This window comes from Poecile atricapillus, chromosome 3, assembly GCF_030490865.1.
Source record: "Poecile atricapillus isolate bPoeAtr1 chromosome 3, bPoeAtr1.hap1, whole genome shotgun sequence".
In the NCBI taxonomy this organism is placed as follows: domain Eukaryota; kingdom Metazoa; phylum Chordata; class Aves; order Passeriformes; family Paridae; genus Poecile; species Poecile atricapillus.
Window position 1 is genome coordinate 43626524 of NC_081251.1, and position 72089 is coordinate 43698612.

A 72089-nucleotide genomic window follows, 5' to 3' on the forward strand; every position below is an offset into this window, starting at 1 on the left:
GGCCACAGGGCCGGGGCACCACCACTCAATTCATATCAGCTTTGCAGTCAAACCAAAATCCAGGTAGCACAAGGAACCACCTTGACTTATCAGGTTTGAGGTAAAACGAATTCAATTTCACTTAGATGAAAGTTACATTAAAAAAATAAACACAAGAACACCTAACCATGCTTGCTATGGATTTATTCTCTCTCTGTAGCAATTAGATTTTTCTCACAAAAATGTAAGTCAGAACACTTCCCACAAAGCTGTTTCTTTGGGAGAGGCTGTGGGGTGGGAAGGATAGTGCTACCTTTTAAGCTCAGCCAGGACACATGGTGTAAGGATTGAATACCACCAAGAGCACAGCAAGACTGGAGCAATAATTATTTTAAGTGACTGTCACCTCAAGTTTAATTTTAGCTGACCTTCATTAACTGCTCAGAGTTGACTTGTATTAAACTTTCCTGTTTTCAGTCCTATGATAAGGGTCTCAGAGTCTCCTCCAACATCACCAAGATCCTCCTCACTGCATTTTCTAATATGTGCCAACATTTAAAGCATCTGTCCTAATAGTCAGAGCTGCCAATACAAACTGGAAATAGCTGTGAAAGCTAAAGGAAAATTTATTGTTAACATTTTTCAAGCCTGGCACAGGCATGTGCTTGGTGTATGTGCAGGGAGAGCAGACTCATCAACACACAAAACAAGCAATAGGAGCCAGCTGAGGGGGCTATGGTGGAGCCCCCTCCACCATCTCAGACTGCTCGTTCTTCTGGTATCAGCTAAGTAAGATTTGATGCAGAGCAAAAAATACAGCTAAAGTGTTTCCACAACACAGAACTCTTTCTTTATGATCTGCTTTCTTTTCAACAAATAGAAGGATAATTCTCCCTGTCAACAGAAAAACAGAAAGATGAGAGAGGGAGGAGGAGAGAGAGAAAAGAAGCAACAGAGAGAAAAGGGCAGCTGCAGCCACCAAGGCTGGAGAGAAAGGGGAAGCACACCCCAGAGCTGGAAAGCCTCAAGTGAGCATTGCAGTAACCCTCCTGCATTTTCTGCAAACAATCAGAAATGAAAGGAGCCTGTTCTTGGTGATGCATCCAAAGGAGCCTCGACAGTTTTTATAGTCCCTTTGTTTGCCCATCAGGCTTCTCCCTCAAGACATTAATTTTATCCTCTTTTAAGTAAAGCTGTTTTACTGACACATTTGAGTGATGATTGCAGCCCCAGCTCTGAAACAAAGAGATGATGTATTCAGCAGCCTGTGAGCACCACATTTCTGTGGAAACTTCTTCCCCAGTTTGCCCTAGGTACCCTGTGCTAAGTAGCAGAAGAAATGTCTTATCAAGACATCAATGTTTTCTCTGGAGACTGCTGATCAGAGTATTTTCCTACCACAACTGAGATCCAGCAATAAAGAGGAAATATGGTCTTAAGCAGAAACACATGCTTTTCCAAAATTCATAATTTTAAGAACTTCTCAAGACTACATATGAAAATATGTAGTGTAGAGCAGATGTTAACTTTGGTATTTCAAGGTGGTCTTACACATGGAGAAAGAAAATCTAAAGAGAGTAAACGGCTCCTTAAAGGTAAGTGTCCTCATTTGTATTACCTGAATTCAGAAAAGATTTAGATAAATCACTGCTCAGAGCATAAATTTAGCAGTTTGGCATAAAAAGAAATCAAAAATGTGAGGAAATGATGAGGCACATTATTAAAAGGTCAAATTCACCTCCCAAAGACAGCAGTCTATGAAAAAAAGGCTAACATACAAACACTAAATTCATCAGAGGAAAGAGGAATTGTACTAATTAACTCTGTACTAAATACTATTCATTAAAGGCATGTTGTATGATTCTCCCATTCCAACAACTTTTACCGATTTACAAGCAAGAGACCATTTTCTTGAACAAGTCTTTGATAAAAATTGTGGTTTTGCCCAGAAGTTAAAAGCCCTTGGAATCTCAGCAAAGTTTTCTGAATAAAGTCCTTCCCTTACCCATCAATTTCCATGAGTCTGCTGAACAGGAAATCCCACATGTAGTTTGGCCTTTGGCAGCTGGAAGACCTGGTATTGTACAAAGATTGAAATCAGATAAAAATGTCAAAATAATTAAGTTCCTTTACTTAAGCAGGTTCAGACATTCTGAACTAGCACAGCTTTATGGTCCACGTAAATAGCTGTCCTAAGGCAGCAAAATCAATGGAAATATTTTAGATACTTGGCACTCCTTTTTTGAGGGATGGTAGGGGTTCATGCTTGACATAAATCACCACATAACTATGTGTCACCTTCAAAATTAGAGGCCTTCAGACCCTGCAGATTCTTTGCTGGTTTACTGCTTTCTATCCTGCCTTCCATCCTGCTCAGAAGCCTTCCTGATGCTGTGATGCTTTGTCTGAAGGGGAGGGTAGTTGCATGAAATTGAAAGATCTAATATTCCACAGTCATAGGAAAAATAAGGTATGTTTTAAAAGAGCACCATCTCTGTAGAGCTTGAGGATAGCAATCTGGATGAAGAGACCAGCACATTTCTGGAAAAATCAACTCTCCACTCTTGTTACACAAATTGTTGTTTTTCTTTAAGTGCCACCCACTTCAAACACAGACCTAAAGTCTTTTCATGTACGTAACTGCTCATCTTGCAAAGATACAAGTGCACTGGGCTTTATTTTATTAAACTAAAAATCATATTCATTGCAAATACATATTGAAGGTCCAGATTAGATCTAGAGTCCCTACATAACAGAAAGAAATGTAGACTCTAAGTATAGATTGCACTAGTGAGAGCTTGTGAGTACAGAAAAAAGGTAGAATCAACACAAGATGAACTTTTGGGATGGGTTCAACTTTAGGTGGTTAGTCTTGGGACAGAAGTTGCCAGGTAATGTTGAATGGATATAGAAACAGACTCAAATAAGAGGAGCATGACACTTACCATCAAGGCTTCTGAAAATTAAATTCACTTCTGCTTTAAGGAGAAAGTAAGATTTACCATAAGATAACCACCTACTGCTTAAAAGCAACGTTTCAGCTTTGTTACAAACTGGAAAGCAACACTTAGATCCTTATTTATCTGAAATTGAAGGAATCAGCATTAAACCATGGGATTTCCCACCTTATCAGAAACACCTCTCCATTCAGACCATCAGTGTCTGGGTGTAAAAGCCTTCAGCATCAATGCTATGAAGGCTCCTGACAAGATGGTGCTTCTAGGGCAAGTTAGAGCACCTGAGTCACCCTTGTATGGAGCATCCCCACCAGTTCACTGGTTATCAGACATGACTGCTTTCCAGACAGACCACAGGAATGAATATATTCCCCCACACTTTACTAAGCATACAGTCATGGTGACAGGGGAGGACAAGCCACTGAAGCAGAAGCAAGCCTTGGAGGGAGTTTGGTTGATCCCAAGCCCTTCTGTTAGCATTTTCAAAATTTGTGACTGGTGAGCACCAAACAGCATTTTCAAGACACCGAGGTTTCCTAAGCACAAGTTTATGACAGCCATCTGCTCCAGTTTGCTCCAGCTGCCAGAAGAGCTCAGCAGGATGGGTGAGACAGAAGAGCAAGTACACTCCTGAGACCCCACTCAAGGACTGTCCCCAAGGAACACAACTAAACCCCGGGTAAAAACACAGGCACTATGTCTGGATACTTCCACATATCCCTGCCAGACTCATCCGCTCTGCGTGGTGTCACACAGACACAGAGGCTGTCTCCTTCCCTCAGAAGTTCACAGTCTAACTGCAACAGCACAGCCTGCGTACAGAGACACGAAGGGATCCACCGAGGTTACAAAGGGGGTCAGTGGCAGACGCAGACATCAAACATGAGCCACAGCAGCCTCCCTGTCATCTGCCTGTCCATTGAACTTTGCTGTCTGTTAACTACAAAAATACATGACAAAGCAAAAGCCCCTGGTGAACTCACATCAAACCAGTCAAGACTGAGTAACAGAGAAGCTTGGTACTGGAAACAAGACAGAGAGACAAGCAGAAACAAAACCTACAGGCCAGCAGAGCAAGACACGGTCAAAGGTATTTTTTTTCTTTTTTCTGTAAAAGACAGTAAGAAAAAACCTTCTCTTCAGGCATTTACACACACACACAAAGCGCACATTGCTATGAGCTGTAATTACACACTGCTGGACTTTTAGACAATTTAAACCAAAGTATTAATGCACCTTTATAAAAGGCATAGCTTTACATTAAAGTTTACCACAGTTGTTCACTCATGCATTTCTATTATTTCAGTCCATTCCTCTGGTAGCGTAACCAGTGAATACATAGGAAATGGTTACACAATTGTTACACAGAAACTCTAACAAATAGCAAAGGCTGAAAGTACATTTGCCTGGTCTAAGACAGTTCTTAAATTGCCACAATCCAGACAATAAAGATGGAGATTCTAAATACGCTAAAATAAAAACACTTCCACAAAGAACCACAACCTAAACAAAGACACACAAAGACTATTTCCAAAACAAACACACAACATAAATAAAGTGTATTTTAAAATTATACCAAGGTGCTAAGGACCAAAAACAGAGATATGACTATTAACCCCCATGGAGTTTACATTTAGAATTTTCCTAAACTGAAGATACATTTTAGCAACTATTCCTACCACTGTGCTTAATGGGGAGAATCTCACCCACAGAGAAGGAATCCCCTTTTCACATGTAATTTGAAGTGGTGTCCTTTCAGCAGAAGCTTAACTTGCTTTAGCAAACACTGCCAAAAAATCTACCTTAAGGCATGGCATGGGGGGGGATATGCCAAAATGACAAGTCAGCAGTAGGCTCATTCTGAGGTAGCATCAAACAAAGAAAATCCACCATGCTCCAGGAATCCTCCTGGCTGAGCCCAACCAGTCTTCCCAGACTCAGTGGCAGCAGACTGCAGCCTTCAGACCAGGCAGGGAAGAAAAAAGGATCATATCTCTAGGAGGCCCAGGCACTTTTCCCATCTGCCAGCTGAGTGACATATCTGTTCTCAAAACACCCTGTTATTCCACATTTATACGCAGGACACGACTCACCTCTTTTCTGAAGATACTCTTCACCTTCAGAAGTGTGCCTCTACCATTTATTTGCTCTTTTTTCTTGCTTATGGTCCCACACTTAAGAGCATCACTAATACATCCAACAAATCAAGGGTAAAGCACAGCAGTTGTCTCCAGGCCACCTCTCCAGACCCAATCTAATACAAAATTTAGATTCCCCATAGTACAATAGCATCTTTTAGCTGACATACACCAAAAAGCCATGCTGTTGTAACATTCACAGGCATCCAAATACCAATCAATAGCTGCATCACTTTGTAGCAATAAAGACAGCAATTAGAAGAATTAATCTAAAATAGTGCTTATACATTGACCTAAATACATCAGAATAAACTTACCAGCACAGAAAAGCTGTCTATTAGATACCTGTGAAATCTTTGCCCTATGCATGCTAACTAGTATCATTCTTCAAGGTATTCAGTTTTCCTTCCAATCCATGTCATTTGTAGACCAAAGGTGTTTTTATATACTGGACAGCACTAGGGTTCAGTTTCCTTTTACCAGGGGTTATAAATTTGACTAGACAACAAGAATTGCTTTTTAATCTAAGCAAACTGGTATGTCAGAGGCAATCAGTATGGCAAAGCTATCCCAGGAGTATCCTAATAATCCCAATGAATCACTTGGCGTTGTATGAAACTGAATAGTTGAACTCTTGGCACAGAATGTCACAAGCACTTAATGCAGCAAGTATATGCAGCTGCAAACAGCGAGCTCAGGGACACTTCCTTCACAGTGTTTGTACTCCTGCTCAACTTCTGCTCTTTTGGCATTAAACAGTTTCCAGTCATAGCAGTGTATTGTATTTTTTTAAAACAATTTTTAAAACAACTTAAAACAAAAAAAAAAAAAATTGAAAATTTTAAAACAATGTTTTAAAACAATTTTTTTAAAACAATTGGAAAAGCCTGACACAAATTTAAGGATGTTATTTGCTATTCCTACCAATACATTACAATCAGAGAAAAAGATCAGGAAAAATCTGAGAGGGCTCTGATATAAGAGAAAATCTATCAATATAAAGTAGTTAATAAAAAAAGGAGACCAAAGTGTTTCCAGTGATAGAGACTTTTTGACACACAAATGATTGACAGAAAAATGACATGGATTTCAGAGGAAATATTTCAGTGGACCACAGCAGCCCTTCTTAGTGGTGTTTTGAGCCTAATCTGTAGCATTTCAAACATATTAAGTGAGCATTTCAAAAATAATGTTCTCCAACTAAATTATATGCCATTTATGGAAAGACATGCAATAATGCCATTTTTAAAACCAAACTAAAGGTGTAGTCTATCTCAATCCCATTTTTATTAATATATTCTATTAGTTTGAATTACATGCAGGTTTTTAAAACTGAAACTAGAAATATTGCTTTACACACATAATTAGAAATGTTTCAATCTACCTAACTGCACAGAGCTATTTTCAAATGAAACTAGCCAGTAATTAACCTAAGTTAGTAACCTCACACTAGGTTTCCTTACGTGGTGTGATTCCTGCTGCCTCTAAACAACAGCTAGCCTCACAGAAGTACATTAACTCTGTTAGTATCCCTAGAGTGCAAAAATGTTGAATTGACATGTGTGTCTATAAAACATGTATCACAGTCTCTTGTCTATCTATCTTATCTCTTGTCTGTATGATTATCTATAGTAAGTCTGGAAAAAAACAGATGTTCTGACTTGAAAAGCACTTATCTTTATAACTCAAGAATCCCTGAGGAGGTTTAATCTAGTTGATTTAAAGCTTTGGTTCTTAGCATCAGTTTAGTAGTTTGCTGATTTTACTTCTTAGCCAGACAAATGCTCTTCTATGGACATGCTAAAAATTCTCCATAATAATACCTGCATGAATTACTGACTTGCCCATAATTTCTAAAGCACTGTTGATCCTAATATTTTTTTCTATTGTGCACGTGGAACTCTCCAAGTATCTGGAAAATTCAGGCCAACCACCATCTTCCTCTCACTCCATTTTCAATCTTATTTGACTATGGAACATACAGTAGAAGTCATTAAGCTGCATTTCACAGTTTATGGTTTTAATGGTTTTGCAACACTAGATGCACAACACATTTTCAACCATCAAAAACTAGGCTTTGCTATCTAACATTTCATAAAGATAATAAAAGCTAATGAGCACTCATGATCTATGATCTGGCAAGACATCTGTTCTGTTCTTTCCAAAATAAAACATTCACCCTGCCTTGTTCTGGCACAGTGGGAGAGAACAGATATAAACCAATTAACCATTCTAAACTATAAACTATATTAAGTTATAGTTTCTCCACAGGCTTTTCATACCCTGTTGCTAATAGGGCACAGGTGTCCTAAAATCAGTCTCTCAATGAAGTAATTAAATCCTCCTAACTTCAAATGGTCAGCTGCAGTCAACAGCATTGCTCAGTCCCAGCAGGAAAAAACCCTGTTCAAAACAAGCAATAACAACGTTGATGTTATACCAAGAGTCCAGTATCAACTACTCTCCTCCCATTATCTACATATTTACATCATGCTTTCTTATGACAGAAGGATTTTAGAGGAATTTCATTCTGATCTGTTAGGGGGGTAAGGAGTGCAAACAATACAAGAAACCCTACAAGATATATCATAGGGGACATGACTAACGTGGGGCACAGAGGCAACAAGAATAACCTGCTTTACCACTGTGAGGCTGTAACAGGGAGATCTGTCATAGGAAACTGTTGAGAACATTAAAACTCTACTCTCCTTTACATTTCAAAACCAGCTGCCAAGCATGTTAGGTGAACTGCTTGAGACCAAATTCATCTTGTTATCACCCACAGTATAATACAGAAGTGGAAAAAAAATATTTCTTTTTTGTCTTCATTCAGCCTTGCAGTACAACTTCTTTTGAACACTGCAGCAGCATGCAATGTTTTGGCTCCCTGGAAACTGTTGTATGTTACTTATTGTAAATAAAACATGTGAAAGGGAACAAAAAATCACAGATTGCATAGCAGTTAATGAATATTATTTACAGTAAAACCTTAGATAAAGACAAAAATACCAGTTTACATAAAGAAAACAAACACCCAATGCCTGACAATACCTTTTAGTGCTCAAAACAATGTCCTCCTATCCATCTTCCTTGCAGAAGCACATAATATAATAAGCAATAGAAGCAGGGAACCAAGCACAGCCCAGCTGTGCAAGAAAGCAAAGTACTTTTGTTAAACTGAAGTTTCAAGTATTCAATTAGCCTAAGCTTCCTCAAGTATGCCAAGAACAGCACCTCGCCACTGACTGAAGCAACAGCCAAGCAGCTTTCCCTGGACTTAGCTCAAAGAGTCTGCTCTTTGCACTAACTAAAACTAGTATTCTCCTCATGTTGCAGCCAGAGACTCTGCCTCAGAATTTAAACCAACATTTATACACATGTATAATGTACACAAACAAACAAAAAGGAAATGAAGCTAGTAAATTAATATATAAAGCTTAGTCCAGAGGAACATTATTGTGGCAAGATGGTCCATGGAATTCTTTCTCACTCCCCCAGAGAGGTTATGTATGCTTTAGATAAATAAAAACTGAAAAAAACCCAGCACTAAATAAGTAGCCTAAATCAGCTGGTGAATTTACCCTCCTTGTGTATTAGCACTTAGTGTAGGAAAACATTAAGAGATTAGCAGGAAACAGCTTCTGCTATGAACCTGAACCTTAAAATTTGTGAGTTTCGGTGGGTTTGCTATGACCAAATTAATTTGTGAACTCTTCAGATCCATAATATTCTTCTGTGATATTCTTCATATCATTTAAGTCTTGCAGACATAAATTTGATGCTCCTCCATTAGCATTTAGTACATTTTTGGATCAATTTTTCCTGTCTAGTTTAATCTGGACAGAATCCAATTTGCATTCCCCAAGGCAAAAGCATGACAAGCAGGGATGACCAGTTAATTTACAAAGAAAGAAAAACATCCACAACTGAAAAAACATATAAAAAAAAAAAAAAAAAATTCCTAGACTGAATCAAAACAATAATGTAGGCCTACCCCAGAGTCCCTAGAAAAGCTGTTGTGCAACAGTATCACCAACCCCAACATGTGCAGCTATTTATCAAATGTGCTGAGCTCTTGCTGTGTATTTTTGCATATAAGTGTAATATATAATTCTATATAAATTTTGACATGAGATTCTAACTATCATAATTTTGTCAGTTAACCTCATAAGCTCAATTTACTTCCTTGTGCATTTTTTTATGTCTATCCATACACTCTGACAGTGACTCCTCAAATACTGATTCCATGACAATTTAAATTATAGAAAGATTAATAAAATTTAGGTAGAAAAAAGAATAATCTGCCTACAGAGACACACACAGTCACATTCCGATTCTGGTTAAAATATTAAAATTTAATTAATACTTTTTGAACATACAATTATATGAAGGAAAGAGTAAAGGCATTCAAACAATGGATATAGATCTTAAACAATATTTACAAGTTCTAAACTGCAAGTTGACTATAAAGTCACAAATACTTTAAATATTTAGTAGAATATAGTGTAAATTCTAATATAAACTAGATAAACTCAATCTGTTGGGTTTTTCCCATGATAACAGTCTCATCTTTACATATTATATACATCAGAATACTAAAAAGTTATAAAATTTTCTTTCTGTTACTCTGCAAAGAAATGGAAAATACATCAGCTCTGTCTTACTGTACAGTATTCCAATTGAACTTTCTGTAGTGGTCTGCAAAAATAAATGGCACTTTCACATGCAACAAGGCATAAAGTACAACTCTTTCCATTTGCAGTATTCCATCTGAGTGCAAAGTAAACTGCAATGCAAATGTCATTCAACCACGTAGTTGGAAATCAAATGTAAACTGCGTGAAGATTCTCGCAAACTTTCTCAGATTGAAGTAATAATGAAAAGCATGTAAACTGATTTCCATACAGACCTGTAATTTTAAAAAATGAAAATACAGCATACTGAGAAGTTTGTTATGATGGTATCAAAGCTACCTTGACAACACAATAATGGAAAGTAAGCTGATGATGCTGTGCCAGTTCAGAAACTCAGCCATGCCAATGGGCTGCAGCATCTAAGATGCTTTTCTATTGACAGTTCCCAAAATTACTTCTGCCACTCAAAATTGCACATTTGCACATTAACAGTCAGATGGGTTTTCTAGACTTCTTTATGCCATTGTGTAACCATAGCTTCCACAGTGCAAGGCCACAAGAAGCCTGTCTTTCAGGATTTCTTTACTTGGGTATTCAGGTAACTTGAGCATGTTGATACTGGAAAGAAAAAAAAAGACACCACAGTTCAGCAAAAAACTCAACAGTAAAGATTTCTGATTAAAACCCCTGAAGAGATCACATGTATAGAAGAAAATAAGCCTATGCAGACTTATAGTACCACTGAGCATCTGAATGTATTATAGGAAATTAAGTTGTTTTTTCACTTCAGTAAGTTGTAATTTAACTTTAATATTAATTTATTAATTTCACTACCTTTAATTAGACAAATTTGAGTTGCAAACAATGAGCAAACATAACATAACATCATTTGGGATAAAATCCACCACTTTCATGTTCGAGAGTAAATACTGCAGAAACTGTTTAAAATTTTTTTGACCTTTTAATATTCTAAAGAACTGTACTTTTGACTGTGACTGACATGAAAAAGCCCTGGTTTTAAGATATTTTAATGAGAATAGTTAACATACCATGTGCTTGACGTTGGTAAAAGATTTGCAGTATATGGTACAGCAGCAATAGTAAAATTTTGCAATCCGCTGCCACCCATTATATGGGCAAAGCCACCATGAGGCACCCTGGAACTGAGAAAATGTACAGAAATAAGAGCAGTGCAATAATGTTTTAAGGCAAAAAAATGTACTCTTTACATTGAAAAGATCTCTTATTTAGGATTATTTGACAGTTATACTAAATTTCCCTTTTTGTAACTGATATCAAAATTCTCGTTGTTTAAAAACTTTTAATTACAAGACTGAATAACACGTTAGTCCACTTAGAATAGGCATCATATTGTTTGACATTTAGGATAATTCTGCCTGCAAGAAGGACTCATTTATATAACCAGTTTTTGTAGCAGAATATTCATAGAATTAGAATATTCTGAGTTGGAAAGGACCCACAAGGAATGAAATCCAGCTCCTAACTCTGCAGGGATCACACCCTGTGCCTGAGATTTCTGTCCAAGCCCTTCTTGAACTCTGTCAGGCTGGTGCTGTGACCACTTCCCTGGGGAGCCTGTTCCAGCGCCCAACCACCTTTAGGGGGAAGAGCCTTTCCCTAACATCCAACCTAAACCTCCCTGACACAGTTTCACATCATTTCCTTGGGTCCTGTCTTTGGTCACCATAGAAGAGATCAGTGCCTGCTCCTCCACTTCCCCTCCTGAGAAGCTGTAGACTGCAGTGAGGTCTCCAAGGTCCCCCCCTCAGTCTCCTCCAGGCTGAACAGACCAAGTGTACTCAGCCACTCCTCATACAACTTCCCCTCAAGGTCCTTCACCACCTTCATGGCCCCTTTGGATGCTTTCTAACAGATTTATATCCTTCTTATATCGTGGCATTATCTCGGTTAGGACAAACATGTCTATTTATGTTTAAAGTTTAAGCTACATCACAAAACATTTTGTTCTCTGATTACTATCTGTGGGACAAATGACCAAAGTGTCCTTGACATGTCTCTTCATTGACTACTTCAGACCAAATATTTCAAGTAACTAAGAAAACCATTACATCAGTCACACTATAGCCCAGTGACAAGCTAGGGCAAAAGTAGAACAAACTAAAAAAAACCACTAGCATCTTCAGGAATGCAATCTCACTTAATCATATTACTCTTTTTTATTCCTTTTACCAACATATTATTCAATGATTACTCCAGGTGTAAATGGGCAATAGCCCATTGTTCAGACACCCTCTCTGTCATTTTAAACTAACAAATAGAATAAAAATCAGACATTCACATGTTTTCATAATATCAACTTAAGCTGACACACACGACAAGATAATATCTTGCTATCACAGCCCTTACATGCAAAAGGACCTCAACCCCTCCCAAAATCCACTAGAATGAAAGGACAAAGAAGTTGAATGCATTAGGAACAATGTCACTAGTAGGGAAAGGGTGATTATCCTTTCTCTGTACTTGGGGGGGAAATACTCAGCTCCAAGCTCCCCACTATAGGAGTGACAAGCACATAATGCAGCAAGGCGAGTGAAGGGCCACAAAAATTGTGGGATTGGAGCACCTGACACAAGACAAAAGCAAGCTGAGACTGTTGAGCCAGGAGAAGTGAAAGCTCAGAGTAATGCGATCAATGTGCACCAATACTGAAGGAAAGGATAAATAAGATGATGCAGTGGACCCCACAGTTACAGTACAGGAGGCAACGGGCACAAACTGAAGTCTAGGAAATTTCCATTTAAACATAAGGAACACTTTTATACTGTGAGGTGCTCAAACACTAGTATAAATTGCCCAGAGAAGTTGAGAGGTCAGCATTCCAGGAGACATTCAAAAAGTGTCTGGATAAGATCTTGAGCATTCAGCTGTAGCTGCCCCTGCTCTGAATACCATGTTGGACTTGACAGTGAGATACATCAGATGGTTAGAACATGGTACTAATAATGTATGCCCTGTATAAACCATTCACTTAAGAGTTGGACCTGATGATCCTAGTGCATCCCTTTCAAATCAGAATATTCTGTGAAAGTCTTAATCTCCAGAGGTCCCTTTCAATCTCAGCTGTTCTGTGATTTTGTAGCTAGCAAAGAGAGCATCTGATAAAACAAAATAAACCTTCCAAAAATATGTAACAGCTGTTAGAATTCTGGACTACGGGTACCTATACTAAAAACAGTGCTCCCATATTCACCAAATCAAGTGACTGTGAAATCCAGAAGCAAGTGTAAGAGAAGTAATGTTTCCACTCACAGTAAAACTGCCCAGCGAAAATGTAAAAGCGTAATGGTTGCTGCTGCTGAATGTGAAGTATCTGGGACACAACTCACAGTAATATACCTTTTAGAACTAGCTGTAGTATCCAACACATAAATGTGTATTACCTAGCTTAACAACAGCAATACTGAGCATATAGTTCTAACACTGCTACACAAAATAACCACTAAGGAGAGGAGTGCTGATTATTCGCAGCATATTATTTCTGACACAAATGGAATTATGCTTACAGCAACAATTCAGAACAGGGGTAAAGATGGTACATCAGTACCCTTATACCACGGTTTGGGCTCACATTCCAATATAGTCTTGCCTCCGCTGCAACGATTTTTTTTTCCTCCCCCCTGAAAAACATCCCACATTCAAATCAGCAATAAAAGAGACCTAACTGCTGAAAATTTCTTTCAGTCCACTATTATCTAAAAGTTTTTTTCAATGTAACTTATAATAATACTTCCCATGTAACAGGACAAAATAGTAAAGCACAGTCAAAAGGCTTTGAACATTTAAAAGGAAGAGATTGCTGCCAACTTGTGCCTCCAAGAATGAGCTCTCTCTCTAAGCAAAACACTGCCAATATAGTAAAGAAAACCTTCCAAATAGATGCAAAAAATATCACAATAGCCATGAGCAAGAACAACAATACAGTTTCATCGTTTTGGAAATTTCTACGTTTACATCTGAATCATGACTTTTCTATCTATTTTTCCACTGACAAGTTTTGCATAAATTTCCTTGGAATAAAAACACTGTAGAAGAGATTTTAAGCTTATTTCCTTATGGTTTTTTATTCTTATGTGACAGGAGACACATATATCTTTCATATTTAACAAGTATGCTGATTTTTCCTTAAAGAGCATAAGCATATTGCTTATTACTCAACAAAAACTACAGTCCCCAAAGAAGTTCTATATAATCTTTGCAGCTGTAGAATACAAATAAAATAGACTTTATCATTTAGATTCTATCAAACTGTCAACATCTCCTTCCAACTGCTCACTAAAAGCTCCATCAGAAGTTGCCAGTGGAGAATTAACAATAAATTAGTCAAATACTATTATAAATACCAAACAGATCAAGAGGGGGAAAATAAGAAAAGCTTGTAGAATTGGCACTATCATCTCAAGCAGCTGTTAGCTGAGAAAGAATAAATGGCATCATAAGTGAACTTTCCAATCCCAAACACGAGCCACAAAAACATTCAGGCTTTTTCTTGAGTGTGTTAAGACCTCCAAATATGTTCAACCTTTGCTCTTGACAGTTGCTTTACTATTAAAAATGTCTCAAAATTGGTATTAACGACAAATGCAAAGTTATCTCCACTGAAATTACCAAAGCAAGACTTTGTAAGAGAAAAAGAGAAAGAGATGTAGAAATGGAGGAAGAAGAAAAAAGGGGAAGTTTAAGAAATACCTTGTGATGTTAGAGAAACACAGAAGACATAATCATAAATCTAACTATTTTACTTAATTCACTAGATTAATTTCATAGTCTTTGACTGGAAAGAAAGAAGAGTTCCACTTCACACACACAAAAAAACCCAAGTGAATGTACAGAAGATATTAAAGGGAAATGGAGAAAATAAAGACCTGTGAATGTAACCTGCCAACCAGTACCCACAGAAACAAATTCTTCACTAAGGCCATAAAAACACCATAGTTTGAAAATCAGGTATACTTTAAATGTAAAATTTTACTTAAGATACCAGCCCAACTACCATACTAGGCTCACAGAAAAGTCATTGTCTAAATCTTCCATTTAAAAGAAAGTAGGACTGTCTGGGGACTTCTGTGCAAAAGTGCCAGTTGTATATCACTATTAGAGGTAACTTTCAAAAGTTAAATATTTATGGAAAAATATATTGCATTTCAAACACTAAAGAACAAACAAAGGGTTCCTCCTAGCTGATACAGGGAAAAAAAAATCCTAAGCAGATTGTTTTTAAATTGCAAACCAGAGTTCTTAAAGCCACAACAAAATTTCTGTGGTAAGAATGGGTAAGAACAAGACAGTAGGTGATTTGTGACCAAAATGATGCTGACGCACATATTAATCAGACAGTGTAACTGTTTACTTGATAGAAAGCGTCCCTTAGAAGAAGCATATTACCCTAAATGCCTTAAAAATACTGAATGCCACTTCAGTATCATTTAGAATGTTATAAGAAGTATTTGAAACACAACCTTACATTTTAAAGACCCTTATTTGCTCTCTAGATTTAGAAATGGACCAGTCCACTAAAAATCAAAGACCAGCAGTTGGCATGCCATACATATGCAACTTCAGGAATCATTTCTTCAGAGAACAAAAAGATCAGTGTGCATACAACTAGCTTCTTAAATCAACCATGATCCCTAAAACCAAGGAAATTCATAATAAATTAAGTGAAACTAATAGAATTTGGAGAGAGGGACATTTGATGATACATCCGTGACTGTGAAATTCCTTAATATAAAAGGTACTTTTGATGATCTTAATTTGTATTTTATCATTGCTTAACCACAGAACTTACACACAAAAGGTCAACTACTCTACTAATCCCAGAAAATTAAGGGAACATCAAAGTAAGAAGATGATGTGATCTCTGCCTGCTATCAGAAAAAGATTGGATTGCACAACTCAGGTGTCACATTTATGTCTATGGATCCACTCTGTAAAATGTCTGTATCCAAAAGCTCATCAACTCACCCAGTTCACAGGGGCCTTTATTATTAAAACATTCCCTCACTGCCCCCAAACCATAAGGGAAATAAAAGTGGCTTTTCCTAGAGAACAATTAGAATTTAGGACAGAAAACCTTTATAAAGCAGACTGCCTTCCATAAGCTTACATCTTTACTTATCTTGACACACTGCACTAATCTTAAATTCAACTCAGTTTGAGGAGAAGGCTATTCTGTGTACACCAACTGAAGTGATACTTATCTCATATATTACAGCCTCAGTTGATTACTGGAAAAGCCAAGAGTCACATAAATATGCAACAGGAACAAGAATATAAAGCTCAGTTAAATTCACTACAGCCTTGTCAAGAACAGCCTGGACAGCAACAAAGGCCTCTTGCGAAGTGGTCAAGTACAATAAATATGTAACCAATCATTTTGCAGGCAACACAGAGAGCAAAGTACTAACAGACACTTTATCTGCTTTGATCAACTTATAGGACAACCAGTATGCAAAGCAGTTTCTAGATGATCTTTTATGGTCTCTCAAGTCTCTAGTCTTATTTCAGAGTATCTAGACAATGCATTTGTTCTTACAGAAGAGTCTCTCACCTGCCAGTAACAAACTGCAATAGTAACACTCTCTCTTCCTGAGTTAGCTCTTCCACCACGTCCCAGAACCACTAAATGACAAAGAAATTACTTTGTATTTTCCATTAAATACTTGCAGTACTTGAAAATACACTGATAAAACAATAAATGGAATATATGTGTTTTCTACTTAAATTTATGAATTTTTTGTACCAAATTCATACATAATTAAATTACTTAACGTAGAAATACCGTAGAAAAAAGCATCCACAAATTTCAGCCAAAATAAGCTTCCATAAACACACAGATGTTGACAACAAAACCACATTTTTCGGATTAAAAAGTCTACATTATTAAAAAAAACAAAAAAGAAAACAAACAAATAAATAATTTTACCTGAATAACTTGGTCTCCTCTCTCATAGCCACTGGTGTATTCTGTATTTTTCAACCAGTCATTCACATCAATTTCTGGCATACCAGACAACAAAAGCTCCTTCAGGAAAAGCACATAGACTGTGATTAGTCCTCCTGACTAGCCACTTATTTCAAGAGTTTATGCTATTTAAAGAAGTAATGTTTTAAGAAGTAGAAAGCTTACAGTGCTTTTTTAAGTTATTGCAATCTTATGAAACCCACGACTGAATTTTAATATATGAAGATTCTTGAATTCAGGTAACATCACATGATCTGTTTAATTTACGTATGCACTAGAAAGAGAAAAAATTATTGCCAAAAAACCTCTGAGTCTTGCCATGACTTCAGAGAAAATCTGAGATGTGTTGGTTACAGAAGATCAAGCCACCAACAAAATTTTAGTGGAATTTGACTCGGTGACTCAGAAAAGGTAGAGACAATAGACAGCATCTCCTTATTCTTAAAGGATTTCTGTCCTCCTCAAGGAAAACACGCAAAGACTTAAAGGCCACAACATGCTGATTCCATACTGAAACTACAAATTAAGGCATTTATTACTGCCATGTGAAGTTTCAGGAAGATGGCAATCCTGAATAATTAGCAAAAGCAGGGATACATATAATGAGATCCCCATTGATAGATGCCCAGGAAGCAAAGCCAATGTGAAAGCTACAAAATCTTTATTTTGTGATTACTGAGCTTTACTTCTACATCATTTACACTGCTGATGAAGTATGCTGAACAAAGTGTTTAAAAACACACAGGCATTTCTGCTTACCAGTTCATATTCATCAAAAAGTTGGATCAAAGATGGTGGAATGAACATATGGAAGCCTTGTAAAAAGGCATTTATCTGAGGCTGAATGGCTCTTGTCATTCTGAGTTCTGTCACAAGCTGGACATACTCAGCCTGCAACATAGAGAACAATATTAAGACAGACCCCAGCAGAACCACACAGTGCTCAAACAAACTCACACAGACAAATGCAGTCCTCAATGCATTACAAATCTCTTCCACTCTAAGATGGTAAGAGTCCCTTTGCACTTTTACATGGAAGCAACCCAAAATAAACCCCTTCTGCTCTTCTACCTTCCTTTCTAAGACAATATCAAAACAGAAGTGTTTGAATTGTTACATAAACCAGTCAAAAAACAGGGACTTGGACTAAGATAAAGGAAGTAAATAAAACTTGTCATGCCCACATCTAGTACAACCTCCATTAAGCTCAACTAAGGGCATAAACACCAGTGTTTGTAAGCAAAAATACTCTATTTAAGCCAACTGACATTACTCAGGAAAAAGGGCTAAGTTCTGAAGGAATATTTGTGAGCCAGAAAGCTTCCTTGCTTTTCCCCTGTCTCTGGAAGCCTAAAATAATACATAATAAAGCCTGCAGATTAGTGATTAGTTTTAATAAGAATTTCAGGTTTTTTTAAGAGAGTCTTGAAAAATCTACTTAGTTTTTAAAAAAGAAAAACACCAGAAAACTATTTCCACCATAGCCAGGGAATAGACTATAACATGTCTTAGATATCTGGGGGCTCCCTTCCCTTTAAAAGATGCCAGCCAGAAAAGGAATCCACCAGAATTTTGCTTTTGTTGAGAACACAAAAGCCTAGGAGGCGTTAATGGAAGAAGGCTTTTAGAAGGAGACAAGTGCCTTAGAAGGGAAAAGTGTCTACATTAAAATTCTATAAACATGTTTCATCTACCCTGACCAAGTTTAATAAAGTTTCTTTACTAAAGAAAATAGTTTTCTACTTGAAAACAAAATTTATTCCTAGATTATTTAAGGAACTCTGTTTAAAGAAATGCTTTGACTTTGTAATCATGATTTTTAATAAGAAAATCATGAAATGTATCTCCCAATTAAACCATCTCAACTATCAGCTTCCTTTAAGAAAACAATCTTACGAAATACTACTTTAATTTTGAAATATTGCAACCTAAACTTTTAGGTTCTGAACCTGCACAAAAGCAACCAAGCATTTTTCCTTTCCTCCCTTTCAGAAAAAGAGAATGAAGTATGAAACATATCAAAACGCATATTTTTTAAAGGCAGCTCCTTACAGATATACAGAGGGGTTTTTTGCTTTGCAGTTGAAAAATACTTTTAAAAGCATTATCACCATTTCATTGGACTGAGAGAGCAATTAATTTGTGAAGGGCTCTGAAGAAGAGGAACATGACCTAATAACATCCTCAGCTGCAGTACTGCTCCCAAAAATCTAGTTTCAAGTCTAGAAGTCTCCCCAGGTTGCCTCTACTATCAGTGGAGCTGAGGACACCTCCCTTGTCAGAGAGCTGAGGGGCAGCCAAAGGAGATTAACTGCACTAGATAAAAGTCAGTCAGTGAACACAGAAGAAACCAGAAATTTTTGCAATACTGGGATTCAAAATACTGTTAACACTTGTCTTCAATGGTCAGAAATGCACATTTTACATCTCTTAAACTGTTCTTATGTAAATTGGGCTACCCAGAAAAACAGGGTTGTGGAAAGTAAAATTCACAGCCTTATTTTGAAAAAACCATCTTTTTTAAAAAAAAAATTTACTTATTTTATGCAGGATGAAAAAAATACTACATTGAACACTTTAATTATGAGAGAAAGCAGTTGCTGTACTTTAGGTGTAAAAATAGATGTTTAAAATAGCCTGGAACAGCCGAGCATCCTGGCTATCAGCACTGGCACATGATGAAAGACCTGTAGCACAGAATTTACATAATACATGTCAGTAAACAACTTGGTCAATTTGTTTTGCTTTCTGTGCACTTCATTTACATTTTATTCCCCTCTGAAGCCTTAGAAGCACATTAGAGAACAGGAATACCTACATCATTTCAGATCTACATACGCATTCCTACATAAAGTTATGATCCAGCCTTCTTTAAGGAAGGGAGATGTGATTAAAAAAACATTAGACGGGCATCACAAATATAATGACAAAGTCTTGTTTGGGTGAGGGGTTGTTCTGTATTTTACTTTGAGGTAAATAAAGCAGAGATCATGCTTCCTTGATTTCACAATCCCATATACTGTGAGACAAGGATCAATGGTTATGATGATTTTCAGACTCAGAGAGCAGCTCCATTTTAAAGCTGCCTGGAAATAAAAATACCTACTGTTATAGTGCCGAACAGAATGGCCAGCTCACAGACAGGTTCTGGGAAGATACAGAAAGCCACAGGATTGTGGAAATCTGCACCATTCTTTAACATAACATATAATCAAACTTTGACTAGGCCTAATTTCATTTTTTTCCTAAAAAGTACAAAGCTGAAAAACAATACACAGCAAAGAACAAATTCAGGACAAAGCCTGACTTTTCCCTTTGAAGTCTCTCCATTAACATGACAAAAGGCATTTGAACCAAGTTATAACCGTATTTCAGCTGGGCTACTGGGCTACGTGGACACAGCAATTATAAGACATGAATATTTGCATCATCTAAATGCCCCACAATCATTCCCCTATTACACACTTGACATAAAAAAAGAAAATTACCCCATTCAAAGAAAATAACATTTTACAAATAGCTCATACTACTAGTGCATTTAGTCTGTTTCAGTTTTCAATGAAAGAAAGGGACTGTTTGGGTGGTTTCTGTGCAGGGAGGGGCAAGGGTGTGTTTTATTTTGGTTTTGGCACAGGGGATTTTTTTGTGTATGTGTTTGTTGCTTAGGTTGCTTAGGTTTTTCAAGGCATAAAGATTCATTCCTAATTTAATTTTAACAGGTAATCTGCTAGTGTGCATACACAGCAAATACTTTCAGAAGCTGAATTTTCTTTTCCTAGAGACATCATAAATAAAATGAGTTTTAAACAGTGATCTTTATTGCTTGGGTAAAGGCAGAAAAAAACCCCAACCTTTTCTCTCTTGCAGGAGAAAAAGATATTTTTTTATTAAGTAGACACATTCCTATTTAAATTGATAGAACAGCTAAGCTAAAACATACTGCAAAACTATGTCACATTAAACAAACTGGGAAAAAAAAACCAAAACCACTAAAATACAGATCTCCAATTTTCAGCAACTTGGCCAATTTTGCCAGTGAATAAAACAGTGCAGATGTTTTTTTACTTCACACTTTGCAACTTCAAATTCAAAAAATGCATTAATATTAATAGTTTCCAAGCTACCACCAGAGCCAACTCTTTCTTAGCACCTCTCAAATTAAAGCTACACAAACTCTAGTCCCCTCCTGCCATGCTGACAATGGCTTGATGAGATGGAATGGAGGCATGTCAGCTACACTTTTCAATCACCCTTTCTAGACTGTGTCCCAGCTCTGAAGTTAAGAGAGCAAATTAAGCTGGTAACAGGTCGTACCCCCATGTGGGCAAACTTCTAGTTTTATGCTAATTGAAAACAGGTTTTAAATAGTTGTTATGAAACTACAATTTATGTTAAATACATATTTTACATATACTGAGAAGCTAAATATATACTAGTGTAAGTATGTAATAGTATATATACTATACCATACTAGAATATACTGACTAGATGCACTCATCTACATCCTTGCCTTCTCCAATAGATAATAAAAAAACTAAGCATCCACTACCTTTGCAATTACACTTGTTATATCATCTGTATTCTTCCACAAACGACTGTATTGCAGGAATCAGTGCAGAATTAGGCTAATAATATGTATTCCCGCTATTGGAATGACACTGTGCCTTAATGAAAATGAGGTTAAGGCTACAAGAATACAGTACCAATTGCTCCAACACAAACTGCAATGTCCTTGCAACAAAGGCTGACACCAAGCGGCTGCTCTCCAGTGCAGCAGCTGCTGACACCACTCCTGAAGCCAAATGCTTACTGAGCACAGAGAACAGGCTCAGCCAGCCCAACACAATTGGAAATCAGAACACAAAGCAGACATCAGGACCAAGGGTCAATGATACAAAAAAACTGCAGGTCTACCCGTGACACTCCTGCAGTGTAAACTCAGAACTGTTTAGTCAGTAACTGCAGGATTCAATTAGACTTCTGTTTATCATAATTTCTAGTCAATTTTCAAAATCTGGCTGTTTTGCCACTTTTTTTTTTTTTTTTTTTTCAATTAATGCTGCAGAGGAATCGGGGACTTTTCAACCTGTTAAAGTAAATTCAAAAAGCAGGTTATTTCCATACACACCAAGTGCCTTGCAAATGGTTGAAAAAGCTTCCTGCAGACTTTTATTCTGTCCATTACCTGCGCGTTAATTTGAGCAATCCAGTGCTATAGACTGGCCTAGCAGGCAGCACACTTTGAAACATTACCTATAATTTTATGTTTAGCAGCTGCTACTGTTCTACATTCTTGGTGTATATATATGCAAGACATAACTTTAGGTTATGTATTTGTAACTTTTAAAATAAATCCTTCATTTAAATTGATCCTATTTCCCTTCCACAGTTCTGGCAGAAAGAAGAACCTCTAATCAGAACTCTTTTAAAGATTTTAAGTAGTACTGTTTCTGTAACATGCTAACCTAGAAAAAGGGGAAAGAGTGTTGGCAACTTGAATTTTTTTTATGTTTTCTTCAAAACAGGTATACCATTCATCCTTCCAGTTATTCAGAAAGTTAGTCCAATGGCTTTTCCTATACTATCATCTTGTGAATAAACCTGTACACTCACCTTGTTTTCCTGTGTAACAAGTATACTTGCACCCCCTGGCTTCAATGGCACTTCTTCCATTGCTCCAAAGACATCGGTCTCAACAGAGAAGGTCAGCTCTAAACCCAGATCACTGATATCATTATCTAAAATCCACTGCAAGTTCTTTGCATACTCTGGATCAATAGATGCTACATCCTGATAATTTACAGGTATGCCTAGGAAAAAAATCAAAGAAAGAGACAAAACTGCTCAAATAAATGGGATAAAGCAAAAAGGGTTCAGACTTAATACGTGGTAGAAGATTGCCCTCTAGAGAGAAACCAGAATAATGCAGTAATAGGAAAAGGGAAAAAGGGATGCACTGTTGTGAACTACTGCAGAACTGTGCAGCTGTATTTTTAAAATACTACAGAATCAAGTTTCCTCTACATGTTTTTCCTCCTAGTGAAGCAAATGACATAACTCTCAGGCAAAACCAATTTGCATAATTTTAGTTCACTAATGGATTTCAGTAAAAGCATCTACTTATTCTGAACACAAAATGTTAAATGTTTCCTACAAAGTCTTAAAGTTTTCTACCTACATTTTAGAAACACAAGTACCATATTTTCTATAACAGTACCTTTACACCCAGAGCATTACTGGGGGGGGGGGGGGGGGGGAAGACAATTTTAGACAATCTTTCTGTACCCAGAAAACTCTTATTACCCTTCAGTGTTCTTTTTAATCATATTTGAAATGAGATCTATTACACAGTTTAGACTATTATTATAGGAATTTTACATTCCAATTAAACTTGCAAGTCATTTGGAAGCATTAAAAGGTTTTCTAGAAATCTGACTTTTACCCAGGTACAGATACATGTAAATGCCTATTTTCAAACCCCTTCACAGGCATGGCACTCAAACACATTTGAGCAAATAGGCCTGGAACAAAGTGACCCTAGTTTACAAGAGAGCTACCCTCTTCACCAGAAAGCAGACCTTGAATATTTTAACTCTGGCATGATAGATACTTCAACTCTACCAAGATAGACATGGTATCTGGGGAAAGGGGCAGGGGGCGAGGGTAGCAGTAGGTTTAGAGAACAGCAAGCTATTTGGAAATACTATCCTTGCTTCACCATCTTCCCTGCATTGTGCGGTGTCATAAGGATGCCCATTAGTAGAAGCCTTAGCACACTATGGACTGTGGATGCAGTACCCCACAGAAAAAAAATTCAAAGGTTAGCAGCCACTGCAAAACATCCAAGTGTAAAAAGTACTATAGTATTTCCCATGAAGAGCTGACAAGTGCTGAAAGGGTGTGTACATAGCTCTAAGGCATTGTTTTTCAAATAAAATCAAGCAACACTCCAGTTTAAGACAGGGATAGATAACTTACTAATTAAATATCACTGTCATGTCGCTCAAAACAAAAAAAAATCTAACAGCTGTCTAGTAGTTTCCAAAGGACTCTCACTTTTGCCAACTAGCAAGCATATGTGCATTTGACAGACGAAACATGGAAATAATGATGTGGGAAAAGAAAGACTGAAAAGTAGGAATCAGAGACTCCTTTAGAGAAGAAACTCAATAAGTGTTATGATAAGAGTACAATCATAGTCAGCATGTTGTGAGACCAAAGCACTAAGCTCAGTCATTTGGCTGACAGATATTTTACCAATGAATGGACTCAAGCAGGCAGTTATAAAAAAATTCCATCAGATTTATCATGACAAAATATGAATCCCACAAAATACTATGTATCTTTCTCTTGTATACCCTTGAGACCCCTGTAGTTTGAAAAGGAAGAGAAATCTAGCATAGCATAATTGTGAGAAGCAAGTATTTCTGTGCAACACAGAACTTCAAAGAGATACTACAGGTAAGCTCTGAGACAAGCTCATTAATTATTCAAGGTTTTAAGGCCTCCACTTCAAAATACACTGACCCAGAAATTAATTTTCACTTTTGTTTATGCCATTTCAAGGACTACTTTCTATTTGAGAGTGGAATGTAAGAGTAGATAGAACAGTTAAGAATTTATCTGCTGTCTTTGTAAGCTGGAGATGGAAGTTTCCTTTTACAAACAGGAAAGTAACCTTATCTGTAAAGAAATACAAAGTAACTGGAAAACAGCACTAGAGAAACCATCCGCTCCTCCCCCGTTTAAGCAGAAGGCTGATAAATAAGAAGTATGAGAAATATAAACCTAAGAGGTCTTACTAATTTCTGCCTGTATTTCTCCCTGTGCCACATCTGGAATAGAATTCAGCCTTAAACATGCAGACCTATGGAACAATGTTTGGTTTCACAGAACACACACACCAAAAAAAAAAAAAATCATGCACACTACATACCTAATACCTTATAAAGCACATTAGTTATGTGTTAGCTGAGTTATAACGTAAATTAGTGATCTTTCCTCACCTACCAGATATTGTTGCAGGAAGCTCTCAACTCACCATAGTGGAAAAAGCTGTGCACCCACCCAAGACTCAAAGAAATGTATGAACATTTGTTCATACAGGTTTCAGCTTACAATTAAAGCACTTCCACATCATGTCTGTTGACTAAAAAGAGGAGTTTCTGAAAGAGATTCACAGTGTTCCTCAGATACAGAAGGGCTTAGCACACAACTGGTGGTTTCAGTGCCATCAGCAGATGCATATACTTTCCCTACAGAAAACAAGGATCTCAGTGCGAGGTGAGAAACGGAAGGAGTGAAAACAGACTCCAAGAGATTTCAAACTCCTTTACGTAAGGCCCAACAAGTAGCTGAAGGGAATTTCTATGTCAGTAACCAGATAACTTGCATTTGGCATGAACGAGAGCTAGCAAAAATAAAACAAATCCACTCAGGTGCACTCACTGCTGCACAACTGATTCCTTAAACAAGAAGATAGGAGACGTGCAAAGCTGATGGAAAAGGCCTTGGCAAGGTTTAAATAAATCACAGTGACTGAGGCAGAAAAAGCAACTACTTTGAGAAGCAGAGGTGTAATTTTTCCAGTTCTTTATCTTTGATTAAGTAATAAGAAGTGATAAAGCTCTTGACCTTAAACAAGTTGAATGTGTATAAAAACCTCTATAAAGTTCTAGGATACCTGTAAAACAGAATGTTGGAATGACAAGACCTTATTAAGACCAGTTAGACCTTATTAACAGAGACTAATGACTGCTGCTTGGTTTGCAATAGTTATTCTAGCAAAGTGAAAAAAAAAAAGTAATGGATCATCTTGTTAATTCAGAAACCAATAAATCCAGCATATCATCACTAACAGTCATTTCCAAAAGAGGTGACAAGATCAACATTTCACTATTCTCAAGGTAACACGAACAGCAGAAAAATAAGATTTTCTTTTTTATGAATACATCACAAGGAGATTAGCCCATGTTATTCATAGCAATGAAAGCAGCATGGCCAGCAGATCAAAGGCAATGATTCTCTCCCTCTACCTCATACTCAAGACACCCCATCTGGAGCACTGCATCCAGCTCTGAGGCCCCAACATAAGGACACAGACCTGTTGGAGTAAGTCCAGAAGAGGTTACAATGGTGATCAGATGGCTGAAGCACCTCTTCTATGAAAACTGAAGGCTGGACTTGTTTCAGCCTGGAGAAGAGAAAGCTCCAGGGAGACCTTCAAGCAGCCTTCCAGTACCAGAAGGCAGCCGACAAAAGAGCTCAGAGGGACTACTCACTCTAAATGTCAGAGGCCAAGGCTTAAGTCAGCACCAAACTGTGCCATGCAATGACATCTCTGCTTTAGAACCACCCTCCTGTGTGAAGATCAATGGCTAGGGGAGTCTGATGAAGCACTGCCAACATGGTGCTGCTGCAGACTGGCTGAGCTCCACTGGCTCTTGCCCAGCATAGTTACTCTCCTGCCACAGAAAATAGTACTGAGGGAGAGAAGTAAAATATGCTGCTCTATGCTTCCTGAAGAAGATCTTGACAAAGAAAACTGAGCCCGCACCTTCAATGAACAGAGTTAACCTGTCCTGGACTCATCAAGTATGACAGGAAGTCTGTAGGTAAACGATTACAGAAAACCATTAAGCTATCTCATACTTCCAAAGAAGATTAGTGATCGAACACAAAGGAAATTCTGCATGCAACAGCAAGTGAATTTATGTACTTGGAGGAGTAACAAGAATGCAAAAGGAATCATCTTCTTTCAAGAGAAGTGTTTAAATGACAATGCAGAAGAGGGGCATCTTGTTCAGCAACCAAGATGCACAAAGGTTCTTAAAGAAGAGCAGAGAAGAGCCCTAGACCACAGCTACTACCAGCAAACAGAAGTTATCCTCTACTAAAAAGGTTACACTTCTACAAAAACATCTGTCCAAGCTTCTTGAATGCTACAGTAAAAGCACATGAACTAATTTCTCTCATTAAGGAGACAGGATGAACCTAAAACACTACTTTGGAAAGTAAGTAGTATTTGCTGGAGTCAGTAGACAGAGAGGTTTTCAACAGCAGGGTTTCAATTTTTTAAAAACCGCTGCACAAGTGAAGAACTTCAGACATGATCAAGAATGCCTAATAGATTTTTGCCAGAGTTCACAAGCATTCTCAGCTTTAAGCGAACTAGGGAACAATTATTTTCATTTCTCAAGAATGACACTACTCAGAAGAGCAAATAAACACAATTATGATGCAAAGAATTGTTGTGAATCTGAGGTATGTGAAAGACTAGCAAGACATTAATTTCCAAGGCTTTTTCACTTTTAACATACACATACACCAAAGCAAAAAAGGGAAAGGTTTACTACTCAGACAACTGTTATGACTAATAAGCAGGATTCTAATAAAACCATACCAAGAATATGTTTGTAGAATGACCTTGTGAAGTAGATGTTCACCAGCTGCCTGTGATTCAGAGCCAGCCCCAGGATCTGGCCTGCGAAACGAAAGTAGTTCAAATGATCCGGATTTACAGAAGAGTTGCTGTTCGGCTGGAAAGTTGTTCCTATAAAACAAAAACATTATCACATTCCATTATTTTCTTTATTTTAAATTAACCTTTTATTTATCAAACACACTAAGCATCTGAAAACATTGTAAGAGTTTTATCTTGGGATTTTGAAAGTCTGATTGAGGTATTTTGTTTACAGAAAAAAGGTGTCAGAAAGAAATGTCTTAGAATGTAATGACATCTTATTACAATGATACTGCTAATCCACTCTCCAAGGCACTGTTCTGAAATAATTATCATCAGCAAAAGCGTAATTACCAACTGCTAAATTTGGACCTCCGTTTTACTATATTGCTATATATATGTTTTACTCACTCTAATGGGCTTTGGTTCTATCAACTTGTGAACATGCTCAAAGGAAGGACGAGAATATATCTACTTTCTTTCACCTGTCTCCAGCCAAACGTAGGCAGGAGACAGTCCATTCATAGTCTCCTTGGAGAAGACTACTTTGTACAGGCAGAACCTCTCCTTTTAGCTTTCATGAAATAATCTGTGCCTCTACACAGATTTTTTTGTATTATAAAAATGCTTTTATAAAAAATGACACCCTAAACCTAGGAAAAAAAAAAAAAAAAAAGGCAGAGACATACCATCAGCTGACTGGGTAAATAAGGCATAATCTGGGTTAACTATTTCACTGGATAAGATATCAAACCATTCACGCACCACACCCTGTCCCTGCATGTCAAGAGAATAAAAGGTATTAGTACACAAAACTTTCACTCAATAGTTATGCTGAGTAACCACACATTTATTTTAAAGTAATTTTAAAGTAGGCTTTAGTTCAAAATCACACTTGTGAATGAGAATTAATATTTCCATATGAAAATGCCATAAAAGAAAACCATGCACTTTTACCTACCATGCCCTCTTCTCCATGAAATCTCACAGCGATCCCCTGCTTTAATTTTGCACAGTTTGCTTTAGACACAACTTCACAGCTACTCCTAAAAATAGAATCTAAACACAAAATACAAATTATTTTTTTAATCTTCATTCATTATCTTTCAAAGACACACTAATTCCATTTAGAACACAATACCTCTGTGAACCAAAAGTATGTCATTTTCACTGACAGGCCTGTGCACCATGTCTGAATCTGGCTGCCCGGCGTGCAGATGTTCATAGAACCATTCACAGCGATCTTTAAATGGCTACAAAACAAGGTGCAAATCATATCATACACATGCATTCCTCTGAAAAATTCCTCTCCCATAAGCAAATGGTTATGCATAATTCTGAACTGATTTTTGAGATGTGCAGCGTTACCCCAACATGCTATACAGTATTTTAGGAAGAAGAAAGGACTAGACATGTGCTTGAGTGGTTGCTGAAGTTGAGTCTGCAGAAAGACTGGACCAACAGCTGTCCAGAAATAGCTATTGAAGTTTTCCACAGAAGAGAAAAACAGCACAAAACTTTTTACAGGTTAGGGGAGAGCATGAATGAACTCAGGTAAGAAATAAGTCACTGGTTTCTGTAAAATTACTGATAATCAACCACAGAAGCACAAGTAATATGAACCAGCCCTATTTGCAGTAAGGTTCACTGGCAATATAGAACAGCCCAAAGGAATGAGAAACCTTACAAAGCAATTCCTAGGTTAGAAAGTTCTAAGTTATTTAACTCAGTATTTATATTGACATTTTGCATCTCTTTCAAGACAGATATGACACAAGTATGGCCGTTCTCATCCCCTGCAGTTCACAGCATGTACATGAGTTGATCTAACAAACAGCTCTCGGGGTCTCCTCATTATTCATTCATACGTAGTAAATTTCACAAACACACATTATAATGAAAGAATGAATAAACAATACACCAACACCATGTCCCAGAAATGAAACTGGATTAATAAAAGCACTTTATCTTTAAAAAAAACCACAGTATGGTTCGCAACTAAGGAAATAAAGCTATCAGAACAGACAACAAGACGACATGATGTTCCACTAAAGGAGTTGCCACTAATTATGACCGAATCAAGCAACAGTGATGTATTTATCCTCTGGTTTGTCTCAAAATATAAGTCATGTAGGGAGAGGTAAAGCATTTTAAAGTTCAATCTATTAGATGTGCACAAACAGATTTAGAAAGAGAAATTTCATTCTTTAACTAAAAGTTGGACTTGTAAAACACATCCAACACTGGTTATCTCAAATGGACTCACTCATGTATTTTAGAGAATTATGAATACAGAAATCTGGCTGCCATGTCTGTTAAATATGGTATTTCCGCATTATATATTCAGAAGCACTAGAGGCCATGTGTAGTTCTTTCATCCTCCCAAAATGGATTTTCTTTAAGTATTATTTTTTAAGAAAAACACCCTTTGTATAATCACAGAAGTTGTAACTAAGCAGCTCCTGACATATACCTGAGCTTTTATGATGTGCATAAATCTGGACATTAGTTCGGGACACTCCAGAAGAAAATGAAAGTGATCAAAAATTATTTTGGGATTTCTGAAAGAAAAATAGGTTAGAAGCCTGTCAGAAATTGAATAATAATGTTTTGTGATGCAAAAAGTCTACATAAAGAAGCAATGCAATTAAGCATAGACAAGTTTCAAGATTTTATTTTATCACTTTTTCCTAATTCTTTTTCCAAACAACTTATACTACCTCATCTGTTAAACATGGGAGGATTAGAAGCAGCTCACCACACAGAAGGAAGGTTATAAACCTGGCAGTCCCAGAGAAATGCTGGAAACAGCCAACTGTACAAAGATGGTTTATACTCCTTTAAGTCGTCACACATTTGAGGAAGAATGAAAATTTTCATCTACCTTAAAAGGGAAGGCCTTATTTGGAACAAATATAAGCAAAGAATCCATTCATCAAATTATTCTGTTGCTCTGTGAAATAGATTTCGTTCACGAATCTTACAAATAGATCACTTAAATATGCAGAAGAGTTAATTTAAGTCTGAGCTCTGAATCATTAATCTACACTCCCTTAAGTTCAGCAAGACCATTAAATCGCGTATTGTTCATATATCACAGCAACAATCTAAAAATAAAACTCAGTAAGAAGAAAAAAATTAATTATTGCTAGGGAGGAACAGAGGGAAGGATTACAAGGCCCATATTCATTGAAGCTTACCGATTAACAAAACACTTAAGGACATCATCATGTTTACAAACAAATTCTATAAAACGAGGCGACGTCATCCTGTTCAAAAATCATAAGATGTTTTTGGTTAGTGCAACGAAAACTAATTTGAATTACACAAATTGTTGGTTTTTTTCTAAATAAATACTACACAAATAGAAACTGACACTGTTTAGCTAAATTAAACTAAATATTCAACAGCATTAAGATCTCATATTGAACTAACTGTTACTGATCCATTACTGAACTAACAGAAAAGGCAAAACTGTCAATAATCATTCATCTTCCAGAACATCCACAGAAAACTATGCCCCAGACAAATATTACTGGCCAATTTGAAAGCTTTTATCCAACTCAATTTGGCAGAGAAAGAAAAGTTCTTATGGTGATTAGGAACAACCAAAAGTTGTCATGTAGTGGGGCCCTTGCTTCTAGATTCCTCAGGAAGCTTGTAATGCCATCATACTTGCCTAATCTTCTACTCATGAGGGCCAAGGTCACAAATATAAACCATAACAATCTTGGACACACCAGGACCTCAGTTACAAGTGGTCACAGTTGTTTCCTTTTTTAAACCAGACCTCAATGATATTAGGCTTACCTAAATTGAACTGCATGTTCCACACAAAACTACATGTTTATCAGCCTGGGACAGGATTCAAAGTGAGCATTACTTTGAGACTGAACTCTCCTTGTTATATATAATATAGTCAAATAAGTTTTGCCCCAGCTATCATCCACAAAGATAACTCACTGTTTTTTTCTTCTGAGCTTATAGCTCTTCTTGCTGGATAATCACATCAAATTCAGAGTTAATTTTACATTAAGAACCAACAGCAAATACAGCTAAGTTTCAAAATATCAAAATCCTACTACCTATGAGTATACTACATGATTACCAAGAGCCATTACACATTCAGTACAAAATGTGCCCCAGTGCAGCTACATTCATGGGCAGCAGCACTATGGAAAACTTGCAGTGCTGTTTGGTGCCTTTAGAACCATTAAAAAAAAACAACATTCAAATAACTGAACTAGTTAAACATTAAACAGCACAGCCTTGATTGTCACTAATACAATGTGGTCAGTATCAACACTCTTCCAAGAAAGCATGTATTATTTTTAAATGGTAATAGTTTGGGTAAGAAAAATGAATCATCTCCTTACCCCTGAGGCATCTGACAGGAACAGCACATATAGAAGGCTTGAATGACAGCACTTAGCCTGTTTGCTGTCATGGAGATAACATCCTGACAATCAGCACAAGCTTCTTGCTTCCCAGCAACATCATATGTTTTTAACTCAACTGCATCAGTGGACAGCTCTTTTCTTCCCTCAGTCCCTGCAGTGGCAAAAGAAGGTGCAGGAGTAGCATCTTGGTGATCTGGTCCTTTTTGCTTCAATAAAATAGAAGTAATGTTGGCAGAGTCCCGTTTGTTTTTCATCAGCTCTGTGGCTATCAGAACAAGCCATTCATCCAGAGAATGCCAGAGCAGTTCCAGCGGCTGCAATAAACACATGAAAAAACAGACAAAAAAGAACATGTTGACATTAGACAATATTAATAATGTGATAATCCTCTTAAGGCAAATAAATACCATGCACATTTTAAAGCTTTAAATGATCCTTTAGAGGTCATGTTAGAGATAAGAGGCAAATACTCATAAAAAATTCTGCACTTGTAGCCAAACAGCACAAAGAGAAAATTTCATATAGAAGGAAAATCAAGCAGCAGATGGAAGAAAGGTAAACTCATTTAGAAAGAACTACAGAAGAACTACAGAACTGAACTACATGACGAAGTTTGGCTTCACACAGCACACTACTGCCTAACCACTGCAGCCAAGCAGGGAAACAGGAACACACAGGTTGAGTTTCTAGAGTAAGAGAGTGAAAATTCTTTTTGAAGAACCTGGTCAAAGGAGCTTCCTTTACAAGAGAAGATGAAGGAAATCCCAGATAACACCACTGAGATTCACGTTCATGCACATGTCTAGTAAGAATGTGCTTTATGCATAATGTGAGCTAAAACCCAATATAATTGAAATCCAGTACAATTCCCTCATTACACATCTACTGTGAGCTGCAGGCCTACTACACAGAAGAAAAAGGGATAAGGCCTGTGCCCTTCTCATGAGCATAACAAAATCCACAAGGGCTAACTGGCCTGTCCCTTAATGGTGCTTAAAGGCTTGTTTCACAAGCCTACAATCTAGTGAGCACAGGGATATGATTCCTACAGGGAGGTCATCAACTCAAGTACTTCACAGCATTACAAAAGTAGGAGTGAACTTCTAAATGGAGTCCTTTTTCCATGTATTACTGTTGCATCAACATTTTTTACCAGTGAAAACATTCAAAGACTTAGCAAACACTGAAGTTATGTTCTCAGGTTGCTTTTGAAAAGAAAGAGCTGCTCACAGCATCTGTACACTATCTAGAGCACTGTCAGCACCTCATAGCTGACACGCTCTCAATACACAGTAAATTACTTCTCATAAGAGCTGTGTATTAAAAGATTCTGCTGAAATTCACCATTTAAAAATTTACCACTACACTCCCATTTTTCCCCAGTAGGAGTGTGGGGGAAAGCCACCCTTATCGCTAATACTTGTAGGCTTTGCTCAATACTTTGTTATCACTTAATGCTTATTTAATAATCATGTAATGCTTATGCTCCTAGTGACTATGTATTTCTCTAGATGGTGATCTGAATAACTCCAGCACAAGCAGCATTTTCTACATAAATGTCTGCCATACAGGATCAAGTTATCCTCCTTCCAAGACCTATCTGGCAGACCTTTACCACAAAATAGAAAGTAAAAAAACTTTCTGGTGGAAAATAGGATTAATTGAACACACTGAAGAATTGAAATGAAGTTGTACTCTTAACCTGTAACTTAGGAAAAACTAGTTATTTATTAGAACACTAAAATCTAGTTTTTTTCTCTCATACTTTTCAATGTTTAGCTTGCCAGACACCATATTCCCCTGTGGTTTGTCTTTTATTTCCCACAGTTTTAGCACACCTTTCAGAACTTTTCCACTCAATTTGTTTTTCCAAAGCTAGTTCTTCACAGCTTCTGATTATAAACTCATTCAAAAGTCTAGTCAAGCACAGCAGCTATAACATTTCATTTTCTTTCTTTCTAGTCCAATTCCAGGATGTACAACAACTAAATATTGCCCATCACCTCCATATCCACAACTGTCAGCATTTTATGTTGGCTTCCATGACCAGACCTTCTTAAGTGGCATACAGACATACTCAATCAAACCACTAGTGACGTTTTTTCAAAGTACTAGTCAGCATTTTTCAGTCAATTCTTACCATGAACCCCATATTAAACAAAGACCTCCACTCAAACTTCAGATGTCGTATTTCGCAGTGCAGAAAAGTTTCTCTAGATGATACAGCTGAGTCTGATGGAGTACCAAGTTTTTATAGCTGCACACCTTACCTCCCAAATGCAAGAATTTGCCTATGCAATCAATGCCTTCCTCTTTACTCATCTAGAAAGCAAGACCAGTAACCAAATCCATATTCAAACTGCAACACTGAAGCAAAATCTTTTGCCAGATGTCAGATAGCTTTTTAAGACACAGGGTGCAGGAGGTCACTAATCCATGAAGTAAGAGAAGTTACTCAGTTCTAGAAAAGAACAGTATCTGAAACAAGATAAAAACATTAAGCACTTCCCAACCTTATTCAATTACAGAGAAATTTTGCAGTAAGTTTCCCTAATATGTGATAACACTGAACAGAAACTGGAAGAGCAATACATGGAAAAGTAATGAATGTAGACCTGGTCAAAATTACTACTCAAAGTTTCTCACTGGTAAGAACTCATTTGAGTTCGCAGCTTGTTTCAAGTTTGGGAGACAAAATTCGATGATTTTTTTGTATCTTACAGGATCAGTACAAGAATGTGTAATCATTAGCTAGTGCTTCCACTTTAAAGCACCTGGATAGGCCTGAATCACATACAGGGAATTCCACTAAGGCACAGATAGCCCTGTGATTTTCTTGACCTTGTCAAGCAGTAACATTCTTCAGTAGGCTCAGATCAAGAATACTCACATTTTTAATCCCTTCCCAGCTACATTACAACTCTTCAAAATATGTTCAATGAGTACAATGATACAGAGAAATTTAATGAAGCATTATGAAAAGTCAGGTCTTTTTTATCTCCTCCCAAAAGGTGAAAAAGACTATCATAAGTACATTTACAAAGAAAGGACAAAAAAAGCAGAAAGAAAGGTAGGACAAAGAGAAAACTGGAAGTCACCCAATTCACTCAGCACTACATCTAATCTCCCACTACCCAGTCTACCATAAACTCAGGGAAGAACAGAATAAACCAACCACAACTGGAGATTAAATAACACTGCCAGACCTGTGTGCCCATTCCCAAACAACAGTAAGTTCTCACCAGCAGTTTTATATTTCTGAGGTTGAAATTTAAATTAATCTTTAAAATACCGTGGACACAACAGTGGCCCTACTGTAGGGTTACCTCACTCAAAACTTCTAAATAAATTACAATAATTGCAATAGTAATTTCTAAATTGTCCTGAAATTTTTGTTTTGTTAGGTAATGCAACAGTAGTATACATTTTGCTTATTTATTAAAAACATACATATTGTTCTCACACAAGGAAGAATTACTTTCTGGAACAACTGTGGCAGTTGTTTAATACAAGTCTACTGCACAAGACTTAAATGCAGAGTAAATTGAGAAACAACTCTTTCATCATACAAAGTCATCTGAGCACACAGATACGGGATTCTACTGATATACCACTTCCTCTGCAAATTGCAATTGAATATTTTTGTTTATTTTATACTGAGTTCTGAAATTATGAGGAAACCTTCATTTTTTTCTTTTTTGGGCTAGGTAGTAGAATATCTCACTGGAGATAGCTGTCACATGAAGTGTTTTTAACATCTGCTTGTTATTTAATCTGGGGTACTTAGAGCAATTTTCATTAAAACTGTTAGAAAGTGCTGCCTTTAATAAAATAATTCTTGTGGTTTGGGTACAGCTTTATTTTTTAAAAACAGAATTTTGGTTAAACCCACATTATTGCCCTATTTTGATGAACAATTCCAAAGGTCAATTATTACACTGCACCATGTACAATGCTTCACATTTTGCACACAGTATTGTTCAGACTCAAGCACTAGTTTGTATTCATTATATAAATCAATTTGTTCTTAAAACTATTGTGATACCAGAAGAACAAATACTTATGCTTACACGTTTTTTGGGTTTTTTTAACAGCCTAATTATTTTCTTATTTTCAAGAGAAGAAATTTAAATAAAAACTGAGGTACTTCACTAAATAAACTGGAATTAAGAGTATCATCTTACCAATACAGCTCTGTCTTAAAAGCCCTTAGAAGTATCCTGATGAATATATAACACCAAATAATTGCAGTAATTTCAAAATACTATTTTTACAGTGGAAGAAATGCAAAGGTAAAGAAAAATCCTCAAGTAATTACGGGAATCTAAATTTCTTGATATGAGCTGTGCTGTGTAAGAATACGGAGTGAGATGGAGAAGAAAAATTACGCTGAGGTTCTTTTTTATTAAGTGGTCTGAAAATTATGGCAGTTGTATATCCAATGAAGAGTGTGGCACACAGGCAACTGGGGCTTCTTTACAAAAAGGTTATCTGTGACTTTCTACAGAGGGATTCCTTAACAAACAAACATAGAAACACCAAACACCTTCAGGAACTAAATCTCTAAATGACAATCATCTTAAGCAAGTGTTTGAAAGCAGATATAAATCAATAACCTTGCAACTGTAGTAGTGAGCCGATATGTTTCAAAGCACATAATAAGAAAATCCCAGAACAACTTGGGAAAAGATTTCATGATCACAGTGAGAACAACAAACAGATTAAGAATTCAATTGTTTTCATTTATCTTGTGAAGCTGGATAAAGCTTATTGATCAGCACTCCATCTGTGTATCTCCAACTACCATTTTGAAATTACATTAATATAATCTATTACATTAATATCACCATATTTTGAGATTACTATACTCTTAACAGAAATAAAAACAAGATTTACCAAAGTCACCTGAGTAACTAAACCTTCAACACCTAATAAACAATCTGTTAAATAAGAAATAAACAGAAATCATAACATGAAATGTGCATCAGTGACTAAATTAACTAATTCAGTGGGAAAAAAAATACAGGAGGAGAGAGGTAGATTTAACTTAAAAAAGGATAGGGACATCAACCAAACTTACTTCCTGTTCATGAGATGTCTGATTAATGAATGCATGCTTTGTGAAATTCATCTCTTTAACGTCTATCTTCCTAACAACATCATATACTTTTCTGACCTTGAACACCTGACTTCTTGGAGTTTTATTTCCATTGTAGCCCATGTCATTTCCATTACTGGGAGAGGATGGGCCAATGCGAAACACATGGCAAAATATCCTCACGATCCTTAAGAGACTCTTCATTTGAGCTTCATAATTACTTGACAAGCTGGGGGAAAAAAATGGAATGTTTAAGTTTCTTTTCCTAGATGAAGCAATTTAGTATAATAAGGAGTAAGCAATCTAATGGTAGGGTCTGATAAACATGCTGAAAACAAACCCTAAGCTTCAAACCCTAGTAAACTTTAACTTTCATTTCCTGCACCAGCCCCAGAAGTCAAATAAGCATTATGATTTCACTAACACGTAATTTTAACTAGAAGTAAGAACAGCAAATCCCAGATCTTTAAAAATACTTCCTTTTTTTTTTTTAATGCGCTTCTTATGAACCTCTAGAAGGAAATTCAACTTCCTACAGAAAGAATCTCAGTGCATGAAGCAAACTGGGATATCCAGATGAAAATGTTTTTCAACCCAAAAAAGAGAGCATCCAACAGTAAAAGCCACAGCCCATGCTCATCAGCTATTATTCAAGATGTTCACTAACTACCTCAACCAGACAAGGGATCAGGATGTTAAGGATGCCACTATTTCTACTGAAGAAAAACATAATCTAAAAGATACTAAACAAAACCACCACTATGCAATTTATTTTCCAACAAATATACTAAAAGTTTTATGTCTCCTGAATTGAACTGGCAAACACTGAACTCTGTACCAAAAACAGTGCAAAATACGAGATATTCATGACTTTCTCCACCAAACTCAACTTGCTTTTCTTTCTTAAACCCCAAGTAGTAAGAATTCCTCTGTCTAGAATTCATAACAAACTGCAAGAAATTAATTCTTTTTCTATCAAAACCTATCAACTTATAAATATTATAAAAGTGAGGACATATTCAATTCTGTCCTTGAAGTACTTGCAACTTAAAAGCATGCTTCCCAGCCAGACGATTGGTAAACACCAGAAAACTGACATCTTACAGGATGCTGTAAACATCTGTTGCAATTAATAATCTGTTAATTCACAAACCTGAAACACAGGCAGTTGTAACAGCTAGCATAGCTTTATTATGATGTCATTCATCCTAAGTCACCAGTAAAAGACCTAATTGTTTTCAGCACTACATTTTAATGACTGTGAGTTAACTTTAAAAAGCAATGTACTTCGAATTTTACCAAACTACCATACAAAGTATGACTTTCTTGTGCCAATTTACACTTTAACCACGTAGGTTTTCAGTAAATCAATATAAGAAAGGAACAGAGAGAGTAAACAGTGCTACAGTAGGAATATTAAGTTTTTAACCAAGAAAATCCCCTGACTGGCAGTCAGCAATTGTGTTACCAGAGGCTCTTATCACAGCTAAAAAATAGCATTTGTAAAAATCTTTGCTTATATACCAAAAGAATCTATGAATTCAAGAAGCTAACTCAAGAAGCTAACTATTGAAAAAAAGAAAAAAAAAAAAGATAAACTACTAACATTTCAACTGAAGTTTATCATGTCTCAGCAGCAGTGTTCCTGGTGAAATTTATCATTATTCTGGTGCTTATGCTTATCCTGGTCTCCAGGATAAGGACCCACATATATAGAAAAACCTTAGAGGGTTTTTAATAGTTTACTGAAACTTCTACTGGCATGTTTGCAAACATTCAGCTATGCCTAACCTGCACCAGCAAGACCAAATCACGTTACACTTCAATTATTTTCTTGGAAAAAGGGAATACATGGTAAAGATAATTCTACATGAAACAGGGTTCTTGCTCATACTCAAGGCAGAAGTCTTCAGGCAGAAGCTTAGTGGCCCTCCTGAATACTTGCTAGAAGCATTACAAGAAACAGTTTTAGATACTTTTGAACTAACAGACAAATACAAAAGCAATAGGCTGTGGGTTAGTACCCAGGAAACTGATAGAGATGATAGTTCAGCCATGCAAGAATATCATTATCAGAGGTTTTCATGTACAAAGTACATTTTACACACTTCTGTTGGAAGAAGGAGAAAGAAGAAAGAGGCCCAAGTTCAGGGTATTCACCAAATGCTACCTTAATCCTCACTCTGTTTATAAGAAAGCAACTGAGAAATATTTCTTGAAGTAGAAATTCACTGCTTCTGCCAGGAAACCAAGCTGAAGAGAGAGACAGTTTTTGCAAAACCGTGTCCGTGAAAGTGTCTTGGAATTGTTTTCTTTTGCAATCACACTTCTGTTGTGACATATTACAGAGTACCAAAGAGAAGCTCGCCAGTAAGAGTCCACAGGACACTCCAAGTACTGGCATCTCTAGAAATGAGTCCTCAGCCAATGCAATGCAACCCTTTGATCTCCCCTTCAGCTTCCACTAGCCCACCCATACACAGCAGTGCATGAGCACAAGGTGGCTCAAACTCAGAGACAGTAGAGGCACAGAGCTACTTTTTCTATATCCACACTGAGGGAGTGCTGCTCAAATCAGAAGAGCAGTAATAGTAACAAATCCTTTTAATTTACCTCTGAAGACACTGAAACAGAAACAAATATTAGCTCATATGATGTAATACACCTACCACAACTTCCAATAATGTCCCTACACAGAGCAAGTCTGAAACCCTTTCCTGCACTATGGTTTTTTGCACTTTATAACAATTAATTTGTGGGAAGTCTACTGCCTCTAAGGAAGTCTGGAGACAAAAAGCAATGTGTTACAAGTTAAGCTGATACACACTGAAACTCAGCAACAGCAGAAATTCTTCAATAAGTTATCTTTGCAACAACAAAATTTCATTAATGTCTACACACTTTAACCCCAAAGTTTAAAGGGATTCAGACCTTTACATTAATTCATCAAAGTGAACACCCACCAGAATATGATTTGTTACTGGTGTAATGGATTTCCTACCATCATCCAGGAGTTCTGACCTGCTATCTACAAGCTCCATTTGAATGTAACATGACTAATGGGGAAGGAAAAAAAGCTACCTAGGAATAAGAATATACTATTTATTTTCTATCTCACTGATGGGCTCCTCAGATACCAGCCCAAGTTAAAAAAAAGCTTCTCAAGTCATAATCCTCTACAAGCTACATTGACAGGTTTCTCTGATTACAGACCACTCTCAAATCTTTCTTTGCCAAAATGCCATCCAAAACATAAAGGTTACACCAAAACCTGTTAGCAGTTGAAAACAGTAAAATGTTCCAACAAATTGCAGATGAAGTGCTTTGCACAACTTCAGACAGATGCCACAAAAAATAGAAAAGCATACCAGGTAAATATGTTCGCCTATGCCATGCATTTTCCCAAGTTACTGCTGCTTGTGCTGCTGATACAGCACACTGGTAAATGAAATTTTTTATCTCATTTAGTAGCCATGTAAGGCAACCAGAGCCAGCAAACATGATACAGGTGTCTGAAGTAAGAAAACCCTCCTCAAGCATACTAAGGAAGCATGTAGAAAAGTAAAAATGTGGAAGAAAAAGTGAAAGGGTGAAGACAAGAAAAATTATTTGACAGCTGTCTAAAAAACTTCCCTTCCAATGCCGATATAGCCAAATTAACCAAACAAAAAATACACTTCTCTGCAACTCAAGCTTCTAGATACCAGCAGCTATACAAAGACACTAACTTTCTCTCTTGAAGTCTTTGTGAAAACAGTGATCTAAACAGCCATTATCATATAAATCAGATTTCAGATCCATCTACTCCAGCGTGTGCTGAGCATCAGACAGTTTGGACTATTAAAACTATTAAGTGGCTAACTTAATAGTTATTATTATATATTAACTGCCAGGTAGTTTATCAACTTGTGACCTCACACTTACCTGAGCAATTTGTGACCATTTGTTGTAGCAACTTCAGCAAGACTTGTCAAGATTTTAAGATACTGGCTTTCGCTCTGCTGAGACAAGTGCTCCAGAACTTGTCGCAACTGAAGGATGAAAACAAAAGTGTCAAGTGTCAAGGAACACCAGATCAACAATAATTTATCAGTTACGTAGAACACTTTCACCCAAACAGTAATATCTAACAATAATGCACATCTATACTGTACAACTTCTAATCTAACCTCAGTTAATGTTTCATAATCATTTACAAAGATTACTGCAAAAGTACACATTCTAGTCTCGATGCATGTACCACAGGGTATTTAACACTACAGAATGTTACAAACAGGGAACGCTTAACCCTGTATTATTAATTTATAATTAATAACAACTTACACATTTAAAATATGAGTCCTGACTTGTAACACATACCCAGTTTCCTTATGCCGTCACTTCCAGAAAATATGAACTGGTCATTACCCAAGACTAAGAAGAAAAGCTCAGACATGGCCACAGAAGATAATTTTCAATATATGTTTACATTTCGGCAATGAAACAGAACTATACCACTCATTAACTAATATATTTTGTATACACTCTCGTTAAGATCTTGTTTTCGCACACAGCTCCATCATTACTCAGACAGGTGAAAAATTTTTATCACTTATTTTCTTCACTTCTACAATATACAAAAGGTCTTTTTGTTCCATTGTTTTAGTTCTTTCTCTTTTAATTTAAATCACCTATAGCATCTCCCCTTGCATCTAACATACACTTTGAGAATTCTCACCTGAGTCACTCTGCAAAACTCAACCCTGCCTCTGAAATTTAAACACTGACTTGGGAATCCTCAGTGTTGTAGTAGAAGTAATGGAGTCATAGAGAAAATGAAAATGTCAAAAATCTAGCAAACTAAATTAAGTAAATTGGCAGCCAACACCTTATTAAATCTTATTTTTTTTACAGTCTGTAAGGTTGTTTGCAGTCATTTTAAAACAAAGAATGTATTAAAAACTCACAGCAAGCTAGATTTACAAGGGGGAAAAGGCATCCCATGCTTCTTTTCCCTTACACAATCAAGGAATCAAACTTTCGTACTTGATTTTTCTTTGCTTTAGATTGCACTACCCCACAATAATCGAAGAAGCAAGATATAAGAGAACTATTAAAAAAGAAACAGTTGTTTCATCTACAGAAATAATAATCAAACGGAATTGTGGCTGCAATCTTTCACAGTCTAATTGTACAAGGCAACCTCATACAGATGAGTGCTCATACCAGCAACTTTTAAGCTAATCCAGGATGAGTCACCCTCAAGACACATCCTAGAATGGATGTCTGCAGATAATGACTAAATGAAAGAAAATAGGCCCTGTTACACAAAGTAATTGTATATGTAGGATGCTCTAGGAATGCTCTACCACCACCTTTGTATTGAAACCTGCAATGTCTGCTCTTTAAACTATCTAGATCACTTAGCCAAACGTGCAAAGTTAGAACACTAAATGAAAACAGATCCTACATTTAATTCCAAGTTCTAGTTTTTAAAATTATGTGAAGCCAGTAGAGTTTCCATGAGGAAAGAAAGATACCCAGTGGTCAACTACTAGTAGTACTGATTGCCACTCATATTAAGCACTCGGTTCTCCACAGAGAGATCTCTCCACATAGAGACCCCTGGCTATAAAACACAGAACCTCCTGTATTACCATGTTTTCTCGCAGCTCTTCATTCTGTGTCATTTGGATTATTGTCTGGAAAAGCCGAGGATGGTACTGTATTAAAACTTCACAAGTCTCTCCATAACCACCCTAAGAAAACATTTTAATTAAAAGAAACATCAGAATTGAGAGTTAAACTATTACGGGCAATAACATCTATTAAGTATTACAGTATTTTTTTAATGCTGGAGAAATCCTATTCTAAAATAAATTGAAATTCAAAAATGTAGCAAAGTTAGGTATCCTGAAATGTTCAGGAGAAAACAATCAATTTTTTTTCAGTATACTGGCTCACACATATCCACTCCCATTTTTCTGGTTTTTGAAACATTTTCCTACTTACCAAACTAAAAGTACAGTTGAACAGCATTTCAGCCATCAATTACCAGAGATTAAAAATAGTGCAATATATCACTTCTCTTCCTCTTGCTGACATCTACTTAATTACACTCAGAATCTAATCCTTAAAAAAATCAAAAGATTTCTAAAGGTTCATAGGACACATATCTGACTTGTTACAGGAAGAAATAGGATAAACCCATGAAAGGATTATTTAACTTTAAAATCAATACAGAAGTATGATTCCACTTGTGGCTTAGACTAACCTCACACCCTTCTGAGAAAAAATGTTTTCTGTAAAGAACAGAACTTGATTTTGTGGTTTATTTGTATCAAACCTTATTTAACACAGCTGCATTTTTAAGCAGACACCTAACACCTGAATATGCATCAACTTCTACTCTGAGAAGATGACCATAAAATGTATTAACTGCTGCAACTCTAGGGACTCCTCTTTGAATGACAATTGACATTACCTCAGTAAAAACCATACATTAAAAAGATTAATTTAATAGTTTCTGGTACCAAGAAATTAAGTATTAAAAAAAACCCCACCCAGAATCTGTAAGAATTAATGAAAGCCAAATCTTCAAGATCAAGGTAATGTTGGCAAGAAGCATATTAATCTATAATTTCAGTCTTTTAAAAACATGTATCGACTTTGAAAAACAAACCTGTAAGCATAGAATAAAACCCTCAATGTAAAAAGAAAGAAAACATATTGTTTTCTCCATTCTTACTTGGCATCATGAACTTGTATACTGCATGATCTCAAACACAGTAAGATCATCACTACAAAACAAACACCAGGTGTCACTACTCACATCTAAAAAAGTTAACAGCAGTTTTATGTGTTAAGAGGTGCCCTAGGAATTGCAAAACTGGAGACTGAAGCAGAAACTCAAAACATTCATTAAAAAAATAATAACTGTACCATTAAGCACACACTGGCATAGAATCACAGAATCATTTAGGTAGGAAAAAACCATTAAGACCATCAAGTCCAAACATGAGACTAGCACCACCCCCGTGTACACCACTAAACCACATCCTCAAGTGCCATATCCACAATTTGTTGAACACATTCAGCAATGGGGACTCCACCACTTCCCTGGGAAGTCTTCTCCAATGCTTTATAGCCTTTCCATGAAGAAATTATTTATTCCTAATATCTAATCTAAGCCTCTTCTGCCATATACTGTCTTACAGGTCTTGTGGCTGTTCAGACTCCATGTGGCTTTATGTAACAGTAAGTCATTCTGCAACAACAAAGAAAAAAAATCTAACTCTTGAGTTTCACAATCAAGTCAGCAGTGGGAGAGTATAGTGATCTGGCACTTCTCAGTGACCAGAGCTGAGGACTTAGTTGGTTTCTTATATCCAAAAAGAAATACTGTAAGTAATCTAACTGGATCAAGGTCTTCCACAGATAGCCTATGAAATAAAGCTTCCAGAGTAAAACATTCCAAAAACATCCTACAGGTACTGGAGACAGCACTCTTGCACATAGAACTATTTCAAGTGCAAGTCTTAGGCACATGCAGGCACCTCAGAAATTAAATAATTTGAGGCTGAAATAATCTGAAAATACAGAAAAAAAAATTGAAAATTTCAGCTTTATCCTGACAAACTAATAACCTGCACAAAGGTAGTGTGATGCACACTCACTCCAGTGATTTGGCTTTTTCAGCTTTCAGTTCAGTTTTCTAGTCTGATTACTAGCAAAGGTTAAAAAGCTTCCATACAATCGTGTTATTTACACACTGACCTTCAACTGATCTGACAGAAAGAAGTGTAAGTGTTCAAATATCAAAAAAAGTCACTTTAGCAAGCAGTACAAGCAGTACTTGGTATTAAACAAGACAGACTGTTTTGCAGTTGAAAATGCTGTGTTAGTTGAAAATATGGAAGAATTTTGTTCCTCATCCAGATTTAGAAATATCTTCAAAAAGTAAGAGTCATCATCAAGTAAGTTTTGTTTGTTTTTAATAGCAACATCTCCTCAAAAGAACAGAAAACCTATTATTCGAGGTAAAAAAAAAAAAAAAAAATCACTGCTTTCTGCATGCCTTTACCTCTTACTTGTTAACAGGTAAGCGCTTAAATTGTCTACTACCATTACACCAAGCATTCCCAAACCTTCTAGTCAAATGGAGCTCTGGAAACTCCTTCTCATGAGGTGAATTCTTGCATCTGATTTATGCAAAGGGTAGAAATTATGAACCTGCCTGTAGGGTCAATTTCATTATATAAAATCATGTTTGGCACTTGTTTTGCCAAAGGACTACCATCTTTCAGAGGCCATAAGAATAAGAAAAGGTAAAAATGATCAGGTGACAGAGTAGTAAATCACAGAAATTCACAGAAAAAGCGTTGCTAACTTAATACCTGTACACAGAGATCCAGTGGAGTCACACCATTCTTGTCTGGTAAATACTTGGCTCCTCTCATCAAAAGAATTTGTGCAGTGTCTCTCTGACCGTGGCTATTCAGAAGAAGAGAAGAAAGACATTTAATACAGCATTTATGGTCTATTGAGTCAAATGTTTTTATTGCATCTAACAAATAAAACCAACATAAGTTAGAAGAAAATAGTTACAGCAAAAGAGCAGTGCAGAATTCGAGCCATTTATGAAGTCAGTCACCCTCATCATTCAGAAATGATTCATCTTAGTCTTGCCTCAAATATTTATGAGCTGCATTTCCTGCAAAAAGAGAGCTCTTTCTCAATTTACATCCTAATTTAGTTCACAGAGGAAGCTCTCTTTGCCAAGCTCTTTACTCACTTCTACCATATTTGGGGAAAAACAATCTAATTGTGCTTTAACCATCAATAAAATATTAGCCAGATATTTTTATTGATTTTTTTTTTTGCACAAGAGATAAATACAACACTCAAATGGCTCTAATTTCTATATATAAATGTCTTGCATAGCCTCCAGAAGTGATGACTTTTACTTTTGCATTCAGAGACTATTTCACAGTCTATTCACTAAGCTGCTTACAGGTTGTATAGGACCCTTAGTTCCCTTGAGTTTAACACTTCCCAACATGCCATCATTGCCTAGAAAGCTATTTATACTTCTCAACACTTACCCAAACCCTTTCTTTTGAAAAAAATGAGAAACTGAGTACCAGTGATCAGAGATTTACCTCATTAAAAACACACAGAACAATTACTTGAATATTGCCTTCACCAGCATTAAGTGCAATACTGCCAAACCTAACAGAGAACCATCTAAAGGGTGAAATGAAAAACTAATAAAAAAGACATAGCAATTAAAGTTACAGATACAAGTTTTTTCACTGAAGTTTTATTTCTCAAGCTAGTTTGCAGTACACCCTTTACATCAATATATATAAGTACTTGGCATCCTGGAATATTTAAGAGGCTGCCTGCATCCTCAGCCTGATAGGCGCAGCCTACCAGTTCAGAAAGGGCACAGCTAAAGTGACAACTAACAGCTGAGGGGCAAGAGGTAGCTTCACTGATCTCTCAAGAGCTTCCAGATGAGTTCTCCTCAGTCCTGTCCTTCCAGCCCAGGAAGCCAACAGGTACCAGATTTTGTCTCGATGCAAGCAAACATTAAGGGTCAGAAAGGAGCTAAGACTAATGGCCTACTTGCAGCATGTTCACTGTAATTCTCTAGACTAAGTGCACAACCCAATACATTGACAAAACAGGTATTTCAGACACAGACTTTGAATACTGATACCTTTCTGCACCTATCACCTGCCACTGTACTACATCCTGCCCTCCCTGTAGGCCACCAGGGACCTACAACCTTTCTTTTCAGGTTTGCTGTAGTACATGCTCTGGTCATTTTATCCTGCCAGCTGCTGCAGTTGACAATTTCTAAAGAATATGACTCCTGTACTTGCCACATTCCCTTCTTATGAAAAACCTCCAAGCCAAGACAAGCTGCTTACTTCTTTAAAGTGAATACAAATACCAGTCCCTAAATCAAGGACCAAGGCTAGCAGCTATTTATTCTCCACTTCCCTTCTCATCTGCCACAAGTCAACATACACTATCTCCAGAGACCACGGCTCCCAGAACAAAACTCTTAGCAGGTCAGAAGGTCAGTCCATTTCTCCTTTTGCTTATAGGAACAGTTAATCTTATGTGTACTACTTAACCTGTAACCAAAGCACAAGGATTGCAAAAATTGTAAATGTTCTAACAAATCACAAAAATGTTCTAATTAAAATATCATTTATCATATGTTGATATACTATTAATATTTTATATTGATATAATATTTGATATGATTACTTTTTAAATATAACTAAACTTAATAAAACAGAACTGATCAAAGCAACAATGTAATTTTAATTCAACACTGTAACTTTAACACATACATGCACATTTCATGTATACTGTAATACCATACTGTACATTGAGGAATAATATAAGCCAAACTTGCCTTATAGAAGGCTCTATATTCAGTGTACTCGAAATAATCTAAGTTGGCAGAATTAATTTTCTCAGAAAAGGGTTCAGCAATCATCAACTTACGATTCATGCTAGAACATGCACAGGTATGTGTTTAACATGTCTGTTAGAAAGAGGTACATAAGCCTGCAGTACTAACCTAAGTATTTAGATAAGACATCAAACTACACTCAAAAATGAGACAAGATTAAATACCAGTCAGCTTTTATATTTCCTCTACTTTGTAATTTCTAATCAGCTATTGCAAAAGGGGAAAAAATATTTCACTTTTAGGCCAGTATTCAAAAGTTAAGTTTTTAACCTGCAAGCAAAATAAAGCGGAGTTGCCCCAGAAACGTTCGGCCTGTTTATATCTGCACCGCTGTCCAGCAAACACTGCACCGTCTACAAGAGAACAAAACAGAAATTTTAGAAAAAGAACAGTGGAAAACCCTACTGGCTTGCAAGTATTCAGCGTATGTTTAAAATATGAAAACACTGAGCAGACTGTCAAACTTTTTTTACACATCAATCACATAAATTTGCTACATTTATAACAGTTTTTCAGAATTTGGCCTTCCAAAATCAGCACTGACAAGGACAACAGAAAGAATCTGGGTAGAATTTATTCTTTTTAGCAGTAAATAATTCTGGTGGCAATCTGTATAAATATAGGGCTCTAATGCAGTTCGAGTAAAGCATCCAGACTTACACTCTGAATAAAAATAGTGAGCCCTAATGCAAGGCCAGGCATAAAAATTATTCACACAGATCAATAACAGAAGAGTTTATTTGAACTTCTTTACTTCCAGAGTTAAAATTGTAACTGATCCAACTCTGTTTTCATTTTTTACTCACAGTGAATTAATATTTCAGATTTCAAAATCATGTAATAGCTTGCACAATTATGAATTAAACATATTCTGAAAAATAAGGAAAATCATTTTCAAACATTTAACATTACATAAAAATTTGATATTAACAAGCCAATAATAGCACTAGAGAAGAGCTGAACAGTATACAGTAAGTCACCTGAATGTCCACAAGCACTGACATCAATCACCTCCATAAGAATAAATAACTTGTTCCCATGGAAGTACATGCAGTCAATACTAAGACACAACAGCATTCTTCACACTTGTAGCCATTATCATGTGCATTTCAACTCTGAAGTTTGTAAGAAAACCACAACAACTTTGAGGCACTACCAAGTTCTTCACAAATCAACTGTGTTCATACAATTTAGAAACTTACTGTCTTGTGTCCATTTTGACAAGCTACATGAAGAGCTGTCTGTCCCATGGCATCTTCAACATCTACATTACTGACATGCTGAACAAGATCATGAAGCAATTCTGTTCGTCCATTGACAGCCAACCAATGAATCTAAGTACAAAATGATGACACACATTTCTTTTAGCAATTTTTAGCAATGTCACACATTTCTTATTTAGTAATGACATATATATCCCATAAAAATGATTTTTAATCTGGCTGTATTATTGTCAACATTTTCACAAAGACAAGCTTTGCATAATATTAAGAGAAGCTTTGAACAATACAATCATATGCTTAGGTATTTTGATCACATCTTTTGATTCTTGATGGCACTGGAGACACAGCAGTTTTGTTTTACATGTAAGATGGCAAAAGCTTAAAAACCAAGAATCTCCAAATTCTTCACTCATTTTAAAAACATCATGATAATTAATAGCACTTACTGCAGTCAAGCCTTCATTATTACAAATGTTGACATCTGCACTGTATTCCAGCAGCTTGCTCATACATTTTTTCTGGCTATAAGCAAAAGAATACATTAAAATTCAGTCAGGGAAAATCACTTATGAAGACTAAATATCTTCTTAGAGCTCCATTCACGCTAATTTATCATTGTTCTAAGCATAGCAGGTGGTTCCAAGTTTATAAGGAGTACATTACCAAGCATGTGAAAGAAAGAAGTGATCTTCACAGAGACTCAAGACAGTGCAAGGATAGCAAACAACAATACAGGGCTACAATCATAGCTGTTTTTCTGCAAAGTGCAGAAGCACTTAACCATAACTCTTATAGTTTCAGCACTGCATGAACTTGAATGACAAAAAAGCCAGACCTCAGCTAACAGAAATACATCAAGTTCACTGTCACCTGTATGTGTCAGTGAAGATGTTCACTAAATCACTACTTAATGAGACAGTCATTGTAAAACAATGCAAATCTTTGGTAAGATTAGTACTTTAAGACAAGTACTATCTTAATAGAAGTAGAGGCAATTTTTTCCTAATTCACGTTTTGTTTGTTTTTTTAACATTCTTAATGCTCTAAGTGCTTTACCTTTACAAATTTATTTTGCTTTTCCTTTTTTATTTGTAAAATAAAAAATTTCACACCTTTCTTATACCTCATTTCCACATAACTGTCCCCTGTGCACATTTCTGCATTTCATCATGCACCACTTGGCTGCTTCCTTCCTCTCCTACAAATACCCAGAAGCCACTAAACACTATCACCTCCTCATGCGAAGTACCAGCTGTGATACAATTAGTTATTGGATCACATACATGTTCTAAAAAGAAAAAGACAATGCTACCTTTACAGCTGCATGTTTTCACATGCCACAGTTCAAGAAGTAGGATCTTAAAAAGGTACTTGCTCACTGGTTTGGCTTTTTCTCTATCCCTCTCCTAACACTGTGCAGGCCAACTTTGTATTCCTTTTCTTGCAAGGAAAATTTTCTTAAAGACACTCTCTTAGAAAAATCAGAAGTCTCTGACCCCATCCCCCACCCCCACCAAGCCCTCCAAAACCTTTTCTTACTAAAAAGAAAGCTAAATTCACCTTCCAGCTAACTGGAAGGTGAATGTACCCTTTGTTCAATTACTGTTGTAAGAATCATTATGCTCCTGATAAACAGAAAACATTAAAATGACTGGCACTGTAATTGGTATTTTAGACATGACTTACTATTTATAAAAAATTATTCTATGAATACTCAAATTAAGGATTTTAACCTCCATGTTCTCTATTGTCAAAAGTGAAAACCAAAGGCATTTTTATGAACTATGCAAAAATATTACAGAACATGCCAGCTCAAGTACGTTATGCACAAAAATTTTTAAGAGTTTAAGCATTTTAAAAACTTACCCATTTCTTGCTGCTAAATGGAGAGGAGTACATCCTGAGATGTCCTGATAGTTTGGATTTGCTCCTTTTTTTAATAATAGAACAAGGCATTCAACTGATCCACAGCTAACAAGAAAATAAGAAAGGGCAAAACTATAACAAGGATATTTAGAAATTTGTATTGGCATAAAGACAACAGCAATATTATGTACAGATCACACTCACTAGAACATCTTTACATAAAACTGTTCTACACCCTCAGCTCAGTTTACACAAAGCTAAAGAAAAGTCACTTAATGCAGCGAGAAGTAACCAAATATAACTTTTAGCAATGAATAGATGCCAGGCTTCTCTGTGATTTTAATGACTTCAAAACACATCACTGAGTCTTTAAGACCGGTAATTCTTTAAATTATAAACTGTTTCAAAAGTTCCTCTCACCTCCCTCATCCTTAATCTATTAACGTGACTAAATTTTTCATTAAATATTTTGATATTTAATGTCAGTGTCTGGACGTTATGTTTAGAAGTTTGAATATCAGGAAAATTCTAAAACTCATATAGATATTTCTTTGCTATTAATTTTGAACCTGTAAGCTTTTTTTTTTTACATAATATAGCAGCTCTTCAGGATAACCAATGTCACTAAGAAGACAGAAACTCTGCATTACATGTTTATCTTTTCAATCAGTTTGAAAAGATAAACAGTATTTTTGTATTTGTTGCGACCAAATACTTCTTTACAAATCTTCCCAATGTCAGAACTGCTACACAACAACCCAAAGAAACTGAAGAATAACAGTACAATATGTTGCAAAACCAGCAGCTTGATGATGCCCTTGTGACCCAATAACTAAATCAAGATAAAGACAATCCAGAAACTAAGTCTAACACAACTATTTGTATCACTAGAATCAGTAAGTACAGTGGATTTTCAAATATAATTCTAAAGCATATGCTAAAAATTTGCTAACATTTTTTTAAGTACTTCCTTAAGTAAATTTTATATAAGCAATATGAAATTCTGATATGAAATAGTTAGGAAACAGCTATTTCTAGAAGTCTGTTTAAGAAGCTGGAGTTTCCACATTTACTGAGACCAAATACTGCTATACATATGCAATACTACTACTATTTTTTTTTTTTTGCCTTTTTTTTAACATTTTACATTTAAGAACTTACAAGACATTTAAAAGGGGAGCAAAATGCAGAGCATTCATTCATCAGTTTAGAGTTTAGATTCCTGAAAGGTCATGTCAAAAAACTATCTGGTACACTTCTATTTATATGATGTTAACCTGTCTGTTTCTTGGCAGAGTTACATATAAAACAGAGTTATCCCCATTAATGTGGGTCAAAATTTGCACTTAAGCCCTCTATCCAGGATACAAAACTTAATAGAAGTGAGTGCCCAAGTAATATTCCCTTTGTTATGGTCACAAGAAGTACTTTGGAACAGCTGATTCCCAGCAAACATCCAAATGCTTCCCACTGTTTTAGAACATCTCAAAAATAATCAGCACTTCCAAATGAGAGTTCTCTACCTCTACAAAGGCAAGAGTAACCCAATTATACAGGATGCACATCATGGCTATATTTTTTTACAGACTTGAGATTTCATAGAAAGGTAAAAAAGTATCTAGCCAGACTTCCTTCACTGGTATTTGGAAAGCCATTTGATATCATGTGTAGAATCTGTCCTCTTTATGAGGCAGACACATCACTAGGAAGAACAAACAAGATACAAAAAGTGTGAAAACAAAATGTTAACTGACACTACAGAGTTTTCCAGCTTACATTGGTGCCTTAGATTTGTGGCAATATTTTCATTGTTAACTTCTGGACTGGACTCAATTAAGTCTTACTTTGCTGCAATATGAAGCAAACTTCTCTTCACACGTCCAAAGGCATAATTCACATCAAATTTTGAATTTGACAGCAGCTCTGAGACAGACCTTCAAACAGAAAAATAATTTTTTAATTTTAAAATAGCTCACAGTATCAAAGCAAAGTTTATACTGTAAGTTGTACACAAGCACTCTATTTCTTACTTAATCACTATTTCTTTTCCCTCCAACTAATTACTTACCAGTTTTTAAGCATTTGCTGATTAACAATCTTTCCACTTCTTACTGTACATAAAAAATGAACTGTGACACTGGGAAACTGTTTCAAATGTAAACTAGTAGGAATTAGACCAAACAACCAAATCACTTCTTTACAAATATGAAAAATAAGCATGTCAACAGCTTTGGTTTAAACAAAATATAAATTCCCATTTTCCTCCTTATCACAATCACTCCAACCACATATCCAACAGTTTTCCCAAACACTGGCAAAGTTCAGAGGGAAGACTGGTATGTGAAATCATAACAATGAAGTAGGATACAAGATCAGGATAAAAAATTAAAACAGGACCTTTCAACTTCCAGTAATGGGCTGATCATGTAATTCGAAACCCTTGCATGCAATCTCAAAATATTACATAGCAGAACAGACATTTATCCTGACTGGAAAAAGAAGCTTACTGTTTCAGTAAGAGTTACTGCCTGCTTCCCTACAAAAATCATGTGAAGGAAGCACCACTTAGCTGGCATTATATACCTTCCAGGTTCCAAGCACTTTGAGGACAACTCAGTAAGAGAAACACCTGGTCATCTGAGGAATCCCAGATGACCTAATGAGACTAAGAGCTTCTATGTAACCCATAAATACACACTCAGAGCTAAGACACAGTTACAAAATAATACCTTTGCTCTTATCCTGTAACAAACTTTTCTATGTGCTTCAACAGAACAAATACCAGCTCTGTCTATGGCATAAATCAAAACATGTGAAAGTATACTGGGATGCACACAGTCAGTGATGAACTTCAAATTAGAACATAACTCAGCAATTCAGCAGCAGGACTTCTGAGAGTGCTTTAGCAGCCATGACTTCAGCAAACATGCTGTTTTTCAGACCACGAGAAAAAAAGGTAAACTTAAAGAAGCTCTCACCTGTGCTGGTCAGCCATAACCATCGGCATCAGCGTATAGACAGCAGTTTCATTATCTGGGAAGAAATTAAATTACTCCATTACCATAAAGGTATCTTTTACATAAAATAAATGTATCAAGCAACACTTATTTACCTTTTCAAGCGTCCACTGTTCAATAGATCATTCTTTTTACACAGATTCTACATACACAAAGTTTCATTATAAAGAAAAAGCCATAATACTTAGATAAAAGAGAGAATTAACAGAATTGCAATACATGAAAATTCAATATGGCTTTTTTTCTTTCACAAAGTAAGAATTACAGAATTTTCAATGGAGCATCAATTTCTTTGAATTGACAATTCTGTTAATTCAATCAAAGCTTTTAAAAAATATGCATTTAAAAAACCCAAACAAAACAAAAACACTAAACTATTTAATTTTAAAAATAAGGAAGTTTCCTGTCTTCCAAGGTGACTTCCATAGTCCTGAGACCATGAATTTTTAGTAGTGATTCTTTAAATCACTTCATAACCATTCCATTTTGTCTCTATACTTGAATACCTGAGTGCAGTAAGCTTCATTTTAATTTTTAATCTCTAATCAGGTTCATATTTCATACTTGAAGGCAACCAAAAAGGGCCAGAACACAAAGATCCACGTCAGTGGTGGGAATACACTGATGTTCAGCCACAGTCTCTGCAATCACTACTGCTGCAAATGCCAGCACACTGCATGGGTGTCATGAGCCTATTCAGTCACTTACAGACTTGCTGAAGTAAAATACTATTTTTAAAATAGTCATATTAATATTTGTCATTTGACAAAACTTAAAATCTTTTAACGTATAATAATTACAAATAATATTAATCTGCAATATTTTTTTCTTTTATTACAGATAATTATTATAATTTTTCTCTTCAACAAGCTACCCATTTTTGAGAGTACAATCTCTACAGATTGTTCACGTAGATACCAAGTTACAACAGGACGGGCTATGCTTTCTGAGAACCCAGGTATATGGTTTCAGGATATGGAAATACAGGACTGTTCTCACAAAACTCTTATTTTCAAGTTTTTCCTCATCACCTTCATTGATCCAAAGTTACAAAGCAATCAGAATAGGAAGAATTAAAACAGTCCCAAACAAGCATAGTATCTCATGTCTTTTACATACCACGCCTCTACACAATCACTACTTCCACTAGGTAGGTAAGGTGACATTTACTGAATATTAAATAAAGATTCTTCAGAATTATGAAGTGGAATCCAAGAAAGTGTTATCATGCTGCAACTATGCTATTTGTTGTAATTACTGCTTCTCTCAGCTATTTGAAGTTGTGTGTCCCTAGCTAACAAAAGAAAGAAGCAACACTAATCTATTATCTTTGAACACTGAACAAAGATAAGTCAAACTCAAATCACATTTCATCAGCTATAAAAATTTTAAAACAAATTTTTAAAAAATCAACATTGCTTATAGCAAACACATGGTGCAAGAGACACAAGCCTATCAAAACACCAAATGATGACTAAACACTGCAGAGAGTCACCAACCATCACCAAGTTCAAGTTTGAGCTCTCTACAAATTGTTCCTTATGGCAGAGTTCTGTGGGCATCAGATAACTATCTCCAACACACCCCTAGAATTTGACTGCTGGGGGAAGAACAAGCTGGAAGGGAGGGGCCAGAGAGAAAAAGAGTCCTAAAATAAAATTAAATAATGCTAAATAAATTTCAATTGTGAAAAATATTTGAGCAATTTTTTTTAAATCTATCCATGATTAGCTCCTAGTATACACAAACTAAAAAAAAAAAAAACTTGAACTTTTGACAGGAAGATAAAGCTTGCCAAATAAAACAAAAAACTGAACTTAAAAACATCAACTAAATTTAAACATGACATCCTTATATATTTCCACAATCAAGCCCTATACAAGACACCCAAAAAAAGGTGAAAAAAACTTTTAAATAAACTTTTAAACACCTAACTGAAATGTTTAATATTTATTCTAATTAACTAACTACATTGCAAGTATAGTGATCTAGAAAAAGACAATAGTTAAATACAAGCGTAGCTGGGCCATAACACGCATTTTATGGCACAGTTACAAAACCAAAGCGTTTTGCTATTCTATTAACAGAAATTGCACTGTGGAGCACATACAGATTTTCCCAGAGTTTTTCTGTACAGAAAAAAGGGTGTGGGACTAAGGAGCTTCTATGCCTGTCTTTGGTGATTATTATCTCTAGTCATAAAAAAACCTCCAGTTGACATGAACTACATCTCAGCAGACAGAGAAAAAGCATTATACACCCTATAGACCTACCAAACTTATTTGCTATTTAACTTGCTTGCATTTCAAATCTTGTGTATAAAGACAAAAAAAAAGGCACATCAGACACAGTGTCAGAGCTTTGGGCTGCAAGACCTAGTTTTTAAGCACTGAGCCTTACTAGTAGCATTCAGAATTTGTGTCAAGCTCTCAAGTGTCCAGAAAACAACTGATGAAGGATACTTCGAGGGAGTGATAAAAAAAAAGTTCTACTTTCAAGCTCAGGGTACTCACTGGCATTAAGACTTGCTTTAAAAAAAAAAAACCACTTGAAATTCATCATCTAGAATCCTGCCCTAGCAAGATACACTTGTGACTTTATTTCCTCAGAGATAATGTAGTGAAGCTGGCAGAGATCACAATCTTAAAGAAGTGTCAGCACTGGCCACATAATACCCTAACAGCTATGGCACATGCATTGGAAGTTCAATACCTGGATTTATTGCTTTCTTCAGCATCAGTAAATTCAAACATACATCTCCATTTCCTGTGAGAAAACTATGACTCTCACGTTAAGGATGGAGGGGTAAACCATGTATCTTTCAAATTAAATGTCAAATTAAAGTTATTCAAATGCAACAGGAGAGTCAGGGCAGGGGAATCATAATTTAAGAGACCAGAAACAGCACACAAGAAGCCACCAAACTACGTATTATCCTGGACCAGTGTGGAATATTCCAAGCTGATCCTGTCAGTACATGTTTGGAATAACATACTACAAGCCAAACCTGATTCTCAAGAAGAGTTTGGGAAGACCTGCATGAATCTAATGAACACCAAGGTCAAGAAAGAAGATATCTAACGAGCTAAGACAGAACTAAAGATGGACAGCCATTGAACAGAGATCTTCTTGGAATGCAATTTGAGACTTCAGTGTGTTAAGCCCACTTATCTCCTTATATCAGTCCCACCAATTTGTTTCATGCAATTCCTAGGGAAAGCATAGAATTTATGTTCCTTCTGCACTACAAGGGGATAGAAGAACTCGTTCCAAAAGTCTCTGGGCTTGAACTTGCACTACTGGGTGACAGAAGTACTTGCTCCAAAGATCTCAGAGCTTGAACTTACACTGCCATTCCATAGACATAACTACCTCTCAAGTGTAAGATAAAAATGTCCAAGATGTGAAGAAAACAGACAAAATTCAGAATCAATTTACCTACTTTAGTACTGGAGTAAATTTAAAGCAGCACCAACTGACACAAGTTGTGCAAAGCATTATTCATACTAGCATCTTCAATTAGTTAAACTGGTGCTATTCCATTATTTCTGGAAGTCTAAGGTTAAGTTAATAGTATTACGTCAATTTTCACTGCTGCCATTCATTCAAAGGCTTACAAGCAGCAGCAAAATCTGCCTGAAACTTGCCTGTCAAGTGAAATTTATGAGCAACTCCATTGGAAGACACTGGAACTGTGATAGGTGACAATAAGTGAAGGGTGTGGTAGCAAAGTTCAGGACACCAGGAAGTCCAAACAGAGAAAACAGAATATTACTCCCTCTCCTCCACCACTGGAGATGAAACCTGGCAGACAGGGAGCCAAAGACTCATAAATAAAAGAAACACTGAAGAAAGCACAGTGACAGCACATGACTCACAAGAACAGAAATTTTGTGTATCCGAGTTTTACAGTCAGTTCTCACAAAAACTGGACCTGGCTGGAACACCAAACCACTCGCCATTAGAGCCTGAAGCTCTGCCTTCAAATCCATCCTGATATGGGGAACCAGCTTCTATGTGAAGTGGTTTAGAGCCAAAAAAAATTAGGCTGTGACGGGTAACAGTGACTTAAAATACCTTTTCAAACAAAATTCAGCACCACTAAAAAACAAACAAATTAAAGAAAAAAACCTAAAAGCCCACAAAGACTTGTCATCACTACTCCGTCAACCGACGAAGGATTTAAAAGCGAATACAGGCGGTGCCCGGCACCCCGGCCACCCACCCGCCCGGGCTCAGGGGCGGCAGCAGCCGGCAGGGATCCCCCGCGCCCCGTGCCGGAGGCGGCGAGGCAGCGGGGGAAGGAAGGGGACGCCGCTGTTGGTGTCAGCACGACAAATAAACAGAGCCTGTCAGCGGCGGAGAGAGGAACCCCGTTCCCATTCTCCCCGGCCGCCTCAACTCATCCCCGCCGGCCCGGGCGCGGAGGCCGCCGGGAGCGACCGCTACGGCAGGGCCCCGCTCCTACCGTCCGGCAGCTCCACGGTGCGGGCGCGGCGCAGGGACCTCGTCAGCCGGTTGAGCTGCTCCATGGCTCTCTCCATCCTCGGAGCGCCCAGCCCGGAGCCGCGGACACCGCCGCTACCGCCTGCCCTCAGCCCATCGCGGCGCTGGCGGCGCCGAGGCCGCCCAGGCCGCCGCCACCCCGGCAGGCTGCGCGCATGCGCGGGGCGGAGCTGGGGGCGGTGGCGGTCTCCCTCAGTTTGCTTTTTTCCCGAAGGAAGGAAAAGGGTGGTGGGGATGAATTTTCAAAGCTCCTAGAAAATGGATTTTTAAACGTCTGCTTGTTACAAATCAAAATAAAAATTTTGATTTGGCTTTTGAAGCCGCCCCTGCCAGGTGGTCCTGCCCGTGCGGGCTCCTTTCCCCGGAGCCACGGAAGGGAGTGGGGCTGCAAAATGCACCTGAGAGGGACAGAATTACAGAATCGATCAGGTTGGAAAAGACCTCTGAAATCATCGAGTCCATCCTATGACTGAACACCACGATGTCAACTAGACCGTGGCACAAAGTGCTACACCCAGTCTTTTCTTAAACAGCTCCAGGGATGGTGATTCCATCACCTCCTTGGGCAGCCCATTCCAATGCGTCATCATCCTTTTTGTGAAGAGCTTCTTCCTAATGTCCAGCCTAAACCTCCCCTGGTGCAGCTTAACACTATGTCCTCTTGTCCTGTCGCTGGTTCCCTGGGAGAAGAGGCCAGCCCCATTTGGCTACCATCTCCTTTCAGGTGGTTGTAGAGTGACAAAGTCACCCCTGAGCCTCCTTTTCTCCAGGCTAAACACCCCCAGCTCCCTCAGCCACTCCTCACAGGACTTGTGCTACAGACCCTCCGCCAGCCTCATTGCCCTTCTAGTGCCAGCACAAAAACTACAGACACTTGGAACTTTGCAAGGAAACAACTACCAGCATGAGCCTGTCAATTTATTTCTTCCTCTGGCATGATAATATGTGCTGTCAAGTGTGAAGGAGCATTCAGCGTTGGGTATTTTGGCTTTAATGATGCTTCAGGTGTTGATGCAATCTTGGCAAACCAGGGGAGTATGGGCTACATGACAATGCTGTAAAGCCTGAATTTAAAAAATTATGTGAAAACTGAATGTAAAGAAAACATACCCCAACAAGATTTTATTTGTGATCAACTTCCAAATGCAAGGAAGTATATGGGATTCCATGGGGATCCATTGTGATCTGGTGCTTTGTAATGCTCTCATTATTTCATTCTGTAAAATGCTCCAGTGACTCTGACTTGGAAAAATGAAGAAAAGCTATCTAAGATTTGAAAAAGGTTCAGAAAGGACAAGGACAATCAAGAATCATAGAATTGTGGGATAGTTTAATTTGGAATAGACTATTAAAGGTCACCCATGCCAACTTCTCTGCAATGAACAGGGACATCTTCAACTAGATCAGGTTGCTCAAAGCACTGTCCAACCTGACCTTGCATGTCTGCAGGTTTGGGGCATTCACCTCTCTGGGCAATCTGTTCCAGCATTTCACTACTCCCATTGTAAAAATCTTTTTTCTTACATCTAATCTAAATCAACCCTCTTTCAGTTTAAAACCATGACCCCTTGTTCTATTGCAAAAGGCCCTGGGAATTGGCTTCCATGTAAGTGAGAACTGACTTGGAACTCTGCTATCTGGAAAAGAAACACTGTACAGGACAATGTAGAAGTGGAAAAATAATGAATGTCATGAAGATACGATCTGGGGTGAGGGGGGCGAGGGGGAGAGATTAAATTATTACCAATCAGATCAGAGTAGGTTAATGAGAAACAAAAATGAAATTTTAAAAATACCCCTTCCCCCACAACTCCATTCTTCCTCAACTTCATGACTAAATTCTCTACTTTCTCCCCACCAGCAGCATAGGAGGATAGGAAATAAGGGCTGTGGTAAGTTCATCACACACTCTCTATGCTCTTCCTTCTTCCACAGAGGGAGGACATCTCATACTCTTCCTCTGTTCCAGTGTGGAGTCACTCCCACAGAAGTCAATCCTCCACAAACTTCTCCAACAGATATCCCTTCCACAGGCTGCAGTTCTTCATGAACTGCTCCAGCATGAGTTCCTTCCATGGAGTGCAGGCCTTCAGGAACCAGCTGCTCCAGCGTGGGTCCCCACAAGGTCACAACTCCTGCCAGCAAATCTGCTGCGGCACGGGCTCCTCTCTGCACGGGGTCTTAGAGAGCTATTTCCTTTTATTCCAAGTTTCTAGGGGCTGAGGTTAGTGTTTATTTCAATTTCTAAATGTTCTCACTAGTGTAGAGGATTAATTAAGTGACCACTTGAGGTCCCTTTCCTTTTCTGTGAGAATGATTCCAGATGCACCTAATGTTAGAACTACAATATGTGTCAACAACTGTTCATAGAAATCAAGGAAGAGAAAAGTGAGGAAACTGGAGAATGTATGTTTTTTTCTAAATTAATATCTTTTGAAACCCTCTGTAAGTACAGTAATATTCCTTTGGTGCAACACTGCCACAAGATATATTTGGTGGCATCTTTTAAAAGTACCAAATAATGGGATGAAACAAAAACATTAGGAGTATGCAATCAGTCACAAAATGTTCTAATTTTGTATGTATTTCACTTCTAATTCAGTGCTAAACACAAAATATATTCAGGATGCATCCTCAAAATTTAAAGGATTGATACGATAGTATAAAATCCTTAATAAATTTTGTTTTAAATGTAGAGTGTTTTACTGTGATCTGCAATCAGCAGGTAGGAAATGCTAGGATGGTGAAGAGATAATACAAGTTCTTACTCTTACTTAGGCAGCCTTGCTAGATCTCATTGTGGTTTAAATTCTTCTTAGTTCTTCTTGGGACAGAGAGTGGATAAAATCTTGGTGGTTGTTATCTTCCATACTATCACAAACTGCTCAGGAAAGAAGGGAATGAGCATACATACTAACTGACTCATTTCCATAGCAATAAGGTACACAGTCTCCCAACCCTAAACACAAGGTCTTCCTTGACCTAAATACAGGTTCTTCTACTCTCTGTCTCCTGGGGTCTTTGTTGTGGTTTAGCCACAGCTAGCAACTCAGCCCCTCCCAGCCACTCATTTACTCCCTCCAAGTGGGATGAGGAAGAGAATCAGAAGGGTAAAAGTGAGAAAACACATGGGTTGAGACAAAGACAATTTAAAAGATAAAACAAAATCTGCACACACAAGCAAAGCAAAACAAGGAATTCATTCACCATTTCCCATGGGCAGGCAGGTGTTGTGCCATGCCAAGGAAAAGCAGGTGGGCTCCACCACACATAGTGGTGACGTGGGAAGACAAACACCATCACTCTGAACATCCCTGTTTTCTCTCCCTCCATTTTTGATCCTATTTCGGGTTTTCTTGCACAAACACATTCTACTTGCCAAGACATTCCCAAACAGATAGGACATATGGATGGGCATTTACAGCTTTCTAGCCTTATTCTTTCCACTACAGCCTGAAGTTTACAATGTTCAGTAACTGCTTTAATTGATGACTGTATAAAACTTCAAGGAAGGAAAACCCAGTGGAGGCCAGAAAGCAATCCAGGTAGGGGTGATAGGATCTCAGTGGTCAGTGTCAATCGTCACAACACAGCCTCTCTTTCAGAGGCTGATTTAATTCCAGACCCACCCAGATGGTTTGAGGGCTGCAGATACGGCTAACGTTTCTCATATTAGTAGACTGCTTTGTATTAGACTTCATCATTCCAAAAAAGTCTCAGCTTGAATCTATGAGCTTTTACTATGTTCTAGGAAATTTCTACTTAACAGTGTGCTTTTCCAGTGGTATTGCAGCTGTCCATGCCTATATTGACTGCTGTGGAGAATTAGGCATTTTTGCATGGTAATTATTTCTGTCTAGTTTAGAAATGGGTATTGCACTAGAATTTGATACCTTCAGAGGTGTTTATAAGACACCTGTAGTAAGACTAAGTCTTAAAAGGAGACCTTTTAAGTAAATAAAATAAGCTGAAAATAGTAAAATTAGCTTAATTTGTTTACACTATGGCATAGCCATAGTTCCAAATTGTATTATTTTTCTTGATGTCAAGGAAAAAATTGACATCTCAAGGAAAGATTAAGGTTCCCAGCTTACCACCTAAGCTTTAAGTCATTTGCTCACTGAATGCAGTCAGCAGAGTTCCCTTCAATAATGAGATAAGGGGACCTCAATATATCTGTCCCTTGCACTTACATATCTGAAGATGTCATGTTCAACTGCCTACAAGGAATTGGTCAAACTTGTCTTTCACAGTGAATTAAATCAAACCAGTTATCAGCCCTATGAAAGAAACACTGTCCTTGACTCGTACAGGAATGCTCATTGCTGTGAGCAGTATCAGGGGGATGAGAGGTAGACCGTTTCTTTTCAAAAAAGATAATACCATCCTTAACAGTCAAACTCTGGTGCTCATGGCATTTATTTTTTTACAAGAAAAGTTTTCTTCAGAGATAAAAATTATTTTGTTTTCAGGATTGGGAGGAATGCAGATTGTTGTCAGAAAAGGAATGCAGTACTATGTAAAACTAAAAACATTCAGCTCTTTCATTGTTATTTCCTCTGTACATTCTTCACAAAGACTTACAAAATTTAAGCTTTAAGCTAGTTAGCCTACAGCATAGAAGTGAGGAATTTATATTTATTTTACCATGTTTAAATGCCAAGAGGAATTTGTGGCATAAAGATTTAGTAAACTTTGTATCTCAGGTTTTTTCACACCTTTTCTGTCATTAGATTGCTAGTTATTAATGAAGAGCCTTCTCTGGACAGTGCTGAGCCCAAGCATCCAGTCCTAAACTGGACCTTTGGTCATCACCAAACACCAAAATATAGGAACAAATTCAATATGTGGGAAAGTGCATTTCACCTATAGTTTGCTGTCTCCTTTAACCAAAAAAATAAAAGGGTTTCTGGTCAGATTCAGTTCAATAGGCCCTATTAATTTACAGGAAAATTATGAGACAAGACTACTTTCAAAAAATATAAATCTCTGCAGAAAGGAAAAATATAGATTAGATAAAAGAGCATAAATTTTATTTTGCCTGCAAAGAACTATAGAATCATTGAGTCCAACCATTAACCCAGCACTGTCATGTCCAGCATTAAACCATATCCCTTAGTACCAGTACTGCACAACTTTTAGATACCTCCAGGGATGGTGACTGACAACCCTTTTGGTGAAGAAATTTCTCCTAAAAAAAACCTCCTCTGATTCATCTTTGCTCTTATCCTATCTCTTATTATTTGGGAAGTGAGACCGGCCCCTGCCTGACCTAATCCTTTCAGGTAGTTGCAGAGACCAATAAGGTCCCCTGAAGCCTCATTTTCCCCAGGCTAAACAACCCAGGTCCTTAAGCCATTCCTTTTAAGACTACTCCAGACCCTTAACCCACTTTGTTGCCACTCTCTGGACTTGTTCCAGCACCTGAATTTCTTTCTTGTAGTGAGGGGCCCAAAACTGAACACAGGATTCAAGGTGCAGCCTCACCATTGCTGAGTACAAGAGTATGATCATTGCCCTGGTCCTGTTAGCCACACTTTCTGATACAAACCAAGATAGCATGGTAGTCCATGTTTCATCAAGGAATTAACTAAAAATCTGAAAAGAGTATGATGATTTTATGGGCTACTCCAGATAGACAGGCATGAGCCTATGTTCTTCCCACTGCAATTCCACTTTCCTTGGTTCCATTTCCTAGCAGTGAACTCCAACTGCAATCTGAGCTCTTCCTGGAAGCAGTTCTGCCAGCAGAGATTTTCTCCTCCACTGCATTGCAGTATTAGGAGCCAGCACATCTTTGGAGTGTGGCTTGGAGCCATTTTTCCCAACAGCCATGTTCTTCTTGTGGGCTGAGTCACCTTCTTCTGGACATGCCAGCAGACTAAGGTTGAAAACTGTCTGCATGTACTGTGCTGGGACTTGCCTGCAATGAAGATGAAGCTGTATAACTGAGAACCTTTGCAGAATTGTGACAGAGTAGTAGAGATCAACTTAATTCATAGATATCTTCAACTACCTTCCTCCTCCCCATGTTACCATCAAAAAACATAAGATATTCACAGGCAACATATGCATGGTGCTTTCCTTCTGCTCTTGGGTGAGGCTTGTCTTCATAGAATCAAATTGTGGTTTGGATTAGATGAAACCATAAAGGTCATCTAGCTCCAACACCCTGCCATGGGCAGGGACACCTTCCAATAGACCAAGGTTCTTCAAGCCCCATCCAGCCTGCTCTTGAACACCTCCAGGGATGGGACATCCACAACATCTCTGGGCAGCCTGTTCCAGTGCCTCACCACCCTCACAGTAAAGACTTTTTTCCTATATCTATTCTAAACCTGCCCTCTTTCAGCTTGAGGCCATTCTCCCTTGCCCTATCACAACATGCCCTCGTGAAAAGTCCCTCTCCAGCCTCCTTGCAAGCACCCTTTATGTGCTGCAAGGCCACAGAAGATCTCCCTTGAGCCTTCTCTTCTCCAGGACAAACAGCCCCAACTCTCTCAGCCTGTTTTCATAGGAGAGGTGTTCCAGACCCATGATCCATTCAGTTATCCCATAAATGATCCATTCTTATTGCTGGATGTATACTCTTTAGGACTGAGGAAATTAGATCCAGGCACTGCAGTCAGAGAACTGTGCATAATCCCAATGAAAACAGTAATAGAGGATCTATACGTATCTCCGAGAATTCCAGTGCTAACACAGCTGCATGTCTGTCCTATACACTAATTCATGCAGCTGTGTTTTAGTGTATCTGGACATGTAAAATGCTACCACAGTGAAACCTCTAGCAACAATTTTCATCATTGGATAGATAAGGTTTATACATGTATACATGAATCCTTGTTTTTCCTGAGATTTTTTGGATCCCAAAATTTACATTTCACCTTGTTATCATTATTATTGAGGGTAAGAAAATGTAGCTTTAAAGTGTTTCAATTTTATGTGTTATTTGTACTGGAAATCAATTTTTAATTTGCATATCTATCTTAAAAACAATCAATGAAACCCCACTTTTTTGGGCAATGGGGTTAAAAGCCAATAATAGTAATAGGGATTATCGCTACATTTATTTCTACTGTCAAAAAAGAATGTGAACTTGGCTGATTATAGATTTGATTTCTAATCCTCATTCTTTGTGCTATAGATGCCAAAGCAATATTAATAGAGGCTGAATTAATTATTAATATTAAAAATTATATTATTATATTTTATTATTATCACAACAATAATAAATAAAAATAATGATTATAAAAAAACTCACAAAATAAGATCTATTATTTCTATGCCTTTCTTATTTTTGAGTAATATGGTCCTATGTAAAAAGATGCTGACTTTATAATCACTTAATGGGATTTCTTGAAGTAATTTTAATATATTATTTTAATGGACAAACTTAGTTCCCTAGATGACATTGGAAACTATGCTCTAGAAAAGTACAAACTATGTATCCCTTGACTACGTTTCTTTTAATTTTAGGATGAAGACATTTAATCAAGGAAGGAAAATTTCTCAGAGAGGACCCTGAAAGCACCACAGTTGCTTTGATTCTGCCAACTGACAGGTCAGCAGCTATGGCTCAGGACATCACAAAAACTCCCCACCACTTTTTCTGGTTTTATTTTCTCTGCCTTGTTGAACTATCTTGCCTTTTATTTCTTTGCTGCTTTGCTATGTGAACTATACTAAATCCTGGTTTCTCTTTCTGAGATTATGGCACTGCTGGAAAAGAGGTATAATTTTTTTTTTTTTTTTAATAAGGTTTAAAATGTTATTGTCTATTTTTATGACCCACATGATTTACACTGACTGTCAAAATTTCTAAACTAAAGGACCATCAATTACAGCTTGTGCAGCATCCATTTCTATTCTCTGTGGAGCAGTTAGTGCTACTTGACGCCTACCTACATTTCCTTAAAGCTGGGTTGCTGAAATTTCTCAAAAATAATATGTCCAGGCTTGAAGATATATTTTTAAACTTTCTCTTCATCTAATTCACCCAGGCTCCTCGTCTGAAGCAGGTCCTACCAGTTCTATTTCTGCTATATTTGTACTACATTTCCCTTGCATTAATTTTTCAAAAGGAAGCTTTAATTTGCCTCAAAACAAATCCAGAGTGCTCAAGGATAAGAGTGAAGATACTTTGAACTATTTTCATAATGTCATAGCCCTTAAGTTTTCATTGTCTTTACTGGAGCTTGAAAAGCTTATGACTATGTCTCATATTTAAAAATATCATCACTCTTCTTTTAGAAAACCCATTTTCTGCACAAAGCGCTTTTAAGGAAAAAAAAATACTAAAGAACAAGTAAGATATAAACATAAGGGGTTTTTTTCTGCTAATCATTATGCTTCTCTCAGTATTAGCCTAGGTGGAATCAAGGAAGAGCCAAGTATTTATACACCTGCTTGGCCAAGAAGAAATCAGTAACTATTCTGTTATTGTCTCTCAAACGTTGGTGATGTTGTTCTTGCAAGATTATTTCTGGCTGTCATGTTTTTCCTACCACTTCTCCGGTTAGTTGTGTTTGCACCTTTATTCTGTGCAGCAGGAGCTCTCTACAGATTTTAGGGAAGTTTTTTCTCCAGATAATGACGGCCATTTCTTTATATTCTCTCCTGTTTCTAGAACAAGCATGTTTACAATTCTTCAACAATAAACATGACTTAAGGTCCTGTAACTCATCATCACTACACTCAAGCAGAGATCAGAAAAAGGAAACCCGCAAGGTGAAAAATGTTGAAATACTATGTTACAACCTGAACAGCAACCTAAAAATGTTGAATGAACAGTGGAACCATTATTTTGTTCCATTTGCTGCAAATTTTGAGTTTATGGTATAGTGAGGTTTTCACTAGCTCTCCCTGTTTCAGGTCCTTGTTAACTCTGTAAAAATTGCATTCAGGCTGACACTATTTGCTGTCATTCTAGAGCTGATTCTGTTTTGAAGGACAAGCAAAATCTATTAATTTGGTCCTAATCAACTCATTTTCATCTTGGGAGTACATTGAAACTCGGCTATTTTTAGTTGTTGGGAGACAAGGAAGCATTCTGTCAGTCAGAAAAGTTCAAAGGAAGACAATCTCCTTTCTTTTCTCAAGCAAATAAATTAATTAATTAGTTACATACACAGTTACATACATTTTATAACTTGATAAAATAACTGAAGATATTTGTTCTGCTGTTTTGCTGTTACTTGCTACTGGTGCTATACAGGTGTACCACCCATGATATCCCAGACCTCATGTAAAGCATTCCTGCAGACATTGTTGATGCCTATGAACAAGCTAATCAAGTACCAATAGAAGATTGCAGAGTTTCAAATAAACATCCCAATTACTTTGTAGCTTTGTATCAACACATCACCACTTGCAAACATCTGTCTAAAAAAGAAACTTCCACCTTAAAATTTAGAAGAATGTGAATATAGAGCCTCTTAACACAATCCTTGAGATTAAAAAAATAATGTGGAAATTTCAATAGTCTTTGGACTGGCAAAAATAGTATTCTCTGAAATGGATCCTATTTTGCAGAGATAGGAGGTGCATCTTTTTGCCCTTGCAGCACCCTGAAATACATGGTGAAACCTTGAGGAGCACAACTGAGTCCCAGAAACTGTCTTGATTCAATACATGCAAAAGGCAGATCTCACTATACACATTCTGCTAGACATGGTAACTTTTAGCTCACAAAAGACAGAACATTATTAAAGAGAATTTCAAACTGAAGGAGACTCCCTTGTTACTCTAGCCAACACCCTGAAGTTTGCTTAGTGTTCTAGGAAAGGATTACTAACAGTTTTAAAAATATTCAAGGTGATAAATATTATCATGTAAACAGAGACACAATTAAAGAGGCGGTTATTGCAGTGGTAAGAATGCTTTTGTGCATTAACAATTCAACACCATAAAGCTCTGTGGGGCAAATAAAAAAGAGAATTAAATTTTTATACAGCATTAATTCTTTTCTCAGCTCCCTGGTGGGGTTGCTGAATAATTTTCAGAATCGTGTGTCTAATACATCCTCAGAAACATAGAGAGGATTTACAACAGCTGGTTAAGCCAAGGGATAAATTCGGTCTTTCCTAACAAGTTCGGACAGAAGGCGTCATATGAAAAACAACCACAAGATGTCAGTCTTAATGAATTACAGTAAATTATTCTGATTGGCTCCTTTCTGATAAGTAACTAGGCAGGGGAAAACTATTGATCATGTTGAAATATTTGCGGGGAAAGTGATCTAGGAATAATACTGCTAGTCCTAAACATATTAATGAAAATGAACGATCAGATCCAAATATAGCCCCTGTCCATATTTGTTTCTGGAAGATTTAACCCTTCTGCTAGGGACTCACTGGAAGGACATAGCAGGGATTTGTCCCTCCCCACTTGTCCTTTTCCACACATTTTCTCCATCAGAGATGGAATATAATACTCTATAGACTTTGGGCTTTTTTTCTGTAAAGCTATTTTTATTTTTTAATAGTCTTAAACATATTCTAATCCTACAGGTCTGAATGTTTGTAAGATAATAAGTCCACTTTCCATTTCCAGTCCAGGTTTAGAGATATCCAAGCCACAGGTATTGATCATTGTTCCTGGAATACTTTACAATCCGTTCCCTCATAGTTCACCATTTGAGCCCTGACAAAGGAGCTGTGCTCTACATTGCTTTTTTTGAGGGACTCTCTATTTACCTCTTACTACTCACACCAGCACTGGTCTTGTATTTGCTACCTGTTTGCTCACCAGGTTTACCATTAGCTACTTCCAGCAGTCACAACCTCCTGTTCTTGTTTCTGCTGGTTGTTCACACTGTGCTGTTTTGCTCTGCTCTGATCTCCAGCAAAACTGCTGTTTGCTTCTGTGCCTCTGCTCAACCCTTTATTTCTGCAGTCCATGCAATCTTTCAGTTGTGCTTAAAAAGTTTAAGTGATATTCAGGATCTGTAAAGAGACCTTGTGAAAAAAAGGCAATATTCCTGTAGGATCTTTCCCAGATTCTGAAAAAAACAGACAAAACACCAAAATATGCTTTGACCCAGATTTGCTTTCGCTTCCTTTACTATGAGATCCAATGACAAGCTACAGCATTTGCTTCCTCAGCAATCACAAATAGGTTACCCATAACACAATTAACCCCCTTTACAAATCATCTTGTAGCTGAAATATCCCAAGGCGCCACAACACTTACCAGGAAATCAAACTCTGAATCTTTGGTTCCTTCACTGGCTCACTGCAGACAGGCCATCTTATGGGATCCCTCACAGAGGCTGTCAGCCTCCCCTGCACCTCACACCTCCAGCATTACAAACCACTTAACTGAAGTTGACCGACTCCTGGCATTCAGCTATTAACTGAAAGCAATTTTACTAAAGTTACTTTATTAAAATTTAATTCACCTTTTGTATCTTCAGGTTTCATAATGCACTGTTCGATGGTCGCAAGTTTCCCTGGGGCATTTTCTTTTGCTTTCCGATGAGAGCAGGCATCCTAATATGCAGACCTAAGGTGCTGTGGGGCGTGGCTCTGGTTTTCTCTGTAGTAAGAAAATTACAAAGAGCAGAGTCACCACTCTGCAACTGCCTAATACTAATCCCAAAACAGGACACACAAAATGCACTCATATACAGGGCAGGAAGGGAGATGATGGAGGCTCCAGTAGTCTGAACCTGCATTCCGTGGCTGAAAGACTCCTGCCATCTGGGGCAAGCATGGCTGCAAACATAGGTTATTGATGACTCGTGTTCTGCTGAGATCTGTTCTGAGATTTTTAAAATGAATGGGCTGTAGCAGAATGTTTCAAAATTTAGGAGGGAAAATGTTTTGGGAGGTCAAAGCTTTTTCCTTATGCATAATTTATTATAACAGTATCCTTTACTTATAATAATCCTTCGCAAATATTAAAAGTAAGAAGGTAAAGGATGAAAACCTGGGTTTTTTCTTGCTTCTCCCAACTTCTGTCTTGTAATTTGCCTGGAATCTTGTCTGGTTTTTGGTACATAATTGGATCATTACTGTGTACTTTCTGTTCTGGAAAGCAACTAGACATATTGGCCACTAACACAGTCACAAGGGATGCAGAATCATACACTCAGAAGATAACTTACATTGATTTAGTGCTCATCAATTATTTTATAATGAGTACCACTGGAGCGATGCAAAATGTCAACATGACAATGAAATTCCAGAACTTATCTAAAAATATATCTGACATAGATAATTTCTGCAGAAAGTCCAATGCTTCCAACAGAAAAAAATCAATTTTCAGATCAGTCAGATAACAATATTTATATTTTTTCAACACCTATAAACACAATCTACTATAATTTTCCATTTAAAGATCTTGTTCAAGTCACAAGACTAAATAGTATAGCACCCCAGCTCTTACACTAGAAGCTCATGAAGCACTTGGTTTCATAGGTATCTTTACATTAGTCAGTACAACCCAAGCTCAGGTTTCATTGAAGACAGCTAATAGAGTTACTGTATTCCACTAAAAGAGAGTTTTCTTTCCTTGTCTGATGCTTAATCGCTTCTTAAATGTTATTCTCTTGTTCACCTCTTCTCAGTATGTGCTTTTCTAGTTTTACAATTTTAAGACAAAGTTGTTGTGCTGGTTCCAACTGGGGCAGAGTTAAATTTTTTTCACTGTGGCTCTTATGGGGCTGTGTTTTGGATTTGTGCTAAACACAGAATAATACAGAAATGTTCCTGTAATTGCTGAGCAGGGCTTGCACAGAGCCAAGACATTGTCTGCTTTCCACACTGCCACACTAGAAAGGAAGTTGGGGATGCATGGGAGACTGGGAGGAGACACAGCCAGGACAGGTGACCCAAAGGCAGACCATACTGACATCACGCTTAGTATATAAAGTGGAAGGAAGAAGGAGGAAGGGGAAATTTGAAGCGATGGCATTTGTCTTCCCAAGTCACTGTTAGGTGAGATGGGGCCCTGCTCTTCTGGAAATGGCTGAACATGCCTGCCCATGGGAAGCAGTAAATTAGTTCTTTGTTTTTCTTTGCTTGTGTGCTTGCCTTTTGCTTTCCCTATTAAATTGTCTTTATCTCAACCCATGAGTTCTCTGGCTTTCACCCTTCAAATTCTCTCCTTGATCTCTCTGGTGGGGGAGTGAGCAAGTGCCTGTGTGGGGCTTGATTGCTGGCTGGGGCTAAACCATGTCTGTCATGCCAAACCATTTTGGCACCCAATGCGGGGTTCAAAGAGTTTGAGATAATGATAGATTTGATTGGGATGTGGCAGACTGAATTCACATCTGATAGCGCTGTTTAGCTAGTAATGGGCAGGCTCCTTTGCTTCCATGGGGCTTGTCTGCTTGACTATATCGTGCTCATTATTGGCTGCTTTTCACTTGTGCTGCTGCTGTACTGCTTATCACCTCACTCTGTTGTGCCTGGGAACATTTTGATAACAGCCATGGCGATGCGCCTGGGCTGGCGGGTGGCCAGGCACTGCTGCTGTGTTCTGTGCTGCTGTACTGGGCAGGCTAGAGCTCCAGTGTGAACTTGAGTTGAAGGGTCTGTGATGGGTGAGTGAGTCCGCAAGAGAGCAGGGATACACAAGTAGTCCATGAAGGACCCTATGCTGGAGCAGGTGGATGCCTGTAGGAGGATGTGACATGACCCTGTGAGAAGCCCATGCTGGAGCAGGTTTGCTGATAGGAGTTGTGACCCCACTGAGGACCAGGGGTGGAGGTTGTAATGCATGTGCCTTTAAACTATTGTAAACTATGATTTGAGCTGTGTGTTTCAGGAATTACTGTAACTGGAACCACCCAACCTAAGCCTAACAAGGGAAGAAGGAGGAGAAGCCTTACAAGGAGAAGCCTTACAAGAGGCAGTTGCAGTGCCCTGACCAGAGTTGGCTTTGGTGCCCACTAACACTCCACATACACCACCTCTCCTGTCCTGAGTGACCATAACAGATGGTCAAAGAGCCCAAAGTCATGGACAACATAAATTCAACGGATGTTTTGTGGACATTGTGTGGACAGAGGTGGTCCATAGGCTAAAGGAACAACATCTGTGTGTTATATCAAAGACTTGGAAGGGGAGTGGTGGTTAATGAGGTTGTATTGAATAGTGTGGGACCTGAGCATGATGTAAATGGTATGGAATATGCTGGTTTCAGCACCAGTAGAGTTAAATTTCTTCATAGTGGCTGGTATGGGGCTGTGTTTTGGATTTCTGCTGAACACAGGTTTGATAATATAGATGTTTTTGTTATTGCTGGGCATGGTTTGAACAGAACCAAGGCCTTTTCTGCTTTTCATGATGCCACACTGGAAAGGAAGTTGGGGGGTGTACTGAAG

The 72089-nt window shown here is 37.3% G+C and overlaps 1 protein-coding gene across 6 annotated transcripts; it reads right to left on the reverse strand.

Annotated features, from left to right (window-relative positions):
* Nucleotides 1-9408: 9408 nt before the first annotated feature.
* HACE1 (HECT domain and ankyrin repeat containing E3 ubiquitin protein ligase 1) lies at nt 9409-57910 on the reverse strand. Of its 6 annotated transcripts, XM_058836032.1 has the most exons (25): nt 57720-57845; nt 56899-57055; nt 53213-53267; nt 52079-52168; nt 50235-50339; nt 48815-48890; nt 48348-48479; nt 47416-47498; nt 45047-45143; nt 42308-42409; nt 40596-40702; nt 36654-36900; nt 31550-31887; nt 30374-30442; nt 29647-29734; nt 28315-28426; nt 28135-28232; nt 27863-27950; nt 27114-27263; nt 22325-22521; nt 17471-17602; nt 16673-16771; nt 16298-16368; nt 10758-10871; nt 9417-10326 (listed from the first exon to the last, which is right to left on the reverse strand). In XM_058836032.1, the coding sequence occupies exons 3-25, from the start codon at nt 53239-53241 to the stop codon at nt 10224-10226; spliced, it is 2727 nt and encodes a 908-aa protein (XP_058692015.1). In that variant the 5' UTR covers nt 53242-53267; nt 56899-57055; nt 57720-57845; the 3' UTR covers nt 9417-10223. The 6 variants fall into 6 exon arrangements, with proteins under 6 accessions (XP_058692012.1, XP_058692015.1, XP_058692014.1 ...); XM_058836029.1 differs by lacking the exon at nt 56899-57055 and having other exon boundaries at nt 9409-10326; nt 57720-57910; XM_058836031.1 differs by lacking the exon at nt 56899-57055 and having other exon boundaries at nt 36750-36900; nt 57720-57902.
* Nucleotides 57911-72089: the final 14179 nt, after the last annotated feature.

Excerpts from the sequence above, each read along its gene's own strand:
- HACE1 (XM_058836029.1), bottom strand. The coding sequence starts at position 57,795 with ATGGAGAGAGCCATGGAGCAGCTCAACCGGCTGACGAGGTCCCTGCGC. Across the intron at positions 45,144-47,415 it reads CCGCTTTATTTTGCTTGCAG|CCACGGTCAGAGAGACACTG; the intron begins GTTAAAAACTTA and ends TCTTCTGAATAG. Across the intron at positions 42,410-45,046 it reads CACTGGATCTCTGTGTACAG|GGTGGTTATGGAGAGACTTG; the intron begins GTATTAAGTTAG and ends ATGTTTTCTTAG.